General features: G+C 45.5%; 1 protein-coding gene and 1 pseudogene across 1 annotated transcript; both read left to right on the top strand.

Moving 5' to 3' along the window:
- Positions 1-26,976: 26,976 nt before the first annotated feature.
- On the top strand, positions 26,977-49,079 carry LOC123425800 (annotated as a pseudogene).
- Positions 49,080-58,405: 9,326 nt separating this feature from the next.
- Positions 58,406-59,589, top strand: LOC123429756 (momilactone A synthase-like). Its single transcript, XM_045113756.1, has one exon. It carries the CDS (start codon positions 58,498-58,500, stop codon positions 59,380-59,382), a length of 885 nt encoding a protein of 294 aa, XP_044969691.1. The 5' UTR covers positions 58,406-58,497; the 3' UTR covers positions 59,383-59,589.
- The last annotated feature ends 12,500 nt before the right edge of the window (positions 59,590-72,089 follow it).

The raw sequence follows: 72,089 nt of genomic DNA, 5'->3' as shown, positions 1-72,089 counted from the left end.
GAGGTCCAGCATCTGTCCTGGTCAGCAAGCCAATGGAAGAAGCGCACCCAGGGTGGTGCCCAGCTCTTCCATATGAGCTTCCAGGAGGCGTTGGGGATGGATCCATGGAAGGTAGCCTTGTAGCAAGACTTGGCAGTGCATGATCCATTCCTGGTCCACTTCCACGTGAGTTGGTCGGGCGTGTTGAACAGGATGGTGTGCTCGATGGTGTTCCAGAGGCGGATGTACGGGCCAATCTCGTGGACGCCGAGAGTGCCCTCGATGTCGCGAGCCCAAGCATTGGCATTGAGCCCTTCCGTGACGGTTCGTCCCTTCCTCTTGCATGTGGGGATGCAGGCGAGGAGCTGCGACGTAACTCGCCGACGCATCGGTCACCTATCCAACGGTCATCCCAGAAGAGGGCCGAGAGGTCGTTCCCCAGGGTCATTGTGGTGTAGGAGAAGAATAGGGCGCGTTCATCCGCCGAGAACTGTAGGTCGAGCCCCCTCCACGCTCTGTCCTGGTCGGTGCGGCTGAGCCACAATCATCGTAGGCGGAGTGCCAGCCAGGTTCGTTCGAGGTCCGGGATGCCAAGGCCTCCAAGCTCGATAGGGTGGCAAGTCCGCCGCCAGTTAACATGGCAATTGCCCCCATTGGCAGCCTCGTGGCCAGCCCACAAGAAGCCGCGCTCAATCTTCTCAAGTTGCTTGATGGTTTTCTTGGGCGGTGCAAAGACGAGCAGTTGGTGAATGGGGACTGCTCATACGTCCATTTTGCATCATGCTTTCATGTTGATATTTATCGCTTTTTGGGCTGTTATATTACCTTGTGGTACCATACTTATGCCTTTTCTTTCTTATTTTGCAAGGTTTATTTGAAGAGGGAGAATACCGGCAGCTGGAATTCTCGACTGGAAAAGGAGCAAGTTTGAGTCCTCTATTCTGCACAACTCCAAATGCCGTGAAAATCAACCTGGAATTTTTTGCGAATATATAAAAAATACTGGGCGAAAGAAGTACCGGAGGGGAGCTACCAGAGCCCCACAAGCCTGGTAGCCGCCACCCCCCTGGTGGCGGCTACAGGGCTTGTGGGCTCCCTGACGGCCCATTGGCCCCCCTCTTTTGCTATATGAAGGGTTTCGTTCCAGAAAAAATCAAGGAGGATCTTTTTCGTGGTTTCGCCACCGCCACGAGGCGGAACTTGAGCAGATCCAATCTAGAGCTCCGGCAGGACGATCCTGCCGGAGAAACTTCCCTCCCGGAGGGGGAAATCGTCGCCATCGTCATCACCAACACTCCTCTCGTCGGAGGGGAGTCATCTCCATCAACATCTTCATCAGCACCATCTCCTCTCTAATCCCTAGTTCATCTCTTGTAACCAATCTCCGTCTCGCGACTCTGATTGGTACTTGTAAGGTTGCTAGTAGTGTTGATGACTCTTTGTAGTTGATGCTAGTTGGATTACTTGGTGGAAGAGTTTATGTTCAGATCCTTGATGCTACTCATTACACCTATGATCATGATTATGATTATGCTTTGTGAGTAGTTACTTTTGTTCCTGAGGACATGGGATAAGTCATGCTAATAATAGTCATGTGAATTTGGTATTCGTTCGGTATTTTGATAGGATGCATTTTTTCTTTTCTTCTAGTGGTGTTATGTGAACGTCGACTACATAACACTTCACCATATTTGGGCCTAGAGGAAGGCATCGGGGAGTAGTAAGTAGATGATGGGTTGCTAAAGTGACAGAAGCTTAAACCCCAGTCTATGCGTTGCTTCGTAAGGGGCTGATTTGGATCCACTAGTTTAATGCTATGGCTAGACATTGTCTTAATTCTTCTTTCGTAGTTGCGGATGCTTGCGAGAGGGGTTAATCATAAGTGGGATGCCTGTCCAAGTAAGGGCAGTACCCAAGCGCCGGTCCACCCACATATCAAACTATAAAAGTAACAAACGCGAATCACATGAACATGATGAAACTAGCATGACAGAAATTCCCATGTGTCCTCGGGAGCGTTTTTCCTCCTGTAAGACTTTGTTCAGGATTGTCCCTTGCCACAAAATGGATTGGGCCACTTGCTGCACCGTTGCTACTACTTGTTACTTGTTACTTTTCGCTTGCTAGGTTTCACCTTGCTACACCATCACTTGTTACCGCTACTTTCAGTGCTTGCAGTTATTACCTTGCTGAAAACTGTTTATCAGAGCCTTCTGCTCCTTGTTGGGTTCGACACACTTACTTATCGAAAGGACTACGATTGATCCCCTATACTTGTGGGTCATCAAGACTCTTTTCTGGCGCCGTTGCTGGGGAGTGAAGCGCCTTTGGTAAGTGGAATTTGGTAAGGAAACATTTATATACTGTGCTGAAATTTATTGTCACTTGTCACTATGGAAACTGTTCCTTTGGTAAGTTTCCTAGGTCATGCTGGTTTCTATAGAAGGTTCCTTAAAGACTTCTCTAAGATTTCCACGCCTCTTACGAACCTCTTGCAGAAGGATGTTCCTTTTGTTTTTGATGAGGATTGTGAGGAAGCTTTCGAAATACTTAAGAAGGCCTTGATAACCACACCTATTGTTCAACCACCTGACTAGAACTTGCCCTTTGAAATCATGTGTGACGCTAGTGATTATGCTGTTGGTGCCGTTCTAGGACAAAGAGTTGACAAGAAGTTGAATGTTATTCACTACGCTAGTAAAACTCTAGACAGTGCCAAAAGAAACTATGCCACTACGAAAAAGGAGTTTTTAGCAGTCGTGTTTGCATGTGAAAAGTTCAGATCTTATATAGTTGACTCCAAAGTCACTATTCACTCTGATCATGCTGCTATTAAGTACCTTATGGAGAAGAAGGACGCTAAGCCTAGGCTAATCAGATGGGTTCTTCTGCTACAGGAATTTGATTTGCACGTTGTTGACCGAAAGGGTGCTGATAACCCTGTAGCGGACAACTTGTCCAGGCTAGAGAATGTCCTTGATGACCCACGACCTATTGATGACAGCTTTCTTGATGAGCAACTAAATGTCATCCGCACTTCACATAGTGCACCGTGGTATGCTAATTACGCAAATTATATCGTAGCCAAATACATACCACCCAGTTTCACCTACCAACAAAAGAAGAAATTCTTCTTTGATTTGAGACACTACTTTTGGGATGATCCTCACCTTTATAAGGAAGGAGTAGATGGTGTTATTAGACGTTGTGTACCTGAACATGAATAGGAACAGATCCTGCAGAAGTGTCATTCCGAAGCCTACGGAGAACACCATGCTGGAGATAGAACTGCTCATAAGGTACTGCAATCAGGTTTCTATTGGCCCACTCTCTTCAAGGATGCCCGGAAGTTTGTCTTGTCTTGTGATGAATGCCAAAGAATAGGGAACATCAGTAAGCGTCAAGAAATGCCTATGAATTATTCACTTGTCATTGAACCGTTTGATGTCTGGGGCTTTGATTATATGGGACCCTTCCCGAGTTCCAATGGATACACTCACATCTTAGTTGCTGTGGATTATGTGACTAAGTGGGTAGAAGCTATCCCCACTAGAAATGCTGATCACCGCACCTCTATTAAGATGCTTAAAGAAGTCAATTTTCCCAAGATTTGGAGTCCCTAGATATCTGATGACTGATGGCGGTTCACACTTCATTCATGGCTTTTTCCGCAAGATGCTTGCTAAGTATGATGTCAACCATAGGGTTGCATCTCCTTATCATCCTCGGTCTACTGGTCAAGTGGAGTTGAGTAATAGGGAGATCAGAATGATCTTACAAAAGACTGGCAATAGATCTCGAAAGAATTGGTCTAGTAAACTTGACGATGCACTATGGGCTTATAGGACTGCTTATAAGAATCCCATGGGCATGTCGCCGTATAAAATGGTTTACGGTAAGGCATGTCATTTACCTCTTGAGCTAGAACACAAGGCTTATTGGGCAATCAAAGAGCTTAACTTCGATTTCAAACTTACCGGTGAGAAGCAGTTGTTTGATATCATCTCATTAGATGAATGGAGGGCCCACGCATATGAGAATGCCAAGTTGTTCAAGGAAAAGGTTAAGAGATGGCACGATAAAAGAATACAAAAACGAGAGTTCAATGTAGGTGATTATGTCCTGCTATACAATTCTCGCTTAACATTCTTCGCAGGCAAGCTTCTCTCTAAATGGGAAGGTCCTTACATTGTCGAGGAAGTATATCGTTCCGGTGCCATAAAAATCAATAACACGGAAGGAAATTTTCCTAGAGTGGTAAATGGGCAAAGATGTTGGGTTATGTAGCATAAATTCAAAAACTTTCCTACGCATATTCAGATCTTCCAATGGAGAGACCAACAACGAGAGAGGGGTGAGAGCATCTTCATACCTTTGAAGATCGCTAAGCGGAAGCGTTGCTAGAACGCGGTTGATGGAGTCGTACTCGCGGCCATTCAGATCGCGGTGTGATTCCGATCTAGTGCCGAACCACGGCACCTCCGTGTTCAACACACGTGCAGCCCGGTGATGTCTCCCACACCTTGATCCAGCAAGGAGGAGGGAGAGGTTGCGGAAGATCTCTGGCAGCACGACGGCATGGTGTCGATGGAGAGACGAGGTCTCCCGGCAGGGCTTCGCCAAGCACCGGCAGAGATGAGGAGAAAGAAGAGTAGGGCTGCGCCGAGGGAGAGGGAAAAGTCTGTCCCCCAATGGCCAAAACCCCTCTCTATTTATAGGAGGAGGGGGAGGGCTGCGCCACCCCTAGGGTTCCCTCCCTAGGGGCCGGCGGCCACCAGATGGGAGAGGGGGGGCGGCGGCCAGGGTGGGAGGAGGTGTGGCGCACCACCTGGTGGGCCTAAGGCCCACCTGCGCCTAGGGTTGCCCCCTCTCCCCACCACCTGCGCCTTGGGCTGGGTGTGGGAGGCGCACCAGACCACCTAGGGGCTGGTTCCCTCCCGCACTTGGCCCGTCTAGCCTCTCGGGGCTGGTGGCCCCTCCCGGTAGACCCCGGGGCCACTTCCCGTGGTCCCAGTGGTCCCGGTACGTTACCGGTGACTCTCGAAACACTTCCGGTGTCCAAAACCCTCCGTCCTATATATCAATCTTTACCTCCGGACCATTCCGGAGCTCCTCATGATGTCCGGGATCTCATCCGGGACTCCGAACAACTTTCGGTAACCTCGTATAACAATTCCCTATAACCCTAGAATCATCGAACCTTAAGTGTGTAGACCCTACGGGTTCGGGAGACAGGCAGACATGACCGAGACACCTCTCCTGCCAATAACCATCAGCGAGATCTGGATACCCATGGTGGCTCCCAGTTGCTCCATGATGATCTCATGGGATGAACCACGATGTCAAGGATTCAATCAATCCCGTATACAATTCCCTTTGTCTGTCGGTATAGAACTTGCCCGAGATTCGATCGTCGGTATACCTATACCTTTTTCAATCTCCTTACAGGTAAGTCTCTTTACTCGTTCCGTAGCACGTCATCGTGTGACTAACTCCTTAGTCACATTGAGCTCATGATGATGTTCTACCGAGTGGGCCCAGAGTTACCTCTCCGTCACGCGGAGTGACAAATCCCGATCTCGATTCGTACCAGCCCAACAGAGACTTTCAGAGGTACCCGTAGTGCACCTTTATAGTCACCCAGTTACGTTGTGACGTTTGATACACCCAAAGCACTCCTATGGTATCCGGGAGTTGCACAATCTCACGGTCGAAGGAAAAGACACTTGACATTAGAAAAGCTTTAGCATACGAACACTACGATCTAGTGCTATGCTTAGGATTGGGTCTTGTCCATCACATCATTCTCCCAATGTTGTGATCCCGTTATCAATGACATATAATGCCCATGACCAGGAAACCATGATCATCTATTGACTAACGAGCTAGCCAACTAGAGGCTTGCTAGGGACACATTGTGATCTATTTATTCACACATGTATTACCGTTTCCTGTTAATACAATTATAGCATGAACAATACACGATTATCATGAACAAGGAAATATGATAATAACCATTTTATTATTGCCTCTAGGGCATATTTCCAACAAAAGAATCAAGCATTATATCTCCGGTACTCCCATAAATGTTGAGACCAATATCATCAATATCATAACTCCACAGGAGTACATTAGGGATGTTTATCAGCATGTTTCTGACCCTGAAAACGAAGAGGTATCTGTTTCGGTAAGTAATTGGACTCCGAAGCTTTTCCAATAGGAAATTTCCTCCGTTTTGGAATTTTTGGAAAATTAGAAAAATAAAAAGAAGCCCGGAGAGCGCACGAGGCGGCCACAAGCTTGGTAGCCGCCACCCCCCTGGCGTCGGCTACACGGCTTGTGGGCACCTCGTGTGCCTCCCGGACTCTGTTTTCTTGCGGAGCACTCCTTATGGTCCATAAAAAATCATTGTATATACGCCCGAGGGTTTTGATCTCCGTATCGCGCAGTTTTCCTCTGTTTTCGTTTCGAGCCTGTTTCTGTTGCAGATCTAGATCGTCATGACTTCCCCAAACGCTCCTAAGGACAAGATCTTCGAGAAGGTCATCAATCCCTATCTCGCGGAAGTGCTGAAACACCCTCAATATATCAAGATGAGCAAGGGGATGTTGCACATCTATGATGTTGAGGGGCCTAAGAAGACCGGAAGCATGGAGACGAGGCTCAAAGCAATGGAGCAACAAGTCTTCAAGTGCCAAGGGATGGTGGAGCGTGGACTCAACACCAACCACATGATGATCACGGAGTTGACCAGCAATCACAAGATGGATGCCATTGATATTGGGAGGCACCTCTCCAAACTTTATGATAGGGTTGATCAACTTCAGGGCCAGATCTATAACCTGCAGAACCAAAACTGTGAGTATGAGTATAGATTTAAATCAATACGGTTGGCTGCAGATTTGAGGATTCCGGCGACTCTTTCATCCTGCCATGAGGGAGCACCTATGCCTTGGAAGATGGAGGATCAGACTACTCCAACAACTCCACCACCATCACCACCAAAGGAAGACAATTGAGCATTGGACTGGGCAATCCCCTTGGCTTTTTCCAAGCTTGGGAGAGTTGCCCTGGTATCGTATCACCTTTATATCTTTTGCTTTTACCTTTGTTTTAGTTCTTTCCTTTTCAATTTTTATTTCTTCTCTTAGTGGAATAAGTCTTTAGTGTTTAGTTTGAGTCTTTTTCTTTGTGTCTCCCCCGATGCATTCGAGCTTGCGAGCTATATAATAAAGAGTATCTTAGTCAACGGGCTTTGTTTTGTGCCGTGATAAAAAGCATAAAAAGAACGATAGCATGAAAGATCATGAGATGATCTTATGGAAAGTGATACCTTCACATATGATAAGTATGATGATTGAAACTTGTTGAGAATAAATCAACATAGACCTCGGTCATTGTTGCAATTAATAAGAAGTAATAAGGAACGAGAGGTTCACATATAAATATATCATCTTAGACACTTTCTATAATTGTGAGCACTCACCAAACTATTACATGCTTAGAAGTGGATGTTGGACAAGGAAGACAACATAATGAATTGTGTTTGCTTGGTTCAAAACAATATTATATGATTAGAGATCCCTTAGCATGTGACGATTGCTTCCACCTCGTATTAGCCAAAACTCCCGCACCAAGTAGAGATACTACTTGTGCATACATAAACCTCCAACCTAGTTTTGCCACGAGAGTCCATCATACCTACCTATGGATTGAATAAGATCCCTCAAGTAAGTTGTCATCGGTGCAAGCAATAAAAATTGCTCTCTAATATGTATGATCTATTACTGTGTGGAAAATAAACTTTATACGAACCTGTGATGAGGAAGACATAAAAGCGACAGACTGCATAATAAAGTTCTTTATCACATGAGGCAATATAAAGTGACGTTCGTCCGCACTAAGAGGACACGCATCCAAACCTAAAAAGTGCATGACAACCTCTGCTTCCCTCTGCGAAGGGTCTATCTTGTACCTTTACTTTTTGCCCTTGTAAGAGTCATGGTGATCTTCACCAATTCCCCATTTTGCCTTTGTCTTGGCTACCATCACATGCTTGGGAAAGATCTATATTCATATATCAACTTGGAGATGAGTACTTCTGCTTTATCTTCCTTTGTGTCCAGCTGAAACTTTGATCCCATGAGTACCACGTGAGTTGTAACAATTGTGGAAAACAAAAGAGATGATTGAGTATGTGGGTTTGCTTTACAAGCTCTTATTTAACTCTTTCTGATGTTATGATAAATTGCAATTGCTTCAATTACTATGGACTGATTGTTGGCTACTTCTCGGTAAGGTTTTTGCTTCATACTTTGCTTTGTGAAGGAATTGTTACATTCCCATAAGAATCTTTATGATGTATTGCTGTTCTATGTGTGATCATGATGCCCTCATGTCCTTATTTTGTTTTATCGACACCTTCATCCCTAAACATGTGGACATGTTTATGGAACTTGGTTTTCGCTTGAGGACAAGCGAGGTCTAAGCTTGGGGGAGTTGATACGTCCATTTTGCATCATGCTTTCATGTTGATATTTATCGCTTTTTGGGCTGTTATATTATCTTGTGGTACCATACTTATGCCTTTTCTCTCTTATTTTGCAAGGTTTATTTGAAGAGGGAGAATACCGGCAGCTGGAATTCTGGACTGGAAAAGGACCAAGTCTGAGTCCTCTATTCTGCACAACTCAAAATGCCCTGAAAATCAACATGGAATTTTTTGGGAATATATAAAAAATATTGGGTGAAAGAAGTACCAGAGGGGAGCTACCAGGGCCCCACAAGCCTGGTAGCCGCCACCCCTGGTGGCGGCTACAGGGCTTGTGGGCTCCCTGACGGCCCACTGGCCCCCCTCTTTTGCTATATGAAGGGTTTCGTTCCAGAAAAAATGAAGGAGGAGCTTTTTCGTGGTTTCGCCGCCGCCAGGAGGCGGAACTTGAGTAGATCCAATCTAGAGCTCCGGCAGGACGATCCTGCCGGGGAAACTTCCCTCCCGGAAGGGGAAATCGTCGCCATCGTCATCACCAACACTCCTCTCGTCGGAGGGGAGTCATCTCCATCAACATCTTCATCAGCACCATATCCTCTCTAATACCTAGTTCATCTCTTGTAACCAATCTCCGTCTCGCGACTCCGATTGGTACTTGTAAGGTTGCTAGTAGTGTTGATTACTCTTTGTAGTTGATGCTAGTTGGATTACTTGGTGGAAGAGTTTATATTCAGATCCTTGATGCTACTCATTACACCTCTGATCATGATTATGGTTATGCTTTGTGAGTAGTTACTTTTGTTCCTGAGGACATGGGATAAGTCATGCTAATAATAGTCATGTGAATTTGGTATTCGTCCGGTATTTTGATATGATGCATGTTGTATTTTCTTCTATTGGTTTTATGTGAACGTCGAATGCATAACACTTCACCATATTTGGTCCTAGAGGAAGTCATTGGGGAGTAGTAAATAGATGATGGGTTGCTAGAGTGACAGAAGCTTAAACCCCAGTCTATGCGTTGCTTCGTAAGGGTCTAATTTGGATCCACTAGTTTAATGCTATGGTTAGACGTTGTCTTAATTCTTCTTCCGTAGTTTCGGATGCTTGCGAGAGGGGTTAATCATAAGTGGGATGTTTGTCCAAGTAAGGGCAGTACCCAAGCGCCGGTCCACCCACATATCAAACTATCAAAGTAACGAACGCGAATCACATGAACATGAAGAAACTAGCATGACAGAAATTCCCGTGTGTCCTCGGGAGCGTTTTTCCTCCTATAAGACTTTGTTCAGGCTTGTCCCTTGCTACAAAAGGGATTGGGTCACTTGCTGCACCATTGCAACTACTTGTTACTTGTTACTTTTCGCTTGCTACATTTCACCTTGCTACACCTTCACTTGTTACCGCTACTTTCAGTGCTTGCAGTTATTACCTTGTTGAAAACTGTTTATCAGAGCCTTCTGCTCCTCGTTGGGTTCGACACTATTACTTATCGAAAGGACTATGATTGATCCCCTATACTTGTGGGTCATCAACTGCGCAGAGGACGGATTTCACCATCGCGAGGCGCCCAACCTTGTTCATGAGCCAAGCCTTCCAAGATGGCAGTTGGCCCCGCACCTTGTCCACCAGGGGCTGCAGCTGCGCCACCGTCAGTCGTCGGATCGTGAGTGGAATTCCCAGGTAGGTAATCGGCAGCTCGGCGATGGGACAGCCGAGCAACTGTACTACAGCGGTTATCGCGTCCTCGACGCAGCGAATGAGGGCCGTCGTGCTCTTGGCGAAATTGACGTGGAGTCCGGAGGCGCGGCCGAAGAGGTGCAAGATTCCTTTGACTACGGTGATCTGGGTCGGCGATGGATGGCAGAACAGCACGACGTTGTCTGCGTACAGCGAGATCGCCGACACCATGCGCCCCGGGTGGAGCTGCTGCATGATACCCAGCGAGGTGGCCCGATTGACTAGCTGGCAGAGGACGTCGACGGCGAGGACGAAGAGCTGTGGGGACAGCGGGTCGCCTTGCCAGAACCCACAACGGTGCCAAATGGGGGGTCGGGTCGCCACTAAGCAGCACCCGAGTGCTTGCTGAAGATAGCAATGCTCGGAAGCGAACACCAAAACCGTAGCGCTGCAGCACCTCGAAGACAAAAGGCCAAGAGATCGAGTCAAATGCCTTCGTCAGGTCCAGCTTGAGGAGGGCTCGCGGGGCTTTGAGCTGATGGAGTAGCCGTGCAGATTATTTGACGAGGTCGAAGTTATCATGCAGGTTGCGCCCGGGGATGAATGCATTCTGGTTCGAGCTGACGAGCCGATCCAGCTATGGGCCAAGGCGGAGTGATAGCACATTAGAGAGCACCTTGGCGACGAGATGGATAAGGCTGATCGGCATGTAGTCCCCGAAGGTGGCGGCGTCGGCACGCTTGGGGAGCAAGGTGAGCAGCGCGTGATTAAGGCGGGCAAAACCCCGGCCGCGCATGTCATAGAGCTGCTGGAAGACATCCACCAAGTCTTGTCGCACCGTGTGCGAGCAAGCACGCAGAAATTTTACTGTGAAACCGTCGGGTCCCAGCGCCTTGTGCGCGGGCAGGCGGTGGACAGCGTGCCAAATTTCCTCGGTGTTGATTGGCTCCTCGAGGACGAGGAGGTCGTCGGTGGGCTCAATGAGCTCGTCAAGGTGGAGCGAGCACTCGCGGTCGACGGTGGTGCCAAGCAGGCCATCAAAGTGTAAGAAGGTCGCGTCCACCATGTCGTCGTGGCTAGAGATTGCACGACCATCCATGTTGATCGTGTGGATCATGTTCTTCTGCCTGCGGTAGGTGCTCTGGCGGTGGAAGAAGGAGGTGTTGGCGTCACCATCCTTCAGCGAGGCGACCCGTGCTCGCTGGCGGGCAATGGTGCACTCGAGCGAGGCTAGCCCGAGGTAGGATATCTTTAGTTGGGAGCGCAGCCAACACTCGTCATAGGTGAGGGCTCGGTCCTCTTGCGCCTTCTTGAATTTGGAGATCAGCTCCCGCGCAATCGCGAGCTTGAGGCGGACGCCACCGAGCGACCGAGCGCTCCAGCTAGTTAGCGCTCTAGCTGTGGCCTGGAGGCGCAGCAGCATGCGCTTGAAGGGATCAACGTGTGTAATGGAGTTCCAAGCCATGGTCACTGATACGTCCATTTTGCATCATGCTTTCATGTTGATATTTATTGCTTTATGGGCTGTTATATTACTTTGTGGTACCATATTTATGCCTTTTCTCTCTTATTTTGCAAGGTTTATTTGAAGAGGGAGAATTCAGGCAGCAGGAATTCTGGACTGGAAAAGGAGCAAATCTTAGTCCACTATTCTGCACACCTCCAAATGCCCTGAAAAATTACGTGGATTTTTTTTGGGATTATATAAAAAATACTGGGCGAAAGAAGTACCACAGGGGGGCTGCCAGGGCGCCACAAGCCCTGCCACCACCACCCTCCCCCCTGGTGGCAGAGGGCAAGCTTGTGGGCTCCCTGACGGCCCACTAGCCCCCCTCTTTTGCTATATGAAGGGTTTCGTTCCAGAAAAAATCAATAGGGAGCTTTTTCATGGTTTCGCCGCCGCCACGAGGCGGAACTTGAGCACATCCAATCTAGAGCTCCGGCAGGACGATCGTGCCGGGGAAACTTCCCTCCCGGAGGGGGAAATCGTCGCCATTGTCATCACCAACACTCCTCTCATCGAAGGGGAGGCATCTTCATCAACATCTTCATCAGATCCATCTCCTGTCCAATCCCTAGTTCATCTATTGTAATCAATCTCCGTCTCACGACTCCGATTGGTACTTGTAAGGTTGCTAGTAGTGTTGATTACTCTTTGTAGTTGATGCTAGTTGGATTACTTGGTGGAAGAGTTTATGTTTAGATCCTTGATGCTATTCATTACACCTCTGATCATGATTATGATTATGCTTTGTGAGTAGTTAGATTTGTTCCTGAGGACATGGGATAAGTCATGCTGATAATAGTCATGTGACTTTGATATCCGTTTGGTATTTTGATATGCTGTATGTTGTCTTTTCCTCTAGTGGTGCTATGTGAATGTCGACTACATAACACTTCACCATACTTGGGCCTAGAGGAAGGCATTGGGGAGTAGTAAGTAGATGATGGGTTGCTAGAGTGACAGAAGCTTAAACCCCAGTCTATGTATTGCTTCATAAGGGGCTGATTTGGATCCACTAGTTTAATGCTATGGTTAGACGTTGTCTTAATTCTTCTTTCATAGCTACGGATGCTTGCGAGAGGGGTTAATCATAAGTGGGATGCTTGTCCAAGTAAGGGAAGTAGCCAAGCACCGGTCCACCCACATATCAAACTATCAAAGTAACGAACGCGAATCACATGAACATGATGAAACTAGCATGACAGAAATTCCCGGGTGTCCTCGGGAGCGTTTTTCCTACTATAAGACTTTGTTCAGGCTTGTCCCTTGCTACAAAAGGGATTGGGCCACTTGCTGCACCGTTTCTACTACTTGTTACTTGTTACTTTTCGCTTGCTACGTTTCACCTTGCTACACCATCACTTGTTACCACTACTTTCAGTGCTTGCAGTTATTACCTTGTTGAAAACTGTTTATCAGAGCCTTCTGCTCCTCGTTGGGTTCGACACTCTTACTTATCGAAAGGACTACGATTGATCCCCTATACTTGTGGGTCATCAACTGCGTAGAGGACGGATTTCACCATCGCGAGGCGCCCAACCTTGTTCATGGGCCAAGCCTTCCAAGATGGCAGTTGGCCCCGCACCTTGTCCACTAGGGGCTGCAGCTGCGCCACCGTTGGTCGTCGGATCGTGAGTGGAATTCCCAGGTAGGTAATTGGGAGCTCGGCGATGGGATAGCCGAGCAACTGTACTACAGCGGTTGTCACGTCCTCGTCATAGCGAATGAGGGTCGTCGTGCTCTTGGCGAAATTGACGTGGAGTGCGGAGACGCGGACAAAGAGGTGCAAGATTCCTTTGACTGCGGTGATCTCAGCCGGCGATGGATGGCAGAACAGCACGACGTCGTCTGCGTATAGCGAGATCGCCGGCACCATGCGCCGCGGGTGGAGCTGCTGCATGATACCCAGCGAGGTGGCCCGATTGACGTGTCGGCCGAGGACGTCGACGGCGAGGACAAAGAGCTGCACAGACAGTGGGTCGCCCTACCAGAACCCACAACGGTGCCAAATGGGGGGGGGGGTCGGGTCGCCACTGAGCAGCACCTGAGTGCTTGCTGAAGATAGCAAGATGGCCATCCATGCTCGGAAGCGAACACCAAAACTGTAGCGCTGAAGCACCTCGAAGTCAAAAGGCCAAGAGATCGAGTCAAATGCCTTCGTCAGGTCCAGCTTGAGGAGGGCTCGCGGGGCTTTGAGCTGATGGAGTAGCGGTGCAGATTATTTGACGAGGTCGAAGTTATCATGTAGGCTGCGCCCGGGGATGAATGCATTCTGGTTCGGCCTGACGAGGCGATCCAGCTGTGGGCCAAGGCGGAGTGACAGCACTTTAGAGAGCACCTTGGCGACGAGATGGATAAGGCTGATCGGCCTGTAGTCCCCGAAGGTGGCAGCGTCGGCACGCTTGGGGAGCAAGGTGAGTAGCGCGTGGTTAAGGCGGGCAAAACCCCGGACGCGCATGTCGTAGAGCTGCTCGAAGACATCCACCAAGTCTTTTCGGACCGTGTGCGAGCAAGCACGCAGAAATTCTACAGTGAAGCCGTCGGGTCCCGGCGCCTTGTGCGCGGGCAGGCGGTGGACAGCGTGCCAAATTTCCTCGGTGTTGAATGGCTCCTCGAGGACGAGGAGGTTGTCGGCGGGCTCAATGAGCTCGTCAAGGTGGAGCGAGCACTCGCGGTCGACGGCGGTGCCAAGCAGGCCATCAAAGTGTAAGAAGGTCGCGTCCACCATGTCGTCGTGGCTAGAGATCGCGCGACCATCCACGTTGATCGTGTGGATCATGTTCTTCTGCCTGCGGTAGGTGCTCTGGCGGTGGAAGAAGGAGGTGTTGGCGTCACCATCCTTCAGCGAGGCGACCCGTGGTCGCTGGCGGGCAATGGTGCACTCGAGCGAGGCTAGCCCGAGGTAGGATATCTTCAGTTGGGAGCGCAGCCAACACTCGTCATGGGTGAGGGACCGATCCTCTTGTGCCTGGTAGAATTTGGAGATCAGCTCCCGCGCGATCGTGAGCTTGAGGCGGACGCCTCCGACCGAGCGAGCGCTCCAGCTAGTTAGCGCTCTAGCTGTCACCTGGAGGCGCAACACCATGCGCTTGAAGGGATCGACGTGCGTAACGGAGTTCCAAGCCATGGTCACTGATACGTCCATTTTGCATCATGCTTTCATGTTGATATTTATTGCTTTATGGGCTGTTATATTACTTTGTGGTACCATGTTTATGCCTTTTCTCTCTTATTTTGCAAGGTTTATTTGAAGAGGGAGAATTCAGGCAGCAGGAATTCTGGACTGGAAAAGGAGCAAATCTTAGTCCACTATTCTGCACACCTCCAAATGCCCTGAAAAATTACGTGGATTTTTTTTGGGATTATATAAAAAATACTGGGCGAAAGAAGTACCACAGGGGGGCTGCCAGGGCGCCACAAGCCCTGCCACCACCACCCTCCCCCTGGTGGCGGAGGGCAAGCTTGTGGGCTCCCTGACGGCTCACTAGCCCCCCTCTTTTGCTATATGAAGGGTTTCGTTCCAAAAAAAATCAATCGGGAGCTTTTTCATGGTTTCGCCGCCGCCACGAGGCGGAACTTGAGCAGATCTAATCTAGAGTTCCGGCAGGACGATCCTCCTGGGGAAACTTCCCTCCCGGAGGGGGAAATCGTCGCCATCGTCATCACCAACACTCCTCTCATCGGAGGGGAGGCATCTTCATCAACATCTTCATCAGCACCATCTCCTGTCCAATCCCTAGTTCATCTATTGTAAGCAATCTCCGTCTCACGACTCCGATTGGTACTTGTAAGGTTGCTAGTAGTGTTGATTACTCTTTGTAGTTGATGCTAGTTGGATTACTTGGTGGAAGAGTTTATGTTCAGATCCCTGATGCTATTCATTACACCTCTGATCATGATTATGATTATGCTTTGTGAGTAGTTACTTTTGTTCCTGAGGACATGGGATAAGTCATGCTGATAATAGTCATGTGAATTTGATATCCGTTCGGTATTTTGATATGATGTATGTTGTCTTTTCCTCTAGTGGTGTTATGTGAACGTCGACTACATAACACTTCACCATACTTGGGCCTAGAGGAAGGCATTGGGGAGTAATAAGTAGATGATGGGTTGCTGGAGTGACAGAAGCTTAAACCCCAGTCAATGTGTTGCTTTGTAAGGGGCTGATTTGATCCACTAGTTTAATACTATGGTTAGACGTTCTCTTAATTCTTATTTTGTAGTTGCGGATGCTTGCGAGAGAGGTTAATCATAAGTGGGATGCTTGTCCAAGTAAGGGCAGTACCCAAGCGCCGGTCCACCCACAAATCAAACTATCAAAGTAACAAACGTGAATCATATGAACATGATGAAACTAGCATGACAGAAATTCCGTGTGTCCTGGGGAGTGTTTTTCCTCCTATAAGACTTTGTTCAGGCTTTTCCCTTGCTACAGAAGGGATTGGGCCACTTGCTGCACCGTTGCTACTACTTGTTACTTGTTACTTTTTGCTTTCTACGTTTCACCTCACTACACCATCACTTGTTACCGCTACTTTCAGTACTTGCAGTTATTACCTTGCTGAAAACCATTTATCAGAGCCTTCTGCTCCTCGTTGGGTTCGACACTCTTACTTATCGAAAGGACTACGATTGATCCCCTATAGTTGTGGTTCATCAAGACTCTTTTCTGGCGCCGTTGCCGGGGAGTGAAGCGCCTTTGGTAAGTGGAAATTGGTAAGGAAACATTTTTATACTGTGCTGAAATTTATTGTCACTTGTCACTGTGGAAAATGTTCCTTTGAGGAGTTTGTTCGGGGTATCTTCACCACGAACGGAAGCACGAGGAGTTGTTCCTCAACCTGAGGTACCTACTGAAAATATCTTTTATGAGATTCCTTCGGGTATGCTTGAGAAACTGCTGGCTAATCCTTTCACAGGAGATGGATCTTCACATCCAGACTTGCATCTGATCTATGTAGATGAAGTTTGTGGTTTATTTAAGCTTGCAAGTTTTCCCGAGGATGAGGTAAAGAATAAAGTCTTTCATTTATCTTTGAAGGATAAGGCGTTGACATGGTATAGGCTATGTGATGATACTGGATCATGGGGCTACAATCGGTTGAAATTGGAATTTCATCAAAAGTTCTATCCTATGCATTTAGTACATCGTGATCGGAACTTTATTTATAACTTTTGGCCTCGTGACAGGGAAAGCATAGCTCAAGCTTGGGGAGGCTTAAATCAATGCTATATTCATGCCCCAATCATGAGCTCTGGAGAGAAATCATCACTCAAAACTTTTATGCTCGGCTTTGTGATGAAGATCGTACCATGCTTAACACTTCTTGTACCGGTTCTTTTATGAAGAAGGATATTGATCACAAGTGGAATTTATTGGAGAGAATCAAATGCAACTCTGAAGATTGGGAGCTGGAGGAAGGTAAGGAGTCAGGTATGAATTTCCAGTTTGATTGCGTTAAATCTTTTGTTGAGACAAACACTTTTAGAGATTTTAGCGCTAAGTATGGACTTGACTCTGAGATAGTAGCTTATCTATGTGAATCTTTTGCTGCTCATGTTGATCTTCCCAAAGAGAAGTGGTTTAAATATCATCCTCCTATAGAAAGCAACATAGCCAAAACCAATCTAGTTGAGGACAAAGTCATTGCTTTTAGTGATCTTGTTCTTCCTTGTGCTTACACTGAGAAACCACCATACCCTCCTAGGATAAAGGATTATTCTAAAGCTCCAACTGTGATACGTTGGGGTTACATTAGACCACTTGCACCCCCTGAGAAGATTAGAATTGATTCTAGTGTTGCTATTATCAAATATCTCTTAGCCGAAAATACATGGGTATGTTATCAAATTCTGTGTGGACTCCGCTAGAATTGTTAAACCTCACGCGAAAGGCAAATACGGACATGTAGTTGGCCTGCCTGTTGTTTCTGTCAAGATAGGAGATCACTATTACCATGGTTTATGTCATATGGGAGCTAGTGTTAGTGCAATACCCCGTTCCTTATATGATGAAATCAAAGATGAGATTGCACCTGCTGAGTTAGAACCCATTGATGTCACTATTACGCTAGCTAATAGAGACACTATCTGCCCTTTGGGAATTGTGAGAGACGTAGAAGTCCTGTGTGGTAAGACGAAGTATCCTACTGATTTCCTCGTCCTTGGTACTGCACAAGATAGCTTTTGTCCCATCATATTTGGTAGACCCTTTCTCAACATTGTCAATGCTCACATTGATTGCATTAAGCAGACTGTCCTAGTTAGTTTCGAGGGTGTGTCTCATGAATTTAACTTCTCCAAGTTTGGAAGAACACCCCATGAAAGAGAGTCGTCTGGTAGAGATGAAATTATTGCTCTTGCCTCTATTACCATACCTCCTACGGATCCTGTAGAACAATATCTACTTGAGCATGAAAATGATATGAATATGGACGAGAGAGATGAGATAGATAAAATTGTCTTACAACAATATCCTATTCTCAAGAATAATCTGCATGTTGAACTGCTTGGGGATCCTCCCCCACCAAAGGGTGATCCTGTGTTCGAGCTTAAACAGTTGCCTGATACTCTTAAGTATGCCTATCTTGATGAGAAGGAGATATATCCTGTTATCATTAGTGCTCTCCTCTCAGAGCACGAAGAGAAGAAGTTACTAAGAACTCTGAGGAAGCATCGTGCTACTATTGGATATACTCTTGATGATCTTGAGGGTATTAGTCCTACTCTATGTCAGCACAAGATTAAAACCGATCCTGACTTTAAACCAATTGATGATCATCAAAGGAGATTGAATCCTAAGATGAAGGAGGTAGTAAGAAAAGAAATATTAAAGATTCTGGAAGCAGGAATCATTTATCATGTTGCTCATAGTGATTGGGTAAGTCCAGTACATTGCGTACCTAAGAAGGGAGGTATCACCGTCGTTCCTAATGATATGGATGAACTAATCCCACAAAGGATTATTACCGGCAATAGGATGGTGATAGACTTCTGGAAACTGAACAAGGCAACCTGGAAAGATCATTATCCTTTGCCGTTTATTGACCAAATGCTAGAAAGGCTATCAAAACACACACACTTCTGCTTTCTAGACGGTTATTCAGGTTTCTCGCAAATACCTCTTGCACAATCTGATCAGGAGAAAACCACTTTCACCTGCCCCTTCGGTACCTTTGCTTATAGACGTATGCCTTTTGGTTTATGCAATGCACCTGCCACCTTTCAAAGATGTATGATGGCTATATTCTCTGACTTTTGTGAAAAGATTGTCGAGGTTTTCATGGATGACTTCTCCGTTTACGGGTCTTCCTTTGATGATTGCCTCAGCAACCTTGATCGAGTCTTACAGAGATGCGAATATACCAACCTTGTCTTGAATTGGGAGAAGTGCCACTTTATGGTTAACGAAGGTATCGTCTTAGGACACAAAATTTCTAAGAGAGGCATTGAAGTTGATAAGGCTAAGGTTGATGCAATTGAGAAAATGCCTTGCCCCACAGATATTAGAGGTATACAAAGTTTCCTAGGTCATGCTAGTTTCTATAGAAGGTTCATTAAAGACTTCTCTAAGATTTCTAGGCCTCTTACCAACCTCTTGCAGAAGGATGATCCTTTTGTTTTTGATGAGGATTGTGAGGAAGCCTTTGAAATACTTAAGAAGGCTTTGATAACCGCACCTATTGTTCAACCACCTGATTGGAACTTGCCCTTTGAAATCATGTGCGATGCTAGTGATTATGCTGTTGGTGTTGTTCTAGGACAGAGAGTTGACAAGAAGTTGAATGTTATTCAGTATGATAGTAAAACTCTAGACAATGCCCAAAGAAACTATGCCACTACGGAGAAGGAATTTTTAGCAGTCGTGTTTGCATGTGGAAAGTTCAGATCTTATATAGTTGACTCCAAAGTCACTATTCACTCTGATCATGCTGCTATTAAATACCTTATGGAAAAGAAGGACGCTAAGCCTAGGCTAATCAGATGGGTTCTCCTGGTACAGGAATTTGATTTGCACGTTGTTGACCGAAAGGGTGCTGATAACCCTGTAGCAGATAACTTGTCTAGGCTAGAGAATGTCCTTGATGATTCACTACCTATTGATGACAGCTTTCCTGATGAGCAACTAAATGTCATCCGCACTTCACATGGTGCACCATGGTATGCTGATTTTGCAAATTATATCGTAGCCAAATACATACCACCCAGTTTCACCTATCAACAAAAGAAGAAATTCTTCTTTGATTTGAGACACTACTTTTGGGATGATCCTCACATTTATAAGGAAGGAGTATATGGTGTTATTAGACGTTGTGTACCTAAACATGAACAGGGACAGATCTTGTAGAAGTGCCATTCTGAAGCCTATGGAGGACACCACGCTGAAGATAGAGCTACCCATAAGGTATTGCAATCAGGTTTCTATTGGCCCACTCTCTTCAAGGATGCCCGAAGTTTGTCTTGTCTTGTGACGAATGCCAAAGAATAGAGAACATCAGTAAGCGTCAGGAAATGCCTATGAACTATTCACTGGTCATTGAACCATTTGATGTCTGGGGCTTTGATTATATGGGACCTTTCCCGAGTTCCAATGGGTACACTCACATCTTAGTTGCTGTGGATTACGTCACTAAGTGGGTAGAAGACATCCCCACTAAAAATGTTGATCACCACACCTCTATTAAGATGCTTAAAGAAGTCATTTTCCCAAGATTTGGAGTCCCTAGATATCTGATGACTGATGGCGGTTCACACTTCATTCATGGTGTTTTCCGCAAGATGCTCGCTAAGTATGATGTCAACCATAGAGTTGCATCTCCTTATCATCCTCAGTCTAGTGGTCAAGTGGAGTTGAGTAATAGGGAGATCAAATTGATCCTACAAAAGACCGTCAATAGATCTCAAAAGAATTGGTCTAGCAAACTTGACGATGTACTATGGGCTTATAGGAGTGCTTATAAGAATCCCATGGGCATGTCACTGTATAAAATGGTTTACGGTAAGGCCTGTCATTTACCTCTTGAGCTAGATCACAAAGCTTATTGGGAAATCAAAGAGCTCAACTTTGATTTCAAACTTGTCGGTGAGAAGCGGTTGTTTGATATCAGCTCGTTAGATGAATGCAGGGCCGAGGCATATGAGAATGCCAAGTTGTTCAAGGAAAAGGTTAAGAGATGGCACGACAAACGAATACAGAAACGAGAGTTCAATGTGGGTGATTATGTCCTGCTATAAAATTCTCGTTTGAGATTCTTTGCAGGCAAGCTTCTCTCTAAATGAGAAGGTCCTTATGTTATCGAGTAAATATATCGTTCCGGTGCCATCAAAATCAATAACACGGAAGGAAATTTTCCTAGAGTGGTAAATGGGCAAAGAATAAAGCATTACATCTCTGGTACTCCCATAAATGTTGAGACCAATATCATCAATGTCATAACTCCAGAGGAGTACATAAGGGATGTTTATCAGCCTGTTTCAGACCCTGAAATCAAAGAGGTATCTGTTTCGGTAAGAAATTGGATTCCGACGCTTTCCCAATAGGAAATTTCCTCCGCTTTGGAATTTTTGGAAAATTAGAAAAAAAAAAAGCAGTCCGGAGAGCGCACGAGATGGCCCCAAGCCCTGCCACCCCCCCCCCCCCCTGGTGGCGAAGGGCAAGCTTGTGTGGGCACCTCGTGTGCCTCCTGGACTCCGTTTTCTAGCGGAGCACTCCTTCTGGTCCAGAAAAAATCAATATATACTCGCCCGAAGGTTTTGATCTCCGTATCGCGCAGTTTTCCTCTGTTTCCGTTTCGAGCCTGTTTCTGTGGCAGATCTAGATCATCATGACTTCCCCAAACGCTCCTAAGGACAAGATCTTCGAGAAGGTCATCAATCCCTACCTCACAGAAGTGATGAAACACCCTCAATCTATCAAGATGAGCGAGGGGATGTTGCACATCCGTGATGTTGAGGGGCCTAAGAAGACCGGAAGCATGGAGACGAGGCTCGAAGCAATGGAGCAACAAGTCTTCAAGTGCCAGGGGATGGTGGAGCATGGATCAACGCCAACCACATGATGATCACGGAGTTCACTAGCAATCACAAGATGTATGCCATTGACATTGGGAAACACCTCTCTAGGCTCTATGACAGGGTTGATAAACTTCAGGGCCAGATCTATGACCTGTAGAACCAAAACAGTGAGTATGAGTACAGATTTAAATCAATAAGGTTGCCTGCAGATTTGAGGATTCCGGCGACTCGTTCATCCTGCCATGATGGAGCACCTATGCCTTGGAAGACGGAGGATCAGACTACTCCAACAACTCCACCACCATCACCACGAAAGGAAGACAATTAAGCATTGGTATGGGCAATCCCCTTGGCTTTTGCCAAGCTTGGGGGAGTTGCCCTGGTATCGTATCACCTTTATATCTTTTGCTTTTACCTTTGTTTTAGTTCTTTCCTTTTTAGTTTTTATTTCTTCTCTTAGAGGAATAAGTCTTTAGTGTTTAGTTTGAGTCTTTTGCTTTTGTCTCTCCCCCGATGTATTCGAGCTTACGAGCTATATAATATAGAGTATCTTAGTCAAGGGCTTTGCTTTGTGCCATGATCAATAGTATGAAAAGAACGATAGCATGAAAGATCATGAGACGATCTTATGGAAAGTGATAACTTCACTTACGACACGTATGATGATTGAAACTTGTTGAGAATAAATCAACATAGACCTCAGTCATTGTTGCAATTCATAAGAAGTAATAAGGAAAGACAGTTCACATATCAAAATATCATCTTAGACACTTTTTACAATTGTGAGCACTCACCAAACTATTACATGCTTAGGAGTAGATGTTGGACAAGGAAGACAACATAATGAATTGTGTTTGCTTGGTTCCAAACAATGTTATAAGATTAGAGATCCCTTAGCATGTGACGATTGCTTCCACCTCATATTAGCCAGAACTCCCGCACCAAGTAGAGATACTACTTGTACATCCATAAAGCTTCAACCCAGTTTTGCCATCAGAGTCCACCATACCTACCTATGGATTGAATGAGATCATTCAAGTAAGTTGTCATCGGTGCAAGCAAGAAAAATTGCTCTCTAATATGTATGATCTATTAGTGTGTGGAAAATAAGCTTTGTACGAACCTATGATGAGGAAGACATAAAAGCGACAGACTGCATAATAAAGTTCTTTATCACAGGAGGCAATATAAAGTGACGTTCCTCCGCACTAAGAGGACACGCATTCAAACCTCAAAAGCGCATGACAACCTCTGCTTCCCTCTGCGCAGGGCCTATCTTGTACCTTTACTTTTTACCCTTGTAAGAGTCATGGTGATCTTCACCAATTCCCTATTTTGCCTTTGTCTTAGCTACCGTTACATGCTTGGGAAAGATCTATATTCATATATCAACTTGGAGTTGAGTACTCATGCTTTATTATTATTGACTTTACCCTTGAGGTAAACCGTTGGGAGGCAAAACTATAAGCCCCTATCTTCCTCTGTGTCCAGCTGAAACTTTGACACCATGAGTACCACGTGAGTTGTGACAATTGTGGAAAACAAAAGAGATGATTGAGTATGTGGGTTTGCCTTACAAGCTCTTATTTGACTCTTTCTGATGTTGTGATAAATTGCAATTGCTTCAATGACTTTGGACTGTTGTTGGTTACTTCTCGGTAAGGTTTTTGCTTCATGCTTTGCTTTGTGAAGGAATTGTTACTTTCCCATAAGAATCTTTATGATGTATTCCTGTCCTATGTGTGATCATGATGCCCTCATGTCCGTATTATGTTTTATCGACACCTTCGTCCCTCAACATGTGGACATGTTTATGGAACCTGGTTTTCGCTTGAGGACAAGCGAGGTCTAAGCTTGGGGGAGTTGATACGTCTATTTTGCATCATGCTTTCATGTTGATATTTATTGCTTTATGGTCTGTTATATTACTTTGTGGTACCATATTTATGCCTTTTCTCTCTTATTTTGCAAGGTTTATTTGAAGAGGGAGAATTTAGGCAGCAGGAATTCTGGACTGGAAAAGGAGCAAACCTTAGTCCACTATTCTGCACATCTCCAAATGCCTTGAAAAGCTACGTGGATTTTTTTGGGATTATATAAAAAATATTTGGCGAAAGAAGTACCAGAGGGGGGCTGCCAGGGCGCCACAAGCCCTGCCACCGCCACCCCCCTCGTGGCGGAGGGCAAGCTTGTAGGCTCCCTGACGACCCACTAGCCCCCCTCTTTTGCTATATGAAGGGTTTCGTTCCAGAAAAAATCAATCGGGAGCTTTTTGGTGGTTTCGCCGCCGCCACGAGGCGGAACTTGAGCAGATCCAATCTAGAGCTCCGGTAGGATGATCCTGCCGGGGAAAGTTCCCTCCCGGGGGGAAATCGTCGCCATCGTCATCACCAACACTCCTCTCATCGGAGGGGAGGCATCTTCATGAACATCTTCATCAGCACCATCTCCTCTCCAATCCCTAGTTCATCTCTTGTAATCAATCTCCGTCTCACGACTCTGATTGGTACTTGTAAGGTTGCTAGTAGTGTTGATTACTCTTTGTAGTTGATGCTAGTTGGATTACTTGGTGGAAGAGTTTATGTTCAGATCCTTGATGCTATTCATTGCACCTCTGATCATGATTATGAGTATGCTTTGTGAGTAGTTACTTTTGTTCCTGAGGACATGGGATAAGTCATGTTGATAATAGTCATGTGAATTTGATATCCCTTCGCTATTTTGATAAACTGTATGTTGTCTTTTCCTCTAGTGGTCTTATGTGAACGTCGACTACATAACACTTCACCATGCTTGGGCCTAGAGGAAGGCATTGGGGAGTAGTATGTAGATGATGGGTTGCTGGAGTGACAGAAGCTTAAACCCCAGTCTATGTGTTGCTTCGTAAGGGGCTGATTTGGATCCACTAGTTTAATGTTATGGTTAGACGTTGTCTTAATTCTTCTTTTGTAGTTGTGGATGCTTGCGAGAGAGGTTAATCATAAGTGGGATGCTTGTACAAGTAAGGGTAGTACCCAAGCGCCGGTCCACCCACATATCAAACTATCAAAGTAACGAACGCGAATCATATGAACATGATGAAACTAGCATGACAGAAATTCCCGTGTGTCCTCGGGAGCGTTTTTCCTCCTATAAGACTTTGTTCAGGCTTGTCCCTTGTGACAAAAGGGATTGGGCCACTTGCTGCACCCTTGCTAGTACTTGTTACTTGTTACTTTTTGCTTGCTACGTTTCACCTCACTACGCCATCACTTGTTACCGCTACTTTCAGTGCTTGCAGTTATTACCTTGTTGAAAACCATTTATCAGAGCCTTCTGCTCCTCGTTGGGTTCGACACTCTTACTTATCGAAAGGACTACGATTGATCCCCTATACTTGTGGGTCATCAGTCACCACATCCTGGAAACCATCAAGGTGGAGCCAGAACTGCTCGAAGTGGAAGCGGCGGTGAGCGCGAGGCAGGGGGCAGCAGTCCAGTAGCAAGGGGCTGTGGTCGGAGATGACGAACGCGAGGCAGCGGAGGTGGCACTCCTCATGCAGCTCTTCCCAGTTCGAAGTGCAGAGGACGCGGTCGAGGCACACGAGCGTTGGCGGCGATTGCTCGTTCAACCACGTGTAACGGCGGTCGTTAAGGTACACCTCTTTGAGCGCGAGGTCATCGATCACGCGGCGAAACATGCCCATCATGCGGCGGTTGAGGTTGCGGTTGTTCTTGTCCTACACGCGATAGATCAGGTTGAAGTCCCCGCATAGCATCCAAGGTCCTGGGCAGACAACGTGCACGTTGCGCAGCTCTTGCAGGAAGGCGATCTTCGCCACATCGGCCTGGGGTCCGTATATGACGGTAAGCCACCAGTGACAAGCGCCGGGCGTCGATACTTTTGTTGAGAGCGTGTTCGTAGTGAACGTGTGGTCGGACAGGGTGATGGACTAGCTCTTCCAAGCCAAGATTATGCCACCGCGAGTACCGTCGGTCAGCAAATAGACGTGTTCGTCGAACTCGGAACCAAGCGTCTGAAGGACGGTCAACGAGTAGATCAACTCCATTTTAGTGTCTTGAATGCATACAATGGAGGCCTCGGTGGTACAAATCAGCGAGCGAATGGTCGTACAGCAAGCACGCGCGTTCAGACCGCGGGCGTTCCAGATTACAACTTTTAGGTCGTAATTCATGGGAACACGATCGACAGGGGCGCTACACTAAGAGGTTAGGCCGCAATGGGTCCGCCGTCCGGCGTGGTCGTGGTCGGCGCCGATCCCGGGAGAGGAGGCAGCTCACGATCGACCAGCGCTGCGATTGCAGCAAGCACGAACCAGGGGATGGGTGCAGCGAAGATGTCGTCGTAGGCCCGCATCTCGGCAGCGGTGATCTGATGGTTGACGCCCAAAATGCCAAGTTTGCGGAGGACCTGCATCTACGCCCGACGCTCAGCTGTGGGTGGTGCAACGGCCTTGGAGGCAACCGCGGCGTACGAGGACGCGGAACGGCCCCGGTGCGGGGAGAAGTTGAGCGCCGGCCGGCGCGGGCGTTTTCCTCGGGTCGGGAGGACAACACAAATGTGCTTGGTGGCGGCCGAGAGGAATTCTCCCAGCGTCCACGTCGCAGCAGGTCGCCGTTGGCGCGATCGCAGCATGGTGACCGGTGGGGAAACGAAGCGCCCCGTGCGGGCATGGCTCAGGCTGGTCACAGCCTGTGGTTTGGTCGGCGCGTCCGCAAGGAGGGGGACGGGCTCCGGGTTGCTTTGGGTCTCAGCCACGGTAGTGGTGGGCACGACTGCAGCTGGCGATGGGGAGGCAGGGTTGGCAGAGCCTGCCGTCATCGCGCCCGCTTGCAACCTGACCAAGATCTCGTCATCCGCGTGGGGCGTAGAAGGCTCCAAACCAGCGCCAGGGGTGTACCGGTTAGGGATAGGCCTTTGCGTAGAGGTCGGGTGAGCATTGGTTGGGGTGCAAGAATGGGCGGCCTCGGAGTTTGGGATCTCTGATTCTAGAGAGAGGGGGGCCACGGGAATCAACCCATCTGATTGGGCAGAGGGGCTGGGTTCGGCGCGAAGTTGCGTCCCGATGTCACCCACGACCGTGTCGGGCGACGACGGGTTTGAATCCGTGCCAGGGCCCGCGCCAGCGATAGGGGTGCGCGGGCCATCCTGGGCCACGAGGGTGGGCGCCCCATCTGCAGCTTCTCATCTTGTCGGCCTGGGGATCAGAGACAGGCCAGCTTTGTCTCCTTTGCACTTTACTTTTTCAAGGCAATGACGGGGTGGACGGGTGCCATGGGCCCCGCGGTGGCCAGGCCACGGCTGAATGGTACGGACCTGGCGAAACGCCGGCGGATGTGTAGCCATACGCCGCATGCCACAGGCCGAAGCCCATCCAGCAACGATGGCGATACGTCAGCGTGTTGCGGGCGCGGATTGCGCGGCCAGGAGAGGTCGTTCATCTACATGCCGTCGGCGCGGCCAGTAGAGGCGGAGCCCGTGCGATGCCTCTTGCAGCCGCGGCGGCGCTGTTGAGCACGCCAGGTGGCGTCGGCGTCGCGGCGCCCTTGGTCGCCACCCTAGCCGTCGTCGGGGTCGACCGCAGGGGCGGGGATGTTCGGTGTCGGGGTGTCAAGCTCGGCGTGGGTGAGCGTGATGGACACCGCGTACGTGAGGGTGGAGATGCCAGGAGCGTCCGACTGGTGGCGCAAGGGGTGCGACTCGACGATCTCCAAGGTGGCATGGCGGTCAATGCGTGCCGGGTCTGCGGTGCGGGCAGAGAGACGGAACGTGGCAAGGTCGGCGCGGGAGCGCGTGCTTGGGTGCAACCTCTCAATCCAGCAGCTAGTGCCCAGGAGGTGCTCCGCCGTGGAAAGGTGCTAGGCCTGGGCAGGGATCCCGCGGAGCTCGAGCTCGACGCGGTAGTCCAGCCTGCCGGAGCCGGCATGCGTGAGCTTACACTAGCGACGGAGCGAAAGGGAGAAGCCTGGGCCGGAGATGAAGTGGTCACCGGCGAGGCGATCCTTGATTTCACGGGAGGCGAAGACGATGAGGAAGTCCTCCGGGTGGTGAAGATGAACGGAGAAGTCACCGGGGCGTAGGGCAAGGGAGGTGTGGAGCAGCTCGGACACCTTGTCCGCAGAGACGGCGGGTCGCATCCCAGTGATGGAGGCCACCATGGCCCGGCGCAAGACGCCCTCAGCCTCCTCCATCTCGACGAAGCGAGCAATGATGACTCGCACCGGAGCGGACGAGCCATTGATGGGTGCGTGGTCCTCCGCTGGGGGCAGCAGCAGGGGTGCGCGAGGCGCCGCGGGTCTCGGTGCCGCTGGCAGCGCGGCCCACGTCGGAGGCATGCGTCGGGAGTGGGCGCGTGTGCCGGAGTGGCGACGGTCCGGGCATTCCCAGGACTCGTGGACACACGGGAGGCAGCGGCGACAGCGGACGTCACTAGTGCAGTCACGCACCCGGTGGCGAGAGTCCAGGCAGCGGAAGCAGAGGCCCGCCACCTCCTCGGATGGATGGCTAGGCACAGCGGCGCGTCGGGGACGGCGGCGCCGGTTCCTGCGGCGGGGGAGCTCGAACTCATCCTCGTCAACCTTGGCCGCATCTCCTTCGTGTTCCATCCGGTGCACCTTCGACCATGGTCCGAGGCGAGCCGTGGGCAGCACCCGGCGCACACCAGCCGCACGGGGGCGGGTGGGTCAGCACGGGGCGGCGTAGCGGCCTCCTGGCGTGCCGTCGGCGCCGGGGAGCGTGGGGAGGCCGTGACCTTGTTGTAGGAGCGCGCGAAGGACGAGCCGTCGAGGGAGACCTGCCAGCGGCGCGCGTGGCCGGAGGAGCTTGCCTCGCTGGAGCAGGTGAAGGCCATGGTGTTGGGAGGGGGTGGGGGGCTGCCGGCGGAGCTCGACGGCGGCGGAAGGGGGCTGGGCTAGGCTAGGCGAGGGACTTGGCAGCGGAGCGGGGCGGAGCGGTCCATCTGACCAAGTACCGTCTCAAGTAAACTTCTGGGTATGCTCCATCTTCACCACACAACGTATCTAAATCATGCACAACCCCGATGAAAATCAAGCAATTGTTTCACACTTTTTATGTTCTCAAACCTTTTCAACTCTCACGCAATACATGAGCGTGAGTGCTACCTGTTGAGCTTGCGTTGGTTTTTCCCTTGAAGAGGAAAGGGTGATGCAGCACAGTAGCAGTAAGTATTTCCCTCAGTTTGAGAACCAAGGTGTCAATCTAGTAGGAGTATCAAGCCAAGTTTCCAAAGTACCTGTGCAAAAACAGCAAACTTGCACCCAACGCTACAAAGGGGTTGTCAATCCCTTCACGATTTATTGCAAGGTGAGATCTGAAAGCGAAAAGTGCAACGAAGTAAAAGTGTAAGGCGGAAAATATGATGCCAAGTAGACCCGGGGGGCATAGTGTTCACTAGAGGCTTCTCTCAAAATAGCAAATATTACGGTGGGTGAACGAATTACTACCGAGCAATTGATAGAACCGTGCAAAGTCATGACGATATCTAAGGCAATGATCATACATATAGGCATCACGTCCGAGACAAGTAGATTGATACTTTCTGCATCTACTACTATTACTCCACACATCGACCGCTATCCAGCATGCATCTAGTGTATTCAGTTCATGACGAACAGATTAACGGCTTAAGCAAGATGACATGATGTAGAGGGATAAATTCATGCAAAAGATATAAGCTCCATCTTTTTACCCTTGATGGCAACAACACGATGCGTGCCTCGCTACCCCTTCTGTCACTGGGAGAGGTCACCACACGGTATGAACCCAAAACCAAGCACTTCTCCCATTGCAAGAATCATAGATCAAGTTGGCCAAACAAAACCCACAACTCGAAGAGAATTACAAGGATATGAAATCATGCATATAAGAGATCAGAAGAAACTCAAATAAGATTCATAGATAATCTGATCATAAATCCACAATTCATCGGATCTCGACAAACATACCGCAAAAGAAGATTACATCAGATAGATCTCCATGAAGATCATGGAGAACTTTGTATTGAAGATCCAAGAGAGAGAAGAAGCCATCTAGCTACTAGCTATGGACCCGAAGGTCTATGGTGAACTACTCACGCATCATCGGAGAGGTCATGGTGTTGATGAAGAAGCCCTCCGTATCCGAATCCCCCCTCCGACAGGGCACCAGAACGTGCCCCAGATGGGATCTTGCGGAGCCAGAAGCTTGCGGCGGCGAAAAAGTATTTTCGTGGATCTCTCGCGTAGTTTTGGATTTTTCAGGAATTTATAGGCGGAAGAGGTAGGGCACATGAGCCACAGGGGGCCCACAAGCCTGCTAGGCGCCCCCCCCCCCCCGGCCGCACCTAGGGGGCTTGTGGCCTCCCGTGGTGGCCTCAGCCTTGGTTCTCACGCCCCGTGCGTATCTTCTGTTCCGGAAAAAATCTTTTCGGAGGTTTTATTCCGTTTGGACTCCGTTTAATATTCTCCTCTGAAAAGGGTAAAAAACACGGAAAAAACAGGAACTGGCACTTGGCACTGAGTTAATAAGTTAGTCCCAAAAAAGATATAAAATGCATACAAAACATCCAAAGTTTGACAAGATAATAGCATGGAACTATCTAAAAATATAGATACGTTGGAGACGTATCAGTGAGCCATGGATATATCACTATAGGTGGAATAGAATGTGGTGGAGGTTGCAAAAAGAAAGGAAGAAGATAGTTTTACATCAACTAGACATATCAACGGGCTATGGAGATGCCCATCAATAGATATTAATGTGAGTAAGTAGGGACTGCCACGCAACAAATGTACTAGAGCTATAAGTGTATGAAAGTGATTGTGCAAAATATGTAATCCCACTAGTTATATGAAAGTGACAAAATGGGAGACTCTCTATGAAGAACATGGTGCTACTTGAAGCACAAGTGTGGAAAAAGATAGTAACATTGTCCCTTCTCTCTTTCTCTCATTTTTTTTATTTTTCTCTTTTTTCCTTTTTTTTGAATGGGCTTCTTTGGCCTCTTCTATTTTTATGGGCTTCGCTGGCCTCTTTTATTTTTTTGTAAAGTCCGGAGACTCATCCCAACTTGTGAAGGAATCATAGCTTCCATCATCCTTTTCTCACACGGGACAATGCTCTAATAATGCAAATCATCACACTTTTATTTACTTACAACTCAAATATTACAACTCGATATCTAGAACGAAGTATGACTCTATAAGCAATACGGAAGTGATGGTGTGTGTCATAAAAACTAGACGATGGTGTTGCATGGCAATATATTTCGGAATGGCTATGAAAATGCCATAATAGGTAGATATGGTGGTTGTTTTGAGGAAAATATATGGTGGCTGTTTTTAGGAAGGTGGGTTTAATGTACCAGCGAGAGTTGTGCGGTACTAGAGAGGCTAGCAAAGGTGAAAGGATGAGAGTGTGTATAATCCATGAACTCAACATTAGTCATAAATAACTCACATACTTATTGCAAAAGCCTGTTAGTTATTGAAGCAAAGTATTAGACGCATTCTCCTAGGGGAAGGGTTGGTAGGAGTTAACCATCGCACGATCCCGACCTCCACACAAAGGTTGACAATCATTAAACAAATCATGTTCCAACTTCATCACATAACGGTTCACCATACATGCATGCTACGGGAATCACAAGCTTTAACACAATTATTTCTTCTAATTCATAATTACTTAATAGCATGACTCTCATATTACCATCTTCATTTCTCAAAACTATATGCATGGAATGAGACTTCTCCTCATACTCAATGCACTTAATATGGATGTTTTTATTATATCCCTCTTCGATTCCTATTATATTAGGACTAAATTCATAACCTAGACCAATTACCATGATGTTTAAAGAACTCTCAAAATAATATAAGTGAGGTTGAGAGTTTAATAATTTTTATAAAACAAAACATCGTCGTGCTCTAAAAGATATAAGTGAAGTACTAGAGCAACATTGCCTAGCTCAAAAGATATAAGTGAAGCAGAAAGAGTATTCTCATAAATTCACGTTTCGACGTGTCTTTCTCTAAAAAGATGTGTGTAGCAAGGATGATTGTGGCAAACTAAATACTCTCTCCATCCCAAAATTCATGTCTTGGTTTTGTTTATAAATGAGTGTACCTAAATACTAAAGTGTGACCATATACATTCATATCTAAACAAATACTCCCTCCATTCCAAAATATAGGGTGTATAGTTTTTGGCACGGAAATTAAATAACTGATACGTCCATTTTGCATCATGCTTTCATGTTGATATTTATTGCTTTTGGGCTGTTATTTCACTTCACGGTGCAATACTTATGCCTTTTCTCTCTTATTTTGCAAGGTTTACATGAAGAGGGAGAATGCCGGCAGCTGCTGGCCTGAAAAAGGAGCAAGTTTTAGATGCCTATTCTGTGCAACTCCAAAAGCCGTGAAAATCAATGTGGACTTTTTCGGGAATTTATAAAAAATACTAGGCCGAAGAAGTGCCAGAGGGGCGCTAGCAGGTGGCCACAAGCCTTCTAGGCACGGCCACCCCCTGGCCGCGCCTAGGGGGCTTGTGGGCTCCCTGCTGGCCCACTAGCTCCCCTCTTCTGCTATATGAAGGGTTTCGTTCCAAAAACATCAGGAGGAGGCTTTTCGGAGGATTCGCCGCCGCCACGAGGCGGAACTTGAGCAGAACCAATCTAGAGCTCCGGCACGATGATCCTGTCAGGGAAACTTCCCTCCCGGAGGGGAAATCGTCGCCATCGTCATCACCAACACTCCTCCCATCGGAGGGGACTCATCACCATCAACATCTTCATCAGCACCATCTCAACTCCAAACCCTAGTTCATCTCTTGTAACCAATCTCCGTCTCGCGACTCTGATTGGTACTTGTAAGGTTGCTAGTAGTGTTAATTACTCTTTGTAGTTGATGCTAGTTGGATTACTTGGTGCAAGAGTTTATGTTCAGATCCTTGATGCTACTTATTACCTCTCTGGTCATGAATATGATTATGCTTTGTGAGTAGTTACTTTTTTCCTGAGGACATGGGATAAGTCTTGTTATAAGTAGTCATGTGAATTTGGTATTCGTTCGATATTTTGATGTGTTGTATGTTGTTTTTCCTCTAGTGTTGTTATGTGAACGTCGACTACATAACACTTCACCATTATTTGGGCCTAGAGGAAGGCATTGGGAAGTAGTAAGTAGATTATGGGTTGCTAGAGTGACAGAAGCTTAAACCCTAGTTTATGCGTTGCTTCGTAAGGGGTTGATTTGGATCCACTAGTTTAATGCTATGGTTAGAATTTGTCTTAATTCTTCTTTCGTAGTTGCGGATGCTTGCGAGAGGGGTTAATCATAAGTGAGATGCTTGTCCAAGTAAGGGCAGTACCCAAGCGCCGTTCCACCCACATATCAAACTATCAAAGTAACAAACGTGAATCATATGAACATGATGAAAACTAGCATGACAGAAATTCCCGTGTGTCCTCTGGAGCGTTTTTCCTCCTATAAGACTTTGTCCAGGCTTGTCCCTTGCTATGGGCCACTTTGCTGCACCGTTGTTACTTTTGTTACTTGTTTATTGCTACGAATCATCTCACCACACAACTACTTGTTACCAATAATTTCAGAGCTTGCAGATATTACCTTGCTGAAAACCACTTGTCAGATCCTTCTGCTCCTCGTTGGGTTCGACACTCTTGCTTATCGAAAGGACTACGATAGATCCCCTATACTTGTGGGTCATCAATAACGCACATGGAAGGAAAATTTCACAAGTTTTGGTTTAGATTACACTTGACTAATTGGCATCAAAAAATAAAGAGCTTGCCTGTGATAAGGAAATGTAATCAAATCCCTAAAACAAATATACAAACGAGTGGTGCAATGCAATACACCTTATATTTCACGGGTTTTCTCAAAAATCAATACACCTTATATCAAGGAACGGAGGGAGTATAAGACAAGAATTTTGGGACGGAGGGAGTAGTAAAGACTCATATCATACAAGACGCTCCAAGCAAAATACATATCATGTGGTGAATAAAAATATAGCCTCAAGTAAATTTACTGATGGATTGAAGACGAAAGAGGGGATGCCTTCTGGGGCATCCCCAAGCTTAGGCTCTTTAGTATCCTTGAATATGGCTTGGGTTGCCTTGGGAATCCCCAAGCTTAGGCTTTTGCCACACATTATTACGTATTCCATCAAATCTTTACCCAAAACTTGAAAACTTCACAACAAAACTCAACAGAAAACTCATGAGATCCGTTAGTATAAGAATAATAAATCACCACTTAGGTAATGTTGTGAACTCATTCTTTATTTATATTGATGTAATATTTACTGTATTCCAACTTATCCATGGTTCATACCCCCCCCCCCGATACAACCCATAGATTCATCAAAATAAGCAAATAACACAAAGAAAACATAATCTGTCAAAAACAGAACAGTCTGTAGAAATCTGTTTACTTTGAAAACTTCTGTAACTCCAAAACTTCTTAAAACTTACGACGATCTAGGAAATTTGTAAAACAATCTTGTGTAAAAAATTCAGATCAAAATCACGTTCTAGAGAATTTATAAAATTCATGGTCTGAGAGTGAAAGTTTCTGTTTTCAGCAGAATCAACTTGCAAACACCGTAGACCATGCCAAAGGTTTTAGTTGGCTCAAACACTAATTAAAACAAGAAAATACAATTATTACGGATGTAATAATGTGTGCAGAACTCAAAAACAGAAACAAAAAATAAAAGAAAAACAAATAAAATGCCGGTCCAAGTAAGGGCAGTACCCAAGCGCTGGTCCACCTACATATCAAACTATCAAAGTAACGAACGCGAATCATATGAACATGATGAAAACTAGCATGACAGAAATTCCCGTGTGTCCTCGGGAGCATTTTTCCTCCTATAAGACTTTGTCTAGGATTGTCCCTTGCTACAAAAGGGATTGGGACACTTTGGTGCACCGTTGTTACTTTTGTTACTTGTTGCTTGCTATGAATCATCTCACCACACAACTACTTGTTACCGATAATTTCAGTGCTTGCAGATATTACCTTGTTGAAAACCACTTGTCAGATCCTTCTGCTCCTCGTTGGGTTCGACACTCTTACTTATCGAAAGGACTACAATAGATCCCCTATACTTGTGGGTCATCAAGACTCTTTTCTGGCGCCGTTGCTGGGGAATGAAGCGCCTTTGGTAAGTGGAACTTGGTAAGGACACATTCATATAGTGTGCTGAAATTTATTGTCACTTGTCACTATGGAAACTAATCCTTTGAGGGGCTGGTTCGGGGTATCTTCACCTCGAACGGAAGCACAAATAGTTGCTCCTCAACCTGTTGCACCTACTGAAAATATTTGCTTTGAATTTCCTACGGGTATGCTTGAGAAACTGCTGGCTAATCCTTTTACAGGAGATGGAACATCACATCGAGACTTGCATCTAATCTATGTAGATGAAGTTTGTGCTTTATTTAAGCTTGTAGGTTTTCCTGAGGATGAGGTCAAGAAGAAGGTCTTTCCCTTATCTTTGAGGGATAAGGCGTTGACATGGTATAGGCTATGTGATGATACTGGATCATGGAACTACAATCGATTGAAATTGGAATTTCATCAAAAGTTTTATCCTATGCATTTAGTACATCGTGATCGGAATTATATTTATAATTTTTGGCCTAGTGACAGAGATAGCATCACTCAAGCTTTAGGGAGGCTTAAATCAATATTATATTCATGCCCTAACCATGAGCTCTCGAGAGAAATTATCATTTAGAACTTCTATGCTCGGCTTTCTCATGATGATCGCACCATGCTTGACACTTCTTGTACCGGTTCTTTTATGAAGAGAGATATTGACTTCAAATGGAATTTATTGGAAAAAATTAAATGCAACTCTGAAGATTGGGATCTTGAAGAAGGTAAGGAGTCAGGTATGAATTTCAACTTTGATTGCGTTAAATCCTTTGTTGAAACAAATACCTTTTGTGGTTTTAGCGCGAAGTATGGACTTTACTCTGAGATAGTAGATTCATTGTGTGAATAATTTGCTGCTCATATTGATCTCCCTGAAGAGAAGTGGTTTAAATATCATCCTCCCTTAGAAGTCAATGTAGTTAAACCCAATCCAGTTGAAGAGAGAGTCATTGCCTATAATGATCCTGTTGTTCCCAGTGCTTACATTAAGAAACCACCTTTCCCTATTAGGATAAAGGATCATTCTAAAGCTTCAACTATGATACGTAGAGGCTACATTAGAACACCTACACCCCCTGAGAAAATTAGAGTTGAACCTAGCATTGCTATTGTCAAAGATCTCCTGTCCGACAATGTTGATGGCCATAGTATTCACTTCTGTGAAGATGCTGCTAGAATTGCTAAACCACACGCTAGAGACAAACATAGGCCTCTTGTTGGCATGCCTTTTGTTTCTGTTAAGATAGGAGATCATTGCTATCATGGTTTATGTGATGTGGGTGCTAGTGTTAGTGCAATACCTCAATCCTTATATGATGAAATTAAAGACGAGATTGCACCTATTGAGATAGAACCTATTGATGTCACTATTCAGCTTGCCAATAGAGATACTATCTGCCCTGTGGGAATTGTTAGGGATGTTGAAGTCTTGTGTGGTAAAACGAAGTATCCTGCTGATTTCCTCGTTCTTGCTACCACTCAAGATATTTTTTGTCCCATAATATTTGGCAGACCTTTTCTCAATACTGTCAATGCTCATTTTGAATGTGAGAAGCAAATTGTCACTATTTGCTAAGGTGTGTCACACGAGTTCAATTTCTCCAAGTTTGGTAGACAACCTCATGAAAAAGAGTTACCTAGTAAGGATGAAACTATTGCCTTAGCTTCTATTGTCGTGCCTCCTACGGATCCCTTAGAGAAATACTTGCTTGAGCATGAAAATGATATGCATATGGATGAAAGGGATGACATAAATAGAGTTGTCTTAGAACAATATCCTATCCTTAAGAATAATTTGCATGTTGAACTGCTTGGGGATCCACCCCCACCAAAGGGTGATCCTGTGTTCGAGCATAAACAGTTGCCTGATACTCTTAAGTATGCTTATCTTGATGAAAAAGAGATATATCATGTTATTATTAGTGCTAGCCTCTCAGAGCATGAAGAAAAGAAGTTACTAAAAACTCTGAGGAAGCATCGTGCTGCTATTGGATATACTCTTGATGATCTTAAGGGCATTAGTCCCACTCTATGCCAGCACAAGATTAAAAATGATCATGATTCTAAACCAGTTGTTGATCATCAAAGGAGATTAAATCCTAAGATGAAAGAGGTAGTAAGAAAAGAAATACTAAAGCTCCTGGAAGCGGGTATTATCTATCATGTTGCTCATAGTGATTGGGTGAGACCGGTGCATTGCGTCCCTAAGAAGGGAGGTATTACCGTTGTCCCTAATGATAAGGATGAATTGATCCCACAGAAGATTATTACTGGCTATAGGATGGTGATCGATTTTAGGAAATTGAATAAGGCCACTAGGAAAGATCATTACCCTTTGCCTTTTATCGACCAAATGCTAGAAAGACTGTCTAAACACACACACTTCTGCTTTCTAGACGGTTATTCTGGTTTCTCCCAAATACCAGTTGCACGATCTGATCAGGAGAAAACCACTTTCACCTACCCTTTCGGTACCTTTGCTTACAGACGTATGCCTTTTGGCTTATGTAATGCACCTGCCACCTTTCAAAGATGTATGATGGCTATATTCTCTGACTTTAGTGAAAATATTGTTGAGGTTTTCATGGATGACTTCTCCGTTTACGGGTCTACTTTTGATGATTGCCTCAGCAACCTTGATCGAGTCTTCCAGAGATGTAAAGAGACCAATCTTGTCTTGAATTGGGAGAAGTGCCACTTTATGGTTAATGAAGGCATCGTCTTAGGAAATAAAATTTCTGAAAGAGGTATTGAAGTCGATAAGGCTAAGGTTGATGCAATCGAGAAAATGCCATACCCCACAGATATCAAAGGTATAAGAAGTTTCCTTGGTCATGTTGGTTTCTATAGAAGGTTCATTAAAGACTTCTCTAAGATTTCTAGGCCTCTTACCAATCTCTTGCAAAAGGATATTCCTTTTGTTTTTGACGATGATTGTGAGGAAGCCTTCGAAATACTTAAGAAGGCCTTGATAACTGCGCCTATTTTTCAACCACCTGATTGGAACTTACCTTTTGAAATCATGTGTGATGCTAGCGATTTTGCTGTTGGTGCTGTCCTAGGGCAAAGAGTTGATAAGAAGTTGAATGTTATTCACTATGCTAGTAAAACTCTAGACAGTGCCCAAAGAAACTATGCTACTACGGAAAAGGAGTTTTTAGTAGTCGTGTTTGCATGTCAAAAGTTCAAGTCTTACATAGTTGATTCCAAAGTCACTATTCACACTGGTCACACTGCTATTAAGTACCTCATGGAGACGAAAGACGCTAAACCTAGACTTATCAGATGGGTTCTCTTGCTACAAGAGTTTGGTCTGCACATTGTCGACAAGAAGGGTGCTGATAACCCCGTACCAGATAACTTGTCTAGGTTGGAGAATGTTCTTGATGACCCCCAACTTATTGATGATAGCTTTCCCGATGAGCAATTGAATGTCATCAATACTTCACATAGTGCATCGTGGTATGCTGATTATGCAAACTATATCGTTGCCAAATAGATACCACCTAGTTTCACTTACCATCAAAAGAAGAAATTCTTCTTTGACTTGAGACATTACTTTTGGGATGATCATCACCTTTATAAGGAAGGAGTAGATGGTGTTATTAGATGTTGTGTACCTGAACATGAACAGGGACAGATCCTACAGAAGTGTCACTCCGAGGCCTACGGAGGACACCATGCGGGAGATAGAACTGCACACAAGGTATTGCAATCAGGTTTCTATTGGCCCACTCTCTTCAAGGATGCCAGTAAGTTTGTCTTGTCTTGTGACGAATGTCAAAGAATAGGTAATATCGATAAATGCCAGGAGATGCCTATGAACTATTCACTTGTCATTGAACCATTTGATGTTTGGGGCTTTGATTATATGGGACCTTTTCCAAAATCCAACGGGTATACTCACATCCTAGTTTCTGTTGATTACGTCACTAAGTGGGTAGAAGCTATCCCCACTAGTAGTGTTGATCACAACACCTCTATCAGGATGCTTAAAGAAGTTATTTTCCCTAGATTTGGAGTCCCTAGATATCTAATGACCGACGGTGGTTCACATTTCATTCATGGTGCTTTCCGTAAAATGCTTGCTAAGTACGATGTCAACCATAGAATTGTGTCTCCCTATCAGCCTCAGTCCAGTGGTCGAGTAGAGCTAAGAAACAGAGAGATTAAACTGATTCTGCAAAAGATTGTCAATAGGTCTAGAAAGAATTGGTCTAAGAAGCTCGATGATGCACTGTGGGCTTATAGAACTGCCTATCAGAATCCCATGGGCATGTCTCCGTACAAAATGGTGTACGGTAAAGCATGTCATTTACCTCTTGAGCTAGAGAATAAAGCTTATTGGGCAATCAAAGAGCTCAACTTTGATTTCAAACTTGCTAGTGAGAAGAGGTTATTTGACTTTAGCTCGCTTGATGAATGGAGAGCTCAGGCATATGAAAATGCCAAGTTGTTCAAAGAAAAGGTTAAGAGGTGGCATGATAAGAGGATACAAAAGCTTGAGTTCAATGTAGGTGATTATGTCTTGCTATATAATTCTCGTTTAAGATTTTTTGCAGGCAAGCTTCTCTCTAAATGGGAAGGTCCTTACAGTGTTGAGGAAGTATATCATTCCGGTGCTATCAAGATCAACAACACGGAAGGTAATTGTCCGAGAGTTGTAAATGGGCAGAGAATCAAACATTATATCTCACGTACTCCCATAAATGTTGAAAGCAATATTATCAATACCATAACTCCGGAAGAATACCTAAGGGATATTTATCATCCTGTTTCAGACTCCAAAAACGAAGTGGTATGTGATTCGGTAAGAAAACAAACTCCAAAACTTTTCCAGTAGGAATTTTTTTCCGTTTTGGAATATTTGAAAAAATAGAAAAATTGGAAGTAGTCCGGAAAGCGCGCGAGGAGGTGACAAGCCTGCCAGGCGCGGGCCCACCCCCTGGCAGCGCCTGGGGGCTTGTGGCCACCTCGTGTGCCTCCCGGACTCCGTTTTCATGCGGAGTACTCCTTCTGGTCTGGAAAAAATCATTATATATTCTCCCGTAAGGTCTGACCCTCGTATCACGCAGATTTCCTCTGTTTTCGTTTCGAGCCTGTTTCTGTTGCAGATCTAGATTGCTATGACGTCCTCAAAAGCTCCGAAGGACAAGATCTTCGAGAAGGTCATCTATCCCTACCTCACGGGAGTGCTGCAACACCCTCAATCTATCGATATACGTGAGGGGATGTTGCACATCCGTGATGTTGAGGGGCCTAAGAAGACTGGAAGCGTGGAGGCGAGGCTCGAAGCAATGGAGCAACAGGTCTTCAAGTGCCAAGGGATGGTGGAGCGTTGACTCAACGCCAAACACATGATGATCACGGAGTTCACCAACAAACACAAAATCGATGCCAATGACATCGGGAAGCACCCCTCCAGGCCCTATGACAGATTTTATCACCTCCAAGCCCAGATCTATGACCTGCAGAACCAAAACTGTGAGTATGAGTATAGATTTAAATCAATACGGTTGGTTGCCGATTTGAGGATTCCGGAGACTCGGTCATCCTTCCATGATGGAGCACCTATGCCTTGGAAGACGGAGGATCAAACCTATGTTGCAACAACTCCACCACCAACACGTCCAAAGGAAGACAATTGAACATGGGTATGGGCAATCCCCTTGGCTTGTGCCAAGCTTGGGGGAGTTGCCCCGGTATCATATCACCATCACATCTTTTGCCTTTACCTTTGTTTTAGTTTGTTCCTTTTCAGTTTTATCTTTCTCTAGTAGAATAAAAGTCTTAGTTTTTTAGTATTGTGTCTTGCTTTGTGTCACCCCCGATGTATTCGAGCTCGTGAGCCATATAATAAAGAGTGTCTTAGTTGAGGGCTTTACATCTTGCCATGATCAAAAGAGTGAGAAAAGAACAAAATCATGAAAGATCATGCAATGATCTTATAGTAAGTGATGGCTTCACATATAAAAAGAATGATGATTGAAACTTGTTGAGGGTAGACAAACGTAGACCTTGGTCATTGTTGGAATTAATAGGAAGTGATAAAGAAGGAGAGGTTCACATATAAATACATCATCTTTGACACCATCTATGATTGTGAACACTCACTAAACTATTACATGCTTAGAAGTAGATGTTAGACAAGGAAGACAACATAATGAATTGTGTTTGCTTGGTTCCGAACAATGTTATATGATTAGAGATCCCTTAGCATGTGACGATTGCTTCCACCTCATATTAGCCAAAACTCCAGCACTAAGTAGAGATACTACTTGTGCATCCATAAACCTTCAACCCAATTTTGCCATGAGAGTCCACCATACCTACCTATGGATTGAATAAGATCCCTCAAGTAAGTTGTCATCGGTGCAAGCAATAAAAATTGCTCCCTAATATGTATGATATATTAGTGTGTGGAAAATAAGCTTTGTACGAATCTGTGATGAGGAAGACATAAAAGCGACAGACTGCATAATAAAGTTCTTTATAACAGGAGGCAATATAAAGTGACGTTCCTCCGCACTAAGAGGACATGCATCCCAACCTCAAAAGCGCATGACAACCTCTGCTTCCCTCTGCGAAGGGCCTATCTTGTAGCTTTACTTTTTGCCTGTAGCGACCCGACTCAAAACGAGTCAAGCCTCTGTGTATCTGTGCCATCCCTGGGTCAGTATGCTGGCACATACAGTACATCAATGTATATATCAAAGTGCAATCACATGGAAATAGCGTAAAACTGATATATACCTTAAATATTACAACAGAAGCAGTCAAGGGAGTGGAGTCCCAATAAACACCAACGGCAAGTTGAGTGTAGACCGTAACCCTGAATCATACTCTTACTCATCAAGGAAAAATATCTGCAACATAAGACGTTGCAGCCGTGTAGGTCAGCATATTGAATATGCCGGAAAGTCACATATGAGAGGGGATAAAATATCGTCTATACTATATGCATATATGGCAGGTGGTGTTGTAAGTTTTAGCGTAAAGCAAATTTTCTCCTACAACAAGAGGGGCTAAAAGAAAAATATTACTACGCAGTTGGTTGTTAATGAGATGGTTCCGCCAACCAATTCTCATACCCAAGATGTCAATAATTCCCACATCAATATTATTATTTGTGTTGAGAATTTCAGATAACTTCAGTTCCTTTGGCTCAAGATGTCCATGACCGTGGACACGGCTAATCGATTAGGTTTGAGTACTCTGCAGAGTTTTGCACACGTTCCCCACAAGATTTGATCGCCTCCGTGTATGTCCTCGCACTTCAGGGTGTTTGAAGACCGGATGATCAAAACATGGTCTTTCAACGGGTCCCTCTGAATCCCTGTCAGTGTCCATCCAAATCCTACCGTTCTTCTACATCTGCTGGCATCGCCTGTCCAGAGTCGCCACATTGTCCAACCAAGCCAGAGCCCATAATGACTTGTGGCTGTGCAGGTAAGCCTTGGTTCTTGAAAATATTCGTCCGTCTCTTTGAGCCTGGGTGAAGCTTTCCGCAAGATGTCATGGCCGTCTCCAGCATCCCGGGTCATCCACTAGTTTCTCCAGGGAGCCGATCAACCGTCCTTTACCCAGAGTTGCATTGCATCACGAGGTCTTGAAAAGTCTTGACTTAACCGGTCTTGGTTATTGAATTACTCTCGCATCACTCGTGATAAACTCTCAACCAGAATCCCGTCTACTCAAGCATAGCAATATGAAATTTGTCGTCCCGGGCCAAGTAACGGGGTTGTTGGGTGCCTACCACATGATACTACATTATGTAACCATAATTTCCAAGTACCTAGTCAGCATGCAAATTGGGCATAGGATGGTAGAACTACGATGCAATAAAACATAGGTTATACATGATCAAATGACTTGCCTGGTGATGTTGACGAGGAAGAATTATCGTTTCTCGAGGAATAACTTGATAGACTACTCGTCACTCTCCGATGAAATCTATATAACAAACATATCATTCACATAAGCACTCATATTATCAATCAAAACAAAAGAGAGAGCGAGTAAGAATCCGAAAGAAACTTCAAATAAAACTAGGGAGTCTTCTAATACATCAAACACTAAATAGTTTTTTGTTCTAACTGAAAATAAAGCATTATCATAACAGAGAACTAAGATATAAATTTAACCGAGATAAAATAAAATATTTTTCATAAAACTATTTGAAGGTATTTTCAAATGGGAGTTAAACTAATAGAGAAATCAATTGCAAATTATTAGAGAACTAGAATTGATTTCATAATAACAAATAAAAATAAAATCAAAACTTGTTGCAAACCTACTTTTAACTAATAGAAACAAAACATAATATTTCTGAAATATAAAAGAAAATAATTTAAAAACAACTAAAGAAAGAAATATAGTCATTCTCCTAAAAGAAGTGAAACAAAAAGTGTTTCACCAGAAATAATGAGCTAAAATACTCAAATAATTCTGAAATTTTTACCACTAATAATTAAGATCACTAGTGATCAGTAGCAAAAGGAATTAAATTAAAAGCTATTTTTAAACTCCCAGAATAAGCAAAACAAGGTTTAAACTAAATCTGACCTAATTCAAATTTGAAAATTTCAAACATAGGCAAATAATATGTTTTTGAAAACTACAGCCAAATTTTGATCTACTGGAAAAAGTTTCAACTCCATTGGAGTTGTGGATCAAAAGTTATGAGCAAAAGAAAATTGAATCTCCCTCTGTTTTTGAATTAAACTGTAAATAGAAAAAATCTAACTAGTGAACAGGGGGTCTACGTAGCGCGTTGTGGTTAGCTCTGGGGTGTGAGGTGCGTAGCTAATCCAACAAACGGTCGCAATGTAACTAAATCGCTTCGGCTAAAACTTAAGTGAAAGAAAAACCGTCGGTTTTATCTAAAAGACCGAAGGGGTAACTTAGATCTAATCTAGCGCATTGAAAGCAGATCGGACGGCTCAGGGAGGGGGTTGGGTGCTCACAGGGGAGGTTGCCGGCGTTGGGGTCTTCTCTGGCGAGGCAGGAAGGTGATGGCGGTCGGGGCTAGTGCTCCGGTACTCCTTCGGCGACGGTGAGAGCACCAGGGGAACGCGGCGATCCTCCGGTGTCCTCTGGGGATGTCGGAGAGGTGCGGAAGGGCGGTGAGGGCAAGCTCCTCGAGCTCGGGGCTTCGGGAGGTGGTCGGGCTCCGGCGAGGGGGTAACAGGGTCGGCTGGGTGGAGGGCTCTGAGCTTTGGGGAGGGGAATGGAACGCGGAGAGGGCGGCGGTTTCTCTGGTGGCGGCAGGTGGCGCGGGGAGGTGCGGCAGCTAGCTGCAGAGGCTCTCGGAGCTTCGGCTCCGGCGAGGTGGTGGCGGGGGCGATTGAGGCGGTGAGACGGGACGGAGACGAGGGGAACGGAGTGCGGGAGGAGGCGGAATACTTATAGGGGGCGAGGGTGGTCTCGGTAAGGAAAAGAGAGAGAGATCAGCGCGGATCCGGCGACCTCCGGCGAACAAAGGAAGGAGAGGGGAATCGGGGAAGGAAGGGAGGAAGGAGGTGACCGGGGGAGGGGTGGCTCGGCCAGGTGGGCCCGGGGTGGCAGCGAGAGCGAGGGGGAGCCGGCTAGGTCGGTCGGCCGATCCAAAGGACCTCGGTCCCGGGTCAGGCGGGATTTGGCCCAATACCCTTAAATGTCGCCCGCGGCGGTTTCCTAATAAAGAAAAAAAAACGCTACCTTTCCTATTTTTCAAAAACACAAAGTAAAATAAATAAAAGAGAATAAAATAAAATCTAAATATAGGGGTATTATATACCAAAATTTTTAGAAAAAAACTCCTATTTGTTTATCATTTTTCCAAGACCAAAATAAATACTTTTTAAAAATGTTATTTCAGAAAAACCCATAAAGGTTTTATTTTCTTTTGTAATTATTTTCTCAATAAAGATCTGGTTTTCTTGGCTCAAAAATGTTTCCAAAATGCCCCTGATTTTGGGAGGGTCATTTTCCTCCGCTCTTTCTTGCTTGCAAGAATTTATGTTTCGGGGTATTTCTCAGGGAAGAAAAATAGAGAAGGAAGGGCAAATGTTTGAAAGAATTCAAATGCAAAACTCCTTCAAATTCTTTATAGTTGAAGAAGTCATGTCATCTTCTCTCATTGCTTTTAATTGGATGAATTTGAATTGACCGGAGAAGGGGAAAGTCATTTTATTCCCTCTCATTCAAAAGTTTTTTGAAAAAGCTCAAATTTCACTCAAGTTCAAATCACTCAAGCAAACAAACAAACAATATAATAACTATATTAACATTCCAAAATTTGGGATGTTACATTGCCCTTGAAAGAGTCATGGTGATCTTCACCAATTCCCTATTTCGCCTTTATCTTGGCAAACGTCATATGCTTGGGAAAGATCTATATTCATATGTCAACTTGGAGGTAATTATTCATGAATTATTTTTGTTGACATTACCCTTGAGGTAAGCAGTTGGGAGGCGAAACTATAAGCCCCTATCTTTCTCTGTGTCCAACTGAAACTTTGATCTCCTGAGTACCACGTGTGGTGTAGCAATTGTAGAGAACGAAAATATGATTGAGTATGTGGATTTGTTTTACAAGCTCTTATTTGACTCTTTCTGATGTTGTGATAAATTGCAATTGCTTAAATGACTAAAGGCTATCGGTTGTTAATTCTCGGTAAGGTTCTTGATCCATGCTTTACTTTGTGAAGAAATTGTCACTTTAGCATAAGAGTTGGTATGATGGTATTCTTGTTCTAATCATCATCATGATGCATGCATGTCCGTATCTTGTTTTGTCGACACCTCTCTCCCTAAACATGTGGGCATATTTATTGAGCTGGGCTTTCGCTTGAGGACAAGCGAGGTCTAAGCTTGGGGGAGTTGATACGTCCATTTTGTATCATGCTTTCATGTTGATATTTATTGCTTTTTGGGCTGTTATTTCACTTCACGGTACAATACTTATGCATTTTCTCTCTTATTTTGCAAGGTTTACATGAAGAGGGAGAATGCCGGCAGTTGGAATTCTGGCCTGAAAAAGGAGCAAGTTTGAGATGCCTATTCTGCGCAACTCCAAAAGCCGTGAAAATCAACGTGGTTTTTTTGGAAATTTATAAAAAATACTGGGCCGAAGAAGTGCCAGAGGGGCGCCAGCAAGTGGCCACAAGCCTGCTAGGCGCGGCCACCCCCCTGGCCGCACCTAGGGGGCTTGTGGGCACCCTGCTAGCCCACTGGCTCCCCTCTTATGCTATATGAAGGGTTTCGTTCCGAAAAAAATTAGGAGGAGGCTTTTCGGAGGATTCGCCGGAGCCACGAGGCGGAACTTGAGCAGAACCAATCTAGAGCTCCGGCAGGACGATCCTGCCGGGGAAACTTCCCTCTCGGAGGGGGAAATCGTCACCATCGTCATCACCAACACTCCTCTCATCGGAGGGGACTCGTCACCATCAACATCTTCATCAGCACCATCTCATCTCCAAACCCTAGTTCATCTCCTGTAACCAATCTCCGTCTCGCGACTCCGATTGGTACTTGTAAGGTTGCTAGTAGTGTTAATTACTCTTTGTAATTGATGCTAGTTAGATTACTTGGTGGAAGAGTTTATGTTCAGATCCTTGATGCTACATATTACCTCTCTGGTCATAAAAATGATTATGCTTTGTGAGTAGTTACTTTTGTTCCTGGGGACATGGGATAAGTCTTGCTATAAGTAGTCATGTGAATTTGGTATTCGTTCGATATTTTGATGTGTTGTATGTTGTTTTTCCTCTAGTGGTGTTATGTGAACGCCGACTACATAACACTTCACCATTATTTCGGCCTAGAGGAAGGCATTGGGAAGTAGTAAGTAGATGATGGGTTGCTAGAGTGACACAAGCTTAAACCCTAGTTTATGCGTTGCTTCGTAAGGGGCTGATTTGGATCCACTAGTTTAATGCTATGGTTAGACTTTGTCTTAATTCTTCTTTCGTAGTTGCGGATGCTTGCGAGAGGGGTTAATCATAAGTGGGATGCTTGTCCAAGTAAGGGCAGTACCCAAGCGTCGGTCCACCCACATATCAAACTATCAAAGTAACAAACGCGAATCATATGAACATGATGAAAACTAGCATGACAGAAATTCCCGTGTGTCCTCGGGAACGTTTTTCCTCCTATAAGACTTTGTCCAGGCTTGTCCCTTGCTATGGGCCACTTTGCTGCACCGTTGTTACTTTTGTTACTTGTTGCTTGCTACGAATCATTTCACCGCACAACTACTTGTTACCGATAATTTTAGCGCTTGCAGATATTACCTTGCTGAAAACCACTTGTCAGATCCTTGTGCTCCTCGTTGGGTTCGACACTCTTACTTATCGAAAGGACTACGATCGATCCCCTATACTTGTGGGTCATCAATAACGCACATGGAGGGTAAATTTCACAAGTTTTGGTTGAGATTACACTTGACTAATTGGCATCAAAAAATAAAGGAGCTTGCCTGTGATAAGGAAATGTAATCAAATCCCTAAAACAAATATACAAACGAGTGGTGCAATGGAATACACCTTATATTTCGGGGGTTTTCTCAAAAATCTATACACCTTATATCAAGGAATGGAGGGAGTATAAGACAAGAATTTTGGGACAGAGGGAGTAGTAAAGACTCATATCATACAAGACGCTCCAAGCAAAACACATATCATGTGGTGAATAAAAATATAGCCTCAAGTAAATTTACTGATGGATTGAAGACGAAAGAGGGGATGCCTTCTGGGGCATCCCCAAGCTTAGGCTCTTTAGTATCCTTGAATATGGCTTGGGTTGCCTTGGGCATCCCCAAACTTAGGCTTTTGCCACTCATTATTACGTAGTCCATCAAATCTTTACCCAAAACTTGAAAACTTCACAACACAAAACTCAAGAGAAAACTCATGAGATCCGTTAGTATAAGAATAATAAATCACCACTTAGGTACTGTTGTGAACTCATTCTTTATTTATATTGATGTAATATTTACTGTATTCCAACTTATCCATGGTTCATACCCCCCGATACAACCCATAGATTCATCAAAATAAGCAAACAACACAAAGAAAACAGAATCTGTCAAAAACATAACAATCTGTAGAAATCTATTTACTTTGAATATTTATGTAACTCCAAAACTTCTTAAAAATTTGGACGATCTGGGAAATTTGTAAAACAATCTTGTGTAAAAAATTTAGATCAAAATCACGTTCCACAGAATTTATAAAATTCCTGGTCTCAGAGTGAAAGTTTCTGTTTTTCAGCAGAATCAACTTGCGAACACCGTAGACCATCCCAAAGGTTTTAGTTGTCTCAAACACTAATTAAAACAAGAAAATACAATTATTAAAGATGTAATAATGTGTGCAGAACTGAAAAACAGAAACAAAAAATAAAATAAAAACAAATAAAATTGGGTTGCCCTCCAACAAGCGCTATTGTTTAACGCCCCTAGTTAGGCATAATGCAATATATCTAGGTATTGTCATCTTTGGTATGCAATACATAGGTAGATCTCATAATAGATTAATAAGGTAATATTATTTTCTTTCTAGGAAAGTGATCCATGCCTTTCCTTAATGGAAATTGGAATCTAATATTATCTTCCTCATATCAATAATTGCACCAATTGTTCTAAGGAAAGGTCTACCAAGAATAAAAGGACATGTAGGATTGCAATCTATATCAAGAACAATGAAATCTACGGCACATAATTCCTATTTGCAACAATAAAAACATCATTAATCCTTCCCACGGGTTTCTTAATTATAGAATCCATTGGGTGGAAATTTAAAGAGCAATCATCAAATTCACGAAATCCTAGCACATCACATAAAGTTTTTGGAATCGTGGAAACGCTAGCACCCAAATCACACAAAGCGTGGAACTCATAATCCTTAATTTCGATTTTAATAGCAGGTTCCCATTCATCATAAAGCTTTCCAGGTATAGAAACTTCCAACTCAATTTTTTCTTCAAAAGATTTCATCACGGCATCCACAATATGTTTAGTAAAAGCTTTATTTTGACTATAAGCATGTGGAGAATTCAACATGGATTGCAACAAGGAAACACAATCAATCAAAGAGAAACTATCATAATTAAAATCCTTGAAATACGAAAGAGCGGGCTCATTGCTATTTAAAGTTTTGACATCTTCCATCCCACTTTTATCAATCTTATCAATAAGATCTAAAAACTCTGAATCATTGGTTCGCTTTTTAACTGAAGTTGACTCATCTCGAGTCCCTTCTTTTTCAAGATTTATGCTAGAAAACAAAGATTCAATAGGTGTCATGCCAATCACTTTAAGATCTTCATCAATATTATCATGAGAAAACACCTTTTCAAGCCATTCACGCTTAGCACGTGTTCTAGCGGTTCTTTACTTACACTCATCAATAGAAATTCTCATAGCTTTTAAAGACTCATTAATATCATGCTTGGGTGGAATAGATCTAATTTTGAAAGAATCATTCTCAAGAGAAATTCCATCAACGTTCCTAGCCAAATCATCAATCATGAGCTTTTTTTTTCTTCAGTCATCGCATTGAAACCTTTTTGAGAGCTAATGAATTCTTTAATATTATTCTCAAGATCAGAGGCCATCTTATTATAATTTCCATAAGAATTTTTGTAGGAATTTCCATAATTATTAGAGAGATTACTAGGAAACGGCCTAGGATTGAAATTACCCTTATACGCGTTATTACCAAAATTGTTCCTACCAACAAAATTCACATCCATAGATTCATTATTATTTCCAATCAAAGAAGACAAAGGCATATCATTGGGATGAATAGGAGCACTCTTACTAACAAACCATTTCATTAATTCATCCATCTTTCCACTCAAAGTATTTATTTCTTCCATATCATGCACTTTTTTACTAGTAGGAGATCTTTCGGTATGCCATTGTGAGTAATTAGCCATAATATTATCTAGGAGTTTAGTAGCTTCTCCTAACGTGATCTCCATAAAAGTACCACCCGGGCGAAATCTAAAAGATTTCTAGAAGGAAAATTCAATCCCGCATAAAAAATTTGTGTAATAATCCATAAACTCAAACCATGCGAGGGGTAATTCCAAATCATAAGTTTCATTCTCTCCCAAGATTGTGCAACATGCTCATGATCAAGTTGCTTAAAATTCATTATATCGTCCCTAAGGGAGATAATCTTAGCGGGCGGAAAGTACTTGGAAATAAAATCATCTTTACACTTATTCCATGAATCAGTACTATTTTTAGGTAAAGATGAAAACCAAGTTTTAGCACGATCTCGTAATGAGAAAGGAAAAAAACTTTAATGTAACAATTTCATTATCCACATCTTTCTTCTTTTGCATATCACACAACTCAACGAAAGTATTTAGATGGGATGCGACATCTTCACTAGGAAGGACAGAAAATTGTTCTTTCATAACAAGATTGAGCAAAGCGGCATTAATTTCACAAGATTCCGCACTAGTGGCGGGAGCAATCGGAGTACTAATAAAATCAATATTATTAGTAGTGGAAAAGTCACATAACTTTGTATTCTCTTGAGCCATCATGAAAAAGCAAGCAATCTAGCACACAAGCAACCAAACAAAAAGACGAACGGAAAAAGGGCGAATAAAAAGGCAAATTGTTTTGGTATTTTCTAAAAATCATTTTAGAAGTGGGGGAGAGGAAAACGAGAGGCAAATGGCAAATAAAGTAAATGCAAGATACGAGTTTGTGATGGGTACTTGGTACGCGTGATCTTGTCATGTATCCTCCCACACAACGGGGCCAGAAATGAGCTTCATTGACGGGATGCGAGTGCCGCTTACCTAACCTCCCCCGCAACGGCACCAGAAATCCTTCTTGCTACCTCTTGAGCTTGCGTTGGTGTTTCCTTGAAGAGGAAAGGGTGATGCAGCAAAGTATATAAGTATTTCCCTAAGTTCGTTGACAACCAAACTATCAATCCAGTAGGAGGGACAAGCAAGGCCCCAATGGTAGTACCTACACAAAGAATCAAACACTTGCACCCAACGCTATCAAGGGGTTGTCAATCCCTTCAGAGTTATTTGCAAGGATGAGATCTGATAGAGATAGATATAACATATTGCGGAAACAAAAGTAAATAAATTGCAGCAAAGTATTTTTGGTTTATAGATCTGAAAATATAATATGGAAAATAGACCCGGGGGCCATAGGTTTCACTAGAGGCTTCTCTCATAAAGGAAAATAATACGATGGGTGAACAAATTACTGTCGAGCAATTGATAGAAAAGCAAATAATTATGAAGATATCTAAGGCAATGATTATGAATATAGGCATCACGACCGTATCAAGTAGACCGGAACGATTCTGCATCTACTACTATTACTCCACACATCGACCGACTCCTGTCTGCATCTAGAGTATTAAGTTCATGAAGAACAGAGTAACACCTTAAGTAAGATGACATGATGTAGAGGTATAAACTCAAGCAATATGATGAAAACCCCATCTTTTTACCCTTAATGGCAACAATACAACACGTGCCTCGCTACCCCTACTGTCACTGAGTGAGGACACCGCAAGATTGAACCCAAAACTAAGCACTTCTCCCATTGCAATAATTACCAATCTAGTTGGCCAAACCAAACCAATAATTCTAAGAGACTTGCAAAGATATGAAATCATGCATATAGGAATTCATAAGAGACTGAAATAATATTCATAGATAATCTCAACATAAACTCACAATTCATCAAATCTCGACAAACACACCGCAAAAGAGTATTACATCGGATAGATCTCCATGAAGATCATGAAGAACATGGTATTGAAGATCAAAGAGAGAGAAGAAACCATCTAGCTACTAGCTATGGACCCATAGGTCTGTGGTGAACTACTCACACATCATCGGAGGGGCAATCGAGTTGATGTAGATGCCCTCCATGATCAATTCCCTCTCCCGCAGATTAACGGAAAAGGCTCCCAGATTGGATCTCTTGGGAACAGAGGCTCCCAGCGGCGTAAAGGTATTTTAGTGGCTCTTTTTGGCGATACGGAAATATTTGGGAATTTATAGGCCAAGAAATAGGGTTAGGAGACCTGTAGGGGGCCCACAAGCCAGGGGGCGGGGCCTGTTGGGGAACTTAGCATGGGAAACAAAAAAAATCATACGCACACGCAATAACTATCCATGGTGATGATCATCTATGATAGGGGAGAGTGAATCTACATACCCTTGTAGATCGCTAAGCGAAAGCATAGATAACGCGGTTGATGTAGTGGAACATCTTCGCGATTCAAATCGCAGCCCGTCTCGCGATCCCATCACGGTCCATCCCGATCTAGTGCCGAACGGACGACACCTCCACGTTCAGCACACATACAGCTCGATGACGACCCCCGCCTTCTCGATCCAGCAAGAGTGACGGGGAAGTAGATGAGTTCTCCGGCAGTGTGATGACGCGCCAGTGATGGTGGTGATCTATTCCTGCAGGGCTTTGCCTAAGCACCGTAGAAATCCGATCTAGAGGAAGAACTACAAACTAGAGGAGAGGGTAGCACGTGGCTGAAATTGTGTGTCTCCAAAACCCTCAATTCCTCTAGTATATATAGGAGGGAGGGGAGGAGGCAGCCTCAAACCCTCAAGGTTTTGCCGAAATAGGAGGTGGAGGAGTCCTACTCCAATCCTAGTAGGAGTAGGATTCCTCCTTTCCACTTGGAAACCTTTCCACCTTTTCCACCTTTGGGTTTTTGCCTCTCAAACCTCATGGACCTTAGTGGGAGCTTATGTCAGCCCGCTAGGGGCTGGCTTGTATCCTCCCACAGCCCATAAGGCGCCTCGGGGCGTGACACCCCTCCCGATGGTCCCCAGTACCCTTCCGGCAATCCCGGTACACTACCGATGAGCCCGAAACTTTTCTGGTTACCAAAACAGGAATTCCTATATATCAACCTTTACCTCCGGACCCTTCCAGAGCTCCTTGTGACGTCCGGGATCTCATCCAGGACTCCGTAAAACTTCCGGTTACCAACACCTATAACTCAACTATATCGAAACATCACTGAACCTTAAGTGTGCAGACCCTGCGGGTTCGAGAACTATGCAGACATGACCTGAGACATTCTTCGGTCAATAACCAATAGCAGGACATGGATGTCCATATTGGCTCCTACATATTCTGCCAAGATCTCTATCGGTTGAACCTCTATGTCAAGGATTCAGTTAATCCCATATGTTGTTCCCTTTGTCCTTCGGTATGTTACTTGCCCGAGATTCGATCGTCGGTATCTCCATACCTCGTTCAATATCGTTACCGGCAAGTCTCTTTACTCATTCCGTAATACAAGATCTCGTAACTAACTCCTTAGTCACATTGCTTGCAAGGCTTGTTGTGATGTTGTATTATCGAGTGGGCCCCGAGATACCTCTCCGTCACACGGAGTGACAAATTCCAGTCTTGATCCATGCCAACCCAACAGACACCTTTAGAGATACTTGTAGAGCACCTTTATAGTCACCCAGTAACATTGCGACGTTTGATATACACAAGGTTTCCTCCGGTGTCCGGAAGTTGCATGATCTCATGGTCATAGAAACAACTACATTGACATGCAGAAAAACAGTAGCAATAAACTGACATGATCATATGCTATGTTTATAGTTTGGGTCTTGTCCATCACATCATTCTCCTAATGATGTGATCTCGTTAAAAAGTGACAACACTTGCCTATGGGAAGGAAACCTTGACCATCTTTGATCAACGAGCTAGTCAACTAGAGGCTCACTAGGGACAGTGTGTTGTCTATGTATCCACACATGTATTTGAGTTTCCAATCAATACAATTCTAGCATGGATAATAAACGATTATCATGAACAAGGAAATATAATAATAAACAATTTATTATTGCATCTAGGGCATATTTCCAACACGGCCACACCCCCCCTAGGGCGCACCCTGCAGGATTGTGGCCTCCCGGAAAGTGCCTTGCCCCCTACTCCAAATCTCATGGGTGTCTTCTGGTCCAAGAAAAATCTTTCCGAAGATTTTGTTCCGTTTGGACTCCGTTTAATATTCCTTATCTGCAATATTCAAAAATGTGGAAAAACAGAAACTCATACTAGGCTCTAGATTAATAGGTTAGTCCCAAAAATAATATAAAACACCATATTAATGCATATAAAACATTCAAAACAGATAATATAATAGCATGGAACAATCAAAAATTATATATACGTTGGAGACGTATCACTAGGCGAGCCGGGTCGGGCGGCGATGGGTTCCTTCTCCTCCTTCCTCCTGCGATATCTCCTCTCCTCCGCCCTCGCCACTCGACGACAACGTCGACATCGTCTATGGATGAGCTGCGGCCATGATAGGGGAACCACCTCGCCGGCCCATTGTGCACTAGCGGCACGGATCTTGGCCTCTCCAACGGCATGGAGCCCTCCACTTCCGGCGGCATGGATCCCTCCACCTTCAGCGGCACGGAGCCCTCCACTTCCGGCTACGATTGTTCTGTTGTTCTCCGACGTGAAATAGATAAGTTTTTTAAGAAGTTGAAATATAGTATTTTGTTTGTTGGATCAGTGAGCGGCCATGGATGTAATGTGTAAATAACTGGTTCTGTGTTGTAAAATCCGTTCGTTCTTCATACTATTGGTTGTGGGATCTCAACGAAAGATTTTGCATATGCTTTCGACCATGTTGTCTATATTATTGTTTATATTTTCCTTAAATAAACTAAAATTCTTTGCCGTTTGGTATTGGCAACAGATGAGGCAAAACCGTCTTTTTCCATCTGGCATTCAGTTAGGCTGACGGCAAAGAGTTGGCACCGTCCGTTAGCGGGCAGTTCTGTCAGATTGTAATTTTTGTCGTCTACCTCGTAATAGCTGACGGCAAACCATTTTTACTATGGCAATTTTTTTGCCGTCTACCAGAAAAATGTTGATGGCAAAACTACCATTTGCGGGTATGGTGGACGCCAACAGTATTTGTCGTCATGAGCTGACATTAAATTTTTGCCTTCTGTAATTCTCTCTTTGCCATCTCTAGCGTCCTCACGGCAAAATGTGTGATTCCTGTAGTGTGGGTCGATATTTTGTGACCGAATAGTGGCCCGACGGCCTGCCTGGGCGTTTAAGGTGGGTTTGAGAGGTCCAGTTGTAGATGCTCTAACGACCACTCTGTCATGCGGCGACGACCTCGTAGTGGATTGTGTTGGCCACCAAAAGATCTTTGTGAGGTTTACTTTTTTCAAATCTAATGGTTGTCTTCAATTGGAGATGCAATCTATTGACGATGACTTGAAGTAGAGGGTATGATTGTGCATCAGTGGTAGTCGATTGCTATTCCAAAGCATGCAGTTGCTAGGATCGTGCAAAAATGATGACGACAACGTTCAAATGACGCTTCCCTTCTAAAGGTGTTGTCATTGGAAAGCCTGGTCGTCCTTGTGGTGTCATGAGATGTCTGATGCGAATATGGTCATTGACGTAGTTTGCCGATCGTGAATTTGATGTTTCTTGTTTTTAATTTTTGTTTGCTTAGGCATAGTTTTGGTTTTATATGATTTTTCATTTGCTGGTAGGTTTTATGTGTGTTTGTTGCTATTGATTGTGTGTACGTTGGCTATATATAGGCTGAGTGTGTCCTCATTTTAGTTGTACCCTCTTGATACTTCATTTTAAGTAATAACATTCACACTTTGTCAAAAAAAAGTTACATGCAACTTTTCATACAAAAATTCTTTTTTATTATTTTTTGTTGTTATTGTATTTGAGTTTACTGTTTGCCCAGGGAGTTGATGAGCTCGTCATTGACAAAAAAAAGTTTTCCCCGCATTATATTACAAAGCAACCAATTAATACATCCAAGTTGCTGGAGTCACATCACAAGAAAGCCCAAACGAAAAATAAAAGAGAGAACAGAGAAACAAAATTGTAAGCTTGTTCATGGAAACGAAACAATAGCTCGTCATTAGCTACCGATTTATGGAATTATGAGTCCTAGTAAAGTAGTAAGCTTGTTCATGAATTTCCAAAATGAAGAGTTAATTTCATTTTTCACCCCAAAGGTTCATCAAATTCACAGACTTTTTCCAATTGTGAAAGAATCCTTAATTTATACCCTTATTTTGGACATTTATGCTGACTACTAAGATGCCATGTAGGGATCGAATCCGTGACCTCGTGGTGAGGTACACCTCGTAAGTCCCATCTAACACACATCTAGGTTACAGTAGTTGTAGTTGAAGATATATTCGACGCGTCGAGGGTGCAGGTCGCATTGCAATTTTACATGTCTTGGAGCATTCGGACAATTTGGGCTTCCAGGGAAGATATTGTAAATCTATTTCTCCCACAAATAACATCGGGCAGAAAGAGCACTAATCCTAGTACTTAAATTTCTTAAAAATAGTAAGGTTGTGTGTAAATTTTACAAAAAATAATAAATTAATATAAGAGTGTTTAAATAATTAAGATAATGATCTAAACTTATACTCCCTCCGTCTCAATCTTACATTTATCTAGATATAAATATATCAAGTCATGTTTTAGTATTTGGATACATTTATTTTTAAACAAACCTAACATACAAAATTTAGGATGAAAGAAGTATTAGTTTACGGAGGGGAAACGTTTCTGGCCGGTGCGCCGGCCGAATCGTTCGGTCGACCGCAGCGACCCGCACGCTGAGCACTGATTAGGCATGCATTTTTTTTCTGTCTAAATTATTGCAACCAGCATTCATATTTGCTACAAGCGTTTTTTATTTGCTACATTTGTCCAGTAAAAAAGTTGCATATATGTTTGGTTGCAACTCTAGTTCGTCGGATTTTTCGTTACAATCGGTGTTTTTTATTTTTGCTATAACCGTGTTAATTTTTGCTACAACCAGCATCATTTTTTGCTGCAACCATTCAGTAAAAAAGTTGCATCCACGTTCACGTAGATATTTGTTACAACCGGCGTTTAACTTTTGCTACCACGCACCATCAGCTTTGTTTTTTTGCTACGATCACGTAGATATTTTGTTTGCCATAATTTTTTTTGTTGCAACCGTTGACGAAAATTGCTGCATCGCGTTGAAATTTTATTGCATCGGATAAAAAATATTGCATGGTAATCTAACGGTGCGGACACACGACGGTAGGTAGATCGTGTGGCCCCGCACGGGGCCGGCCGAAAGTTTCGACCGACGCAGAGCACTGGCCTTTACGGAGATAGTACATCAATTTCTTTCGGGGAGTGATCTGCGCCGGCGTGCCGGCCCAAACTTTCGGTCGGCCGCGCGCGAGCCGCAGAATCCACCAACCCCGCGTCGTCCGCACCGTTGGATCCGCATGCAACATTTTTTTCCCTATGCATCAAAATTTCGATGCGATGCAGCAATTTTTTCAACGGTTGCAACATAAAACAAAATTTGTAGTGAAAAAAATATCTACGTGATCGTAGCAAAAAAACGAAGCTGATGGTGCGTGGTAGCAAAAGTCAAACGCCGGTTGTAGCAAATATTTACGTGATGTGTATGCAACTTTTTAGTGAATGGTTGCAACAAAACATGATGCCGGTTGTAGCAAAAATTAACACGGTTGTACCAAAAGTAAAATACATCAATTGTAACGAAAAATCCGACGAACTGGAGTTGTAACCAAACGTATATGTAGTTTTTTTACTGGGACAAAAAATAGTAAAAAACACTTGCAGCAAATATGACGCTGGTTACAACATATTTAGACGAAAAATGTTACATCCACTAACCAGCGAAGCACGCGGATGGAAAAATATTGCATGGATCCACGCGCGTGAGGGGACGACCAGCGCGTCGATTCCCATTTCTTTTTAAATAGACTAGTCAACAGCCCACATCACTCTCCTATCTACGCAGTCACAGCACCACCTGCCCTGCACTAGGCAGCAACCACTCTTGTTTCCGTGTCGTTTATTAGAGGGTGCTTGGATACGTTTTAGTCCCATGACTAAAAGTAATGAGACTAAAACTTGCTAGCCTCACCCATGCTTGGATCCAAATACTAAAAAGACTAAAATCAAGTTAATGAGCATTTATTATCCTCCAAACTCTTCAATCCAAAACTTGTCTGAGAAGTTAAATGAGGAGAGAGAGGACTAATGCATATTTTAGTAGGGATAACCCTGACTAAAATATTTTAACCTAAAGACTAATTTTAGCCTCTCTTTAATCAGGGATGCTTGAAACTTTAGCCTCTTAAAAAGATTAGTTTTAATCGAACTAGTTTTAGTCCCTTGAATCCCAGCCCATGCGCGACGTCGGCCGCTGTGCCAAAGTAAAACTTGAAAGAAGTGATGGTTCTGGACACGCTGCGCGTCCAGACAAGGCGCAACGGTTGAAAACACGAGTTGTTGGTTGAGAAAGAGAAACAGTCGGTGACCTAGACCAATGGGCGAGAGAACGTGGCAATGCCGTCGCCGGTGGCGTTGTCTGCTGAGCAGCCGTAACATGCACACCAAAGCCGACAGCAACATGAGCAGCCGTGGTTCCTAATTTAATTTATCACATGAACTGGACAGACCGGACACATGAACGATGCGAACGCGACAAGGTCTATAATAACTCACACGGAACTCTCGGCTCAGTCAGAGCCTCGAAGATCAGCTTTGCTCAGGGAGATCGAAGCTCCGTGCGGCATCTGCTACGATGCTCGGAGCAATGAAGAGCAGAGCTGCGGGGACATGGTTGCGTGGCTTGGCCATTCACTTCTCGACGGCGTCCAGCTGCCAGAGGCTGGCCGGCAAGGTCGCCGTGATCACCGGCGCGGCCAGCGGCATCGGCAAGGCGACGGCCGTCGAGTTCATCCGGAACGGCGCCAAGGTCATCCTCGCGGACATCCAGGACGACGTGGGCCGCTCCGTGGCGGCCGAGCTCGGCCCGGGCGCGGAGTACACCCGCTGCGACGTGACCGACGAGGCGCAGATCGCCGCGGCGGTGGACCTCGCCGTGGCGCGCCACGGCCGGCTCGACGTCCTCTACAGCAACGCCGGCGTCTCCGGGTCCTCGGCGCCGGCGCCCCTGGCCGCGCTCGACCTCGCCGACTTCGACCGCGTCATGGCGGCCAACGCGCGCTCCGCGGTGGCCGCCGTCAAGCACGCCGCGCGCGTCATGGTGCCCCTGCGCAGCGGCTGCATCCTCTGCACGGGGAGCACCACGGGGATGATGGGCGGGGTCGCCGCGCTCCCGTACAGCCTCTCCAAGGCGGCGGTGGTGGGCGTGGTGCGGCTGGTGGCGGAGGAGCTGGCGCGCGACGGCGTGCGCGTCAACGCCATCTCGCCGCACGCCATCGCGACGCCGCTGCTGGTCCGGTCGCTGGCGAGGGCGCACCCGGGCGTCGGCGACGAGGCGCTGAAGCGGATGGTGGAGAGGGGCATGAGCGAGCTCCATGGGGCCGTGCTGGAGGCCGAGGACGTGGCGAGGGCTGCCGTATACCTCGCGTCCGACGAGGCCAAGTATGTCACTGGCCATAACCTAGTGGTGGACGGCGGCTTCACGGTCGGGAAACCGATCAACCTGCAGGCGGCAAGCTGATCGATCTAGTTCAACATTTTGCAAGTTGATTCTCTTTTCTTTTCCTTTTTTTTTCTTTTTTTGCAAACAACCTGCATGTGAAATAAGCGCAAAGTTGGCAAGTTGATTCTCGAAAATAGCGATTATGGCTCTCAATAAAAGCAAAATGAAAAGGCCATTGCTAGGCTCCGACGGGCCGGCTGGTCGGCTAGCAGCCATTCGATTTGAGTGAGATGGATCCCATGATCTATGCCTTTCCATTCCTTTCGTATTTGTCAAATTCTCTTCCCCCACGTCTCTCCTTCCCCTTAGAGCTTGTTTGGTTTCTTGAAATTTGATGGGTTTGAAGGGGATTAAAAAGGATTTCATCCTTTATATAAGTTAAAATCAACCTTAATCTCCTTCAATCCTCTACAATCCCGTGTAGGAGGGATTAACCAAACAAGCCCTTAGGTCTCGTTTAGCATAGAGGGACTCGTACGGTTTTGAAGGGAATTTTCACATGTGGGCCAGAACCATCTAAATCCTCTTTGGTCCATTTGGTACATGGGCTCTCTGTTGGAAATATGCCCTATAGGTAATAATAAAATAGTTATTATTATATTTCCTGTTTCAAGATAATCGTTTATTATCTATGTTATAATTGTATTGAATGAAAGCATAGATACATGTGTGGATATATATAAACAAAACAATGTCCCTAGTAAGCCTCTAGTTGACTAGTCAGTTGATCAAGGATGGTTAAGGTTTTCTAACCATATGGAAGTGTTGTCACTTGATGACTGGATCACATCATTGGGAGAATGATGTGATGGACAAGACCCAAACTATAAACGTAGCATGTGATCGTGTCATTTTGTTGCTATTGTTTTCTGCGTGTCAAGTATTCATTCCTATGACCATGAGATCATGTAACTCACTGACACCGGAGGAATACCTTGTGTATATCAAACGTCGCAACGTTGCTGGGTGACTATAAAGGTGCTCTACAGGTATCTCTGAAGGTGTCCGTTGAGTTAGCATGGATCAAGACTGGGATTTATCACTCCGTGTGACGAAGAGGTATCTCGGGGCCCACTCGGTAATACAACATCACATACAAGCCTTGCAACCAATGTGACTAAAGTGTTAGTCACGGGATCTTGTATTACGGAACGAGTAAAGAGACTTGCCGGTAATGAGATTGAAATAGGTATAGGGATACCGATGATCAAATCTCGGGCAAGTAACATACCGAAGGACAAAGGGAACGGTATACGAGATTATATGAATCCTTGGCACAGATGTTCAACCGATAAGATCTTCATAGAATATGTAGGATCCAATATGGACATCCAAGTACCATTGTTGGATATTGACCGGGGAGTGTCTCAGGTCATGTATGCATAGTTCTCGAACCCGCAGGGTCTGCACACTTAAGGTTCGGTGATGTTTCGGTATAGTTGAGTTATAGGTGTTGGTGACCGAAGGTTTGTTCGGAGTCCCGGATGAGATCACGGACATCACAAGGGTTTCCGGAATGGTTCAGAAACGAAGATTGATATATAGGATTATTTCATTTGGCCTCCGGAAAGATTTCGGGCATTGCCGGCAGTGTACCGGGAGTGACGAATGGGTTCCGGGTTTTTACCGGGAGGGGCTCACCCACGCGGGAATGAAGCTAATAGCCCAAGGGTGGCGCACCAGCCCTTAGTGGGCTGGTGAGGCCAGCCCAAGTGGGCTATTTCGTCCAAGAGAAGAAAAAAATCAAGGAGAAAGAAAAAAAGGGAAAGAAAGAAAAAAATAGGAGGTGGGAAGGAAGGAAGGGACTCCTCCCTCCAAACCGACTTGGAGAAGGATCCTCCTTCCTTCGGCCGGCGCCCCAAGGGCAAGCCCCATCCCTTGGCTCCTCCTATATATACTTGAGGTTTAGGGCTTTTTGAGCCTTCCCCTTTTGGAACCTTCTTATGTGGGACCACCTTGTCATTGATATGAGAGTGTCCTATGCTTGTATGATTTCATGTGTCCTTTATTTTCTTCCTTGCATGCATGCATACCATATTGTTTCATGCCATGTCTTGTCCTTGTAATTGCATTGTGTTCTTGTGAGATGTGTGGTTACCTTGTGGTGATGTGGCTAGTAGACATAGCATAGGTGGTGGCTTATCATTTTCTAAACCCCTTTCTCTCTTTATTTCTAATCCAAAATTCCCCTTTACTCCTAACCTGTTTTAAAAATGTCCTATGTTTGGGATATATTGTGGGGATATTGGAGTGCTAGATTTGGTGTTTTGGTAAGTGTTCTAAAGGTGCAAATAAACCACAAAACAGAAACTAAATTGTTGTTTTGTATTTATTTAAGTTGCTCCATAAATTCCATTTGTATTTTATTTAAATAGGTCATTTATTTTCATGACCAGGGACATTTTTAGTTTGATTTTATCCACAACAGAAAGCCATGTGTCTATTTTTTTTCCTTATCTGTTTTGTTTAAATAGGAATTAGTCCAGGGAGCCTTCTTCTCTATCTGTCGCCACTAGATGGGCCACCTCCCACCTAGTCAGCATGTTCCCTCTCTCTCGCAAGCCCAGGGCGCGTCCCTCTCTTCTTCCTCGCTTTCCAGCAAGGCACTGGGTCCCGCTCGTCATCCTCCCTGGTCCGTTCCCCTCTCTTTACACCGGAGAGTGTCGCGCACATGGCCGCGCCGCGTCCCTCTCTTCCCCCATCGCCCTATTTAACCCCCTTGGCGTCCGTGCCTTGGCTAGGGTTCCTCCTCCGCCGCCGCCACTTCCAATCCCATCTTCCTCCTCTCTCTGTCGACGACGAAAGGTAAGTGGATCGGGCTCCGCCATGGCCGAGCCGTGAAGGTCATTGTCGCCGTCGCTGTGTTGCTGCTTCCTCCTCGTCGAAGGGTCCGGAAGCTTGCAGCGTCATCCAGGAGCTCGTTCCCATCGCTGGATCGTCTTCATCGCCTCTGCTTCCTCTTCATCCCGACGGCGCCTCTTCTACGACGAGAACCTTCTCCGCGCGCTTCTTCCTACTACTTCCTCTACGGGCGCTTCCTCCTCGACCCGTACATGAGGTAGTACTCCTCCTCCTTCCTCCCTGTCCTAGATCGAGAGCCGTAGCTGTAGAATCGTCGGCGTGTCGCCTCTGTCGCCGGAGCCGCCGCTCGTCGTGGATCCATCGACGTAGGGCCTCTCGGGCAGTAGTCGCGGTAGAAATGGAACCGTGGTTGCCCAAGCAACCTTCCATACAGGAGTCGTAGCTCAATTCGTAGCACAACGCCGGCGAGCACCTTCCCCTATTCCGGCCGTCATCGGGCAGTGGTGTTGCACGAAGGGGATCCTCTTCAGAGTTACTTCCCCTTCTCTGTCAGTTGCCGATCCGTAGCGTAGTGGTACTGGTGTTGTGTGCCTGATGAGAGGGCGTGGGTTCGAATCCCCCCCTCGGCACCTTTTGTTTTGATTTTTTTTGACACTGTAGCCACACGGGACACCTTACCCTATTCGATCCCCTCTCTATGTCGAATGCAGTGAAAGTGGTGTGGTGGTTTGGGCTCTGTGCTGTAACCAGAGGCACTGGGGTTCGAATCCCAGGCCTGCCCTTTTATTTTTATTTTTTTCTTTCTTTTATTTTTCCTTTGCTGATTACTTGCTACACCTTGTGCCTAAATAATAGTGCAAGAGAGGTGTGCATTTTATTTTCCTTTTCCTGTCAAGTACATGTAGTGGTGATGGTAACATTTGTGTGTATGGTGGATGTGGAATGTGTGCACATGGTGATGTGCATGTGTATGTGTGGTGATGCTAGCATAAGTGCATGTGTGTAGATGCAACTAGTGAGTGCTTATGTGGAGTAGTGTGGTATGCTTGTGTGCATATATCTTGTGGTGTGTGTGTGCAACACACACACATGAGTATATATGATTTTGGGGTAGAATCTCCCAAGGAATCCATTGGTGAAATCATTTTTGCCATTGGAACATTTTCTGGAGATGACATATTTCATTTTTCTTCTATGTTTAGAGCTTGGTTCCATGAGTTGTGGTGTGCTCATGTGTTTGTTTCTTGGTTGTGGTAGTAGAGGGTGACCCCCTCTACAACATGTTGGTTTCATTTCATGTTTTGGAATCCATATGTGCAAGTTGTGCCCATCCAAAGTAGGCATGTGGCTGAAATTCCAGATTAGTGAAAATCTCAGATTTTCACTAAGTCTGAGAATCTGTTTATATTTTCTTCTCCTGTTGATGAGGTTGTGCAGATCAATGTGTTGTGATCTAGCCTTGGATTTCAACTGGAAAGTTGAAGCTGATATGTTTGTATAGCTCCCTGTAAAATTTCATTCCATTTGGAGTCCTGTAGATATTGTTTTGGCTGCTATCAAAATGCTTCAGAGCATAGACAGATAGTGAGTTTTTGGGCAAGTTTGCAGCCTTGTAACTTTCTATGTTTAATTACTTTGTGTGTGATTATTGCTTGTGATTGTAGTACTCTTGGATAGCTACAGCCACCTATATTGTTTGTCATGTTTGGGTGGTTGTAGGTGCTTTGCATGTAGCTCACAAAGTGCTATGATGCAGTTTATGGCAGATTGTGTAGTTTTGTCATTTTGATGTTTGTGAGTGCTTAGTTGATGATGTGGTGTTGTTCTTTGCTCCACCCCATCCATCATGGTTTGTTTTATGTCTTGGCAACCTGGAAAGACCAGAGTTGTGCCATTTGGGTGTGTGGTGATGAATTTGACACATAGGGCTTCATATCTTGTTTCGTTGATTCCCGTTGATCCGTAGCTCCGATTGTAATGTTCTTTATATGCTTTTGCATCATTTTCACGAGACACATCTGATCATGTCATTCTAATGCATGAAAAAATAGCTTAGGATGCATCTCTGTCCAGGAACATGTATTTACTTCTCATGCTTGTGCTAGTGACAGAAATAGTGATGCATGCTCATATTCATCTCATGCATCATGTGCTTGTTGCATCTTGAGGTGCTGTTGTTTATTGGATGTTATTCTTATGTTGGGTAGCACCGGGATCAGAGAACGAGTTCGTGGATTCCGGAGAGTACGTGCAGGACGAACAAGAACCATTCCAAGCCGAGGATATCACAGGCAAGATGATATGACCTTGATTCCATCTCTAGACTTGTTTTGCTAGATTACGTTTCCTTTGTCATATGCTCGCTGCCTACCACTAAAATAATTGCCTCTTGATATGCCATGAAACCAAACACTTATCCCTTCCTAGCAAACTTGAATGGCTAAGTAGGCTTTGCTCAGCTACTAATGTTAGCGTTGCTAGATGCAGGTGCTTTGTCTCATGTGACAACATGAGCTTGATATCATTATCTTAATTCTTTTATTTAATTAGTGCACCTATATACTTGGTAAATAACAGAAGGCCTAGCCTTTTGCCGGGTGCTTTGTTCCGTTATTGCCGGCATAGTTACCGACTACCGGTGTTTGATTCCATATTGATCGCTCCTAACACGTTCAGGGTTGTTATGGGGACCCCCTCGATAAATCGCGTAGTGTTAAGGCTTGTCCGACAGGACCCAACATTGGTGTTAATTTAATAATCACTTAATAATAATCTGCATAGGGAATATCTACCCCGAGGAATTTAATTAACAACCCGGGCCAGTGCTCCTCATGACTGTTGGTCCAACCCAGAGCAGCTTATTACGCTCCCCGGGGCAACTCGGTGTTTTGGCGTGGTAACCATCGCTCATCCGGCTTGTCCTGAGACTGAGATACGCGGCTCTTAGCAGGGTCGTCGACAGGTCGGGAGGTCCTGCTAGTCTTGTCTTACCTTAGCGATATATCTTGCGTATAGGGATCCCGGTGAAGCTTTGGTTCTCCCCAGAGTTGAGGTTTTCCTCTAAGGAATCCCACGAGATCACGAGATTCGTAATAGAGGATTGCTTTGCGTCCCGTGTACGTTTGTGATGGACTAGTTGGAGCACCCCTGCAGGGTTTAATCTTTCGGAAAGTCGTGCTCGCGGTTATGTGGCAACTTGGAATATTTTGTTAACATCCAGTATTAGATAACTTAAACATAAGCTAATAAAATTGTCAACTGTGTGCGTGACCGTGACTGTCCCCTTTGAAGATCGTTCTTCGATCGGGAACACGGTGGGGTTATGATGTTGAAGTGCTGCCCTTGCTTGCAGCAGATGGAAATCCCGGCGAAGACGATGAAGTGACTTCTGGATACCTTCATGTCCCGCATCGTGGGCTGCAGCCAAGACTTCCCCGACCAGCGGCGACGCGGGTGGCACATAAGCCTGCTGCTAAATGGTGACAATACCATCTACGAGAGCCCAAGGCTGGACCAACTCACCAGATTGGAGTTGTCCCGTAATGCGATGAGCGCTGGATCTGTGTGAGCAGCCTGACGAAGAGCTTCAAAGAGATTGAAAGCAGCCCCTGATATGGCGAGTGTCTGGCCAGCAAGAGCGTCATGTCAAGAAAGAGCGTCGGCGATGATGTTTTGACAACCTGGCTTATATTCCACCATGAAGTCGAACCCCAATAGCTTACACACCCAATGATGATGCGGAATGGTAGCGCGGCGTTGGTCCAGTAAAAACTTAAGGCTGTAGTGGTCAGTTTTAACGATGAACGCACGTCCCCAAAGATAGGGCTGCCAGTGGCGCATGGCCTGCACCAGACCAATGAGCTCCCGCTCGTAAGCGGTGAGTGAAGCATGACACGGGGCTTTGGTTTTACTAAAATAGGAAATGCGCCCCCATCTTGATGCAGGACTACCCCGAAACCTGATCCAGAGGCATCGCACCTCACAATGAAAGACACGGCAAAATTCGGCAACTGAAGGATAGGGGTAGTGGTAAGAGTTGTCTTGAGAGCCTCAAAGGCAGTAGTCGTTGCAGGCGTCCAAAGAAATCCGTATTTTTTGAGGAGTGTGGTTAGGCGAGTTGCAATGGTGCCAAAATCTCGGATGAACTTGAGGTAGTAGCCGGCCAGACCTAAGAAACCTCGAACAGCGAGGACATTGCATGGAACCGGCCAGTCCACAACGGCGAGAACCTTGTCTCTTTCCATGGCAACTCCTGCAGCGGAGATGACGTGTCCCAGATAAGCCATGGTTTCCTCCCCAAAAGAACACTTGGAGCGCTTAAGAAACAGTTGATGTTTGCGCATAGCCTCCAAGACGAGTTTTACATGACGAAGGTGATCCGACCAGGACAAGTTGTAGATCAAGATATCATCGAAGAACACAAGCACAAACTGGTAAATATAGGGACGGAGGACGTCGTTCATGAGTGCTTGGAATGTTGTTGGGGCATTGGTCAAACCAAAAGCCATCACCAAAACTCAAAAAGGCCCTCATGTGTGCGGAACGCCGTCTTGTGGGTATCCTCAGGGGCCATCCGAACCTGGTGGTAACCTGACCGGAGATCCAATTTGGTGAAAAATCAGGCACCCTTCAACTCATCCAGAAGTTCATCGACAACGGGAATAAGAAACTTGTCCTTGATGGTAACAAGGTTGAGACCGTGGTAGTCGATACAGAATTAGCCAAGTCCCGTCATCCTTTCGGACGAGTAGAACTGGGGAGGAAAATGCCGAAGAGCTAGGACGGATCAGACCATGAGCCAGCATCTCTGAACATTGGCGCTCTAGTTCGTCCTTCTGAATAGTTGGGTAGCAGTAGGGGCAGACAGCAACCGGTGGTGTCCTGGGAAGAAGATGGATATGATGGTCATGGGCACGCTACAGTGGCAGACCCTGAGGGTCCGTGAAAACGTCGGCGAATGTGGCCAGAAGGCTGTCCAGGAGATCCTTGCCTTCGCACGCATGTAGGTTGGCAGGCGTTCCGAGGGAACCAAGGCCCGACCACTCCACCCGGTGATCCGAGTGCCAAAACGACATCCACTGTGTCATGAAATCCCAGAGAATTGGCCCAAGAGTTTTGAGAAATTGTGTGCCGAGGACGATGTCGAACCCAACCAATGGAATGTCATGCAGATCCACCACGAAGCGCTCCTTGTCAATGGTGATCACAGCTTGCTACAGGAGTCCCCGGCAGGTGACCTTATCGCCATTAGAGATCGTGACTCCCAGGCGCCGATTGGAGGAGAAAGGCAGCCCGACGACGGTGGCTAGCTCTTCGTGGATGAAGTTATGAGTGCTTCCCGAATCATGCAAAGCTACCAGGTCTTGGTCCCCGATGCAGAGAGTAACCTGCATTGTGTCGCTAGTGGGAATGTCGGTGACAGCCAAGAGGGAGATTTGTGCCTCCTGAAATCCTCAAACTTCTCGTCGTCTGCGTTGGCGGACTGAATGTAGAACAGCCATTTGCAGCGATTGCCCCGTGAAAACTTCTCGACATAATTGAAGCATAGACCCTTAGCGTGCCGGTCATCCATCTCGGTTGGCATGAATCTTTTGAAGACGAGTGCGGGCGAGGGGCTAGAGGAGTATGGTAAGGCCATATTAGGTGTGCCCGTTGGTCGGGTGGACGGCTACGGCACTGGTGATAGTATTGAGATGCTCAAAGGAGATTGCTAAGTCCATGGTCGCGTCCAAAGTCGTTGGTTTTAGCATCTCGACCTGAGTTTTCATGGGCTTGCCCAAATTGTTGGTGACGATATCCCGCTCATCATCGTCGGCAATGGGGCGCTCCCAAGAGAGATTCTCTAGGAAGCGCTTGGAATATTCTACCACGGTGCTGGAGCGGCGGGTGGAGATCAGGTCGCCGAAAGGGTTGGCGCGTGTTGGCGGACCGAAGTGGTTGGCACTCAGCTTTTCAAACTCGGTCCAGGACGGACGCTGGCCCAGCTTTTCCTCAAGGTGGCCATACCATAATGCAGCGACATCGGTGAGGTGGTAGGATGCGAGCCAGGTTTTGTCGGCCTTCTGCGTCCATTGGCCCATGAAGAACAGGTTGCAGCGTGTCAACCAGGGTCGTGGATCGCTCGCCCCATCATAAAGGGGGAAGTCAATCTTGTAGAGGCGCGGCGCCCGATCTGATGGTTCGGACATGACGGCCGGGGCTGTTGGAAATATGCCCTAGAGGCAATGATAAATAGTTATTATTATATTTCCTGTTTAAAGATAATCGTTTATTATCCATGCTATAGTTGTATTGAATGAAAACATAGATACATGTGTGGATAGATAGACAAAACAATGTCCCTAGCAAGCCTCTAATTGGCTAGACAGTTGATAAATGATAGTCAAGGTTTTCTGACTATATGCAAGTGTTGTCACTTGATAACTCGATCACATCATGAGGAGAATCATGTGATGGACTAGACCCAAACTATGAACGTAGCATATTGATCGTGTTGTTTTATTGCTATTGTTTTCTGCGTGTCAAATATTTATTCCTATGACCATGAGATCATATAACTCACTTGCACTGGAGGAATACCTTGTGTGCATCAAACGTTGCAGCGTAACTTGGTGACTATAAAGGTGCTCTACAGGTATCTCCGAAGGTGTCCGTTGAGTTAGTATGGATCAAGACTAGGATTTGTCACTCCGTGTGACGGAGAGGTATCTCGGGGCCACTCGGTAATACAACATCACACACAAGCCTTGTAAGCAATGTGACTAAGTGTAACTCACGGGATCTTGTATTAAGGAACAAGTCAAGAGACTTGCCGGTAACGAGATTGAAATAGGTATGCGGATACCCACGATCGAATCTCGGGCAAGTAACATACCGAAGGACAAAGGGAATGACATACGGGATTATATGAATCCTTGACACTGAGGTTCAACCGATAAGATCTTCGGAGAATATGTAGGATCCAATATGGGCATCCAGGTCCCACTATTGGATATTGACCGAGGAGTGCCTCGGGGCATGTCTACATAGTTCTCGAACCCGCAGGGTCTCCACACTTAAGGTTCGATGATGTTTTAGTGTAGTTGAGTTATATGTGTGGTTACCAAATGTTGTTCAGAGTCCCGGATGAGAACACGGACGTCACGAGGGTTTCCGGAATGGTCCGGAAACGAAGATTGATATATAGGATGGTTTCATTTGGTCACCGGAAAGTTTCGGACAATTCTGGCAGTGTACCGGGAGTGACGAATGGGTTGTGGGAGTTCGCCGGGAGGGGCCGTGTGACAGCCCGATGCCGACGTTCCAGAAGATTCCCCTCTCTTTCCGTTTTCGTTCTGTGTCTATTTTTATTTGTCGCATCATCATCACATCATTCACATCATCTGCATTGCATCGGCGTCTCCGTTGCCACCCGTTTTCGAAACTTGCATTCGATAGTAGTTGCCGGTATCCGTCGTTGTCCGTTCTGAGCCCGACCGCACTCGCACGCGCCAGCGGCATCGTTCGAAACCCTGTTTTTAAAGTGTGCGTAAAACTTTCTCCGATTGAGCTGGAACTTGGCGTGCGGTCTTAATATAATATAGGTAGGCCGTCTGTCAAGTTTCGTCGCGATCGGAGTCTGTTTGGTACCCGAACGGTCGACCGTAGCGGCACCGTATTCGGTCTACCGTCGGATGTCTGTCGATGTTTTTAAATCGTTGCCGCGCCGCCCGTTCTCCCTCTCGTCACCGGATATCCCCTCTACACGGCCGCGTAGCCATACCCGCGTTCGGAATCGTCCGAATCCGACCGCGCGGTTGGATCCGGAACGCGATTTCGGGTAACCTAGCCCCCCCCCCCCCGTTTGCCTATATATAGCCCCCATGCCATTAATTAGAGAGCCACTCCCCCTCTGCCTCGAAATCCGTGCAACCTACCCGAAACCCTAGCCTCCCACCTGCTCTCTCTCTCCTCCCCCGCGCCGCCGGCCCACCAGGCCCAGATCGGGCTCGGCCGAGCCCATCGCGCCGTCGCCGTGGCTCGAGCTCCCTGCTCCCGGGCCTCCCTCCCATGGCCGCGGTAGCAGCCCGAGCCCCCGGATCCCGTTGTCTCCTCGTCGCTACCCCGCCGCCGGAAGCCTCCCCGCCAGAGCTGCAGCCGGCCGGTCCTTCCCCGGTGCCCCGCCTCCGCGACGCCGGATCCCAGTGCCGCCACCTCGGTCCCTCTGTCCTCCTCCGGCCTCGAGCGGCAGCCGCCATGAAAACCCGCCGCCGGCCGCCGGTGCCCCGCCGCCCCCGGGATCTGGCCGGGATCGAGCCCCTCGGCCTGGTCCCGCCGGATCTGCCACCGCCGAGCCCCGCCGTGGCGTCAGGCGCCCCCACGCCCGACGGCCGCCGCCACGGCTCGCGCAGTCGGCCAGGAGAACGACGAGCCGCCAGCCTCCAGCGCTCCTCGGCCCTGCGCCAGCAGCCGGCCCACGTGGCCACAGCGCCAGGCCGGCCTCCTCCCGCCTCGGCCCAGCAGCGCCTCTGAGCAGGCATGCCTCCTCCCCAGATATGGGCCAAGCCCATGGGTGAGCAGCTCCTCCCTCATGCTATCTAGCGCCTGTGCACCATGCTGTTGTTTTGCGCCCCTGTTCAGCCCAATAGTTTATTAGGTATTTTCGGAATTGTAATTAAATTCCAGAAAATATTACGATATTAAAACGCGCATAACTTTTTATCCGTAAGTCGGTTTGCGATGTGTAATATATGGTTTTGAGGTAGATTTGCGCGTAGATCATGATTTTACAACTTGTATATTTGTTTGACGGGGTTTGCCATGCCAAATGCACTGTTTACCGTGCTGTCTATATAAGATAGACGCCGTATTTATTTTTCGCGCTAGACCGTATTGCCCGAATGCCATTTTAGAAATGCCCATGTTTTAGGAATCATTTTGGCATGTATTTTAGAGCGGTCAATTGTATTTTTTACGTGTAGGGATTTGCCGGTAGTTTATTTTCCCGTATCTAGGTGTTTATCTCGCATTAATGTGCGGCATTATTTTGTGTTGCAAACCCCACATATTTTATATGTTTCCGGGGTAGAAAAATCCCATGGATTTTTCTGTGCAATTAGTTTTAGCTTTCGAGTAAGTTAGTTCGCGAGATATTTTGCTATGTTGCCCTTTTGATTAATTCGTAGGATTTATTCCGTGCCTCATTTGAATTAGTTGTCAACTAGGGAATTCTTCTTAGATGTTTTGTTTAGCCCGTGGTATTTTTGGTTGCAATAGAAATGCATGTTTAGGTGTGTTTTGATTGCCCTCAAGTTGCTAGAAATAGTGCTATTTGGGACGTGCTGAAATATTTCTAAGTCTGGAATCTGTTATATTTTGTTGTTGTCTTGTCTTGCTTGCATCTTGTGATCTGTAGCTCTTTTGAGGTTGGTCCAATGGAGTTAGATGTACCCCTTGTGTTTCTCTAGCATGTTGTAAAGTTTCATGCCATTTGGAGTCTTGTAGCTTATGATTTTGCTGCTGTCAATATTGCTTCAGATCGAAAACTGCACTTTCATGAGATGTAATTTTCACTAAGTCTGAAATAGTGTGTGAGATGCCATTTTGTGTCTTCTTTTCCTACTGCTCCTTGCTTCCATGCTAGTTGTTGTTAGTTGTTTGTAGTGGTGCTTCTTGCCCTCTTCCGTGCCATGCCTTGCTTGAGCTTATCGGAGTTGTGTAGCCGAAGTTGTGAGGCGTAGAAAATGCTATGTGGCTGATTTTGGCAGATTGTAGTCAATTCTTGTTTTGCTCGTAGTTTTTGAACCGTAGCTCCGATTTGATCGTGTCCTACATGAAACTTGCTTAGAATCTCGTGTAGTTTCATTTTCTCTTGCTGGTTGCATGTGTTGAAGTGCTCGTAGCTGCCGTTGCACGCATATTGCATTCATGCCATCATATCTTGT

This window comes from Hordeum vulgare, chromosome 2H (assembly GCF_904849725.1).
Source record: "Hordeum vulgare subsp. vulgare chromosome 2H, MorexV3_pseudomolecules_assembly, whole genome shotgun sequence".
Lineage (NCBI taxonomy): Eukaryota > Viridiplantae > Streptophyta > Magnoliopsida > Poales > Poaceae > Hordeum > Hordeum vulgare.
The sequence above is the reverse complement of the archived record's forward strand: the minus strand, read 5'-3'. Positions and strand labels throughout refer to the sequence as shown.

Excerpts from the sequence above, each read along its gene's own strand:
- LOC123429756 (XM_045113756.1), top strand. The coding sequence starts at position 58,498 with ATGCTCGGAGCAATGAAGAGCAGAGCTGCGGGGACATGGTTGCGTGGC.